The following is a 69,332-nucleotide window of genomic DNA, read 5'->3' on the forward strand; positions in this document are numbered from 1 at the left end:
CCCACGGCCAGCCCGAGAGGCCTCTGATCCCTCTCCCCCATCACGGCCCACGGCCAGCCCGAGAGGCCTCTGATCCCTCTCCCCCATCACGGCCCACGGCCAGCCCGAGAGGCCTCTGATCCCTCTCCCCCATCACGGCCCACGGCCAGCCCGAGAGGCCTCTGATCCCTCTCCCGCATCACGGCCCACGGCCAGCCCGAGAGGCCTCTGATCCCTCTCCCGCATCACGGCCCACGGCCAGCCCGAGAGGCCTCTGATCCCTCTCCCCCATCACGGCCCACGGCCAGCCCGAGAGGCCTCTGATCCCTCTCCCGCATCACGGCCCACGGCCAGCCCGAGAGGCCTCTGATCCCTCTCCCCCATCACGGCCCACGGCCAGCCCGAGAGGCCTCTGATCCCTCTCCCGCATCACGGCCCACGGCCAGCCCGAGAGGCCTCTGATCCCTCTCCCGCATCACGGCCCACGGCCAGCCCGAGAGGCCTCTGATCCCTCTCCCCCATCACGGCCCACGGCCAGCCCGAGAGGCCTCTGATCCCTCTCCCCCATCACGGCCCACGGCCAGCCCGAGAGGCCTCTGATCCCTCTCCCCCATCACGGCCCACGGCCAGCCCGAGAGGCCTCTGATCCCTCTCCCCCATCACGGCCCACGGCCAGCCCGAGAGGCCTCTGATCCCTCTCCCCCATCACGGCCCACGGCCAGCCCGAGAGGCCTCTGATCCCTCTCCCGCATCACGGCCCACGGCCAGCCCGAGAGGCCTCTGATCCCTCTCCCGCATCACGGCCCACGGCCAGCCCGAGAGGCCTCTGATCCCTCTCCCCCATCACGGCCCACGGCCAGCCCGAGAGGCCTCTGATCCCTCTCCCCCATCACGGCCCACGGCCAGCCCGAGAGGCCTCTGATCCCTCTCCCCCATCACGGCCCACGGCCAGCCCGAGAGGCCTCTGATCCCTCTCCCGCATCACGGCCCACGGCCAGCCCGAGAGGCCTCTGATCCCTCTCCCCCATCACGGCCCACGGCCAGCCCGAGAGGCCTCTGATCCCTCTCCCCCATCACGGCCCACGGCCAGCCCGAGAGGCCTCTGATCCCTCTCCCGCATCACGGCCCACGGCCAGCCCGAGAGGCCTCTGATCCCTCTCCCGCATCACGGCCCACGGCCAGCCCGAGAGGCCTCTGATCCCTCTCCCGCATCACGGCCCACGGCCAGCCCGAGAGGCCTCTGATCCCTCTCCCGCATCACGGCCCACGGCCAGCCCGAGAGGCCTCTGATCCCTCTCCCGCATCACGGCCCACGGCCAGCCCGAGAGGCCTCTGATCCCTCTCCCGCATCACGGCCCACGGCCAGCCCGAGAGGCCTCTGATCCCTCTCCCGCATCACGGCCCACGGCCAGCCCGAGAGGCCTCTGATCCCTCTCCCCCATCACGGCCCACGGCCAGCCCGAGAGGCCTCTGATCCCTCTCCCCCATCACGGCCCACGGCCAGCCCGAGAGGCCTCTGATCCCTCTCCCCCATCACGGCCCACGGCCAGCCCGAGAGGCGTCCTGACCCCAGCGGCTGCCACCTTGTGCCTGGCTCAGGCCTGCAACTCAGCTCTGTCACCCCGCCCTGCTCCCCTGCATGGAGGCCTGACCTGGGACAGGGGACAGGGGACCAGGGACCGGGGACCGGGGACAGGGGACCGGGGACCGGGGACAGGGGACTGGGGACAGGGGACCGGGGACAGGGGACTGGGGACAGGGGACTGGGGACAGGGGAGAGGGGACAGTGGAGAGGGGATAGGGGCTCGGCTGCCTTCCTACAGGGGGACTCTAGGACTTCATTAAGGGAGCCGCTCATACGCCCCCAGAGAATTCCTCTACCCCCCCCTCAGCACCGACCTCTCTGTTCTCAGCCCTCGATTCTCATTGCCCCCGAGCAATGCCCCCCCGGAGAGAGAGGACGGTCGCACCCCAGCCCTGCAGCTGCGTGGGCCCACCTCCCTCACTCCTGGCCACAGCTGTCCACCGCTCAGGGGAGACCCCGTGCGGGTTCCAGAATCCCCATCACGGCGTCTTTCTGCCCCGGGTGTGGTGCCTGGGTTGGGTGGCTGGGCGGACATTAGCCTATGGGCGTGAGAAGACCGGAGTGATTGGGGCAAGTGGGCGATGCTGGCGATGAGCCAGGGAACCCGCCTCGGAAGCAGAGCTGCAATTGCAGGGCTAACGTCCTCCCCCCCATTCAGAACCCTGCTGGGGGGGGGGTCCCAGCCCTCTCCAGGGGGCAGCTGAGGGGAATCTCCCCCGACCCTGCACCCAGGGCGGCTGTGAGGTCCCTGGAGGAGTTTCAGGGACTCCATGCCCGGGAAGCCTCCGCCCAGCACGGTCTTGGAGACAGAGGGGAGAACAGGGCCACACACGCCCCTGTAAAAACTCCAGTCTGACTGCTCACTGCTCCGTGGGCGGGGGGGGGGGCACACTCTCCATTAAACTTGGCTGGGCGGCTTCCTGCCCCTCCTGTCTCCCGCCCGAGTTCTCTGATCAGCATCATGCTGTCTCCTGAGACACTGAGTTTGCCACGGCCAAGTGAACAAACGCGGCACGGAGAGACGTCCGTGTGAGGCCTGGGGAGGAGCCGGCATCCTCTGTGCTGTGCTGTGTGTGCCATCCACCGAGGGCCCTGGGCACCCACCCCGGGCTGCTGCTGCTCCGCCCGGGAGGGGAGCCCCCTCCCCCCCGCCCCCCCCGCCCCCCCCCCCCGGCTGCTGCTCCGCCCGGGAGGGGAAGCCGCCCTCTCCCACCCGTGCCCAGCTCCCGAAGCCACAGCTCTTCCTGGTGGCCACACCCCATCCCACATGAGCTGTCCAGAGTGGGGCAAACTGCACCTGTAGCGAGGAAGCCTTGGGTCTGGCTGCCCCGGGTGACCCCTGTGCACTGACTTGTGGCCGCCAGAGATGCCTGCGGCCAACAGCAAGGGGTCACTCGTGCCTCATACGCCAGGCTGAGGTGATGGCGGGGCCCCAGGCCTGTCCTCTCTGGGCCTGTCGCTGTCCCTGTCCTGCTGGCTGGGGGAAGGGAGACAGGGGAGGCCGGCAGAGCCCTGCAGCTGGGGAATGGCTGCCCCAGGACCCCGGGGGACTGCTCTGGGGACCCACACACAGCTGCTGGGTTCTCTGACTCCGGCACGGACATGGTCATGGTCAGCCGCTGTGTGCTCGCTTCCTGTGCTCTACCACAGGGCTCTGCAGTCCCAGAGCCGGAGCCCGGGATGGGGACGGCCCCACCCCCCAGCCCAGGTGAGTGTCTCAGCAGCTGCCACCTGGTGGCCACTGTCCATCGGGGCTACTGTCTACCTCTGGTCACTCAGTGGCCGCTGTCCAACCCTGGTCACCTGGTGACCACTGTGCACCGGTCACTCAGCGGCCCAGATGCACACCCAGGGGAATGCCTCCCACCCCCGCCCCCTGCCATGTGTTGTTTCGGCAGCTGCTGGCAGTTTGCGGCTTCTGTCTTGAAAAGCTCCCAGTCGTGTCCCCGGGGACTCGTGCAGGGCCCCGAGGCCAGCCTCAGAGTCGGAAATCAGCCTCATCCCCGTGCCGGCCACCTCCTGTCCATGGGCTGGGGGAGGGGGCTCAGAGTCCGGCCCCTGTGCTCTGCTGTCCCTCCTGCCTGTTGGTCCTGCGTGTCCTGGGGCTCCTGTCCAGTGAGAATGCTCCCTCCCCGCCCTCGCTAGCTTGAGTCTCCCCCACCAGGGTTTATGTTGAGACTCGGGCCCCGAAGTGAAGAGGGGTGTGAGGCAGTCACGACCGCTCCGCCCTCGTGAGCTGGTCAGGGCCGTGCCCAGCAAGGGCGGGAGCAGGTGACGCCCCCGTGGCCCTTACAGCAGGACACAGTGCCCGCTCCGAGAGAGGCACCACCCCTCCCCTGGAGGCAGAGAGCAGCACCCCCCCCCAAGACAGGGAATCTGCTGTGCCTCTATCTTGGGCCCCAAGCATCCAACTGTGAGGAAAAAACGACCACCTGGTCTAAGGCATTCTGTTAGCGACTGCGATACCCACCCCCAATCTCGCAGCTCCACACACGGGCGTGGACTTGGAAACATCTGAGAGGTGATTAAAATATCTCAGAGCCCCTGCCCCAGCCTCCACCCCCACCTCCAGCAATGGCCGCCCTCTGCGCAGGGCAGGCACCGGGAGAGGGGGCGGGGCCACCCGCAGGCAGTATTGACATGAGGGCCAGGGTTAGGGTGAAGTCAACAGGCAGAATTGTGCAAGTGCAGGACCTTGTCTGTAGTTAAGTGGATATTTTGTTCATCATAGTTTTGTATTACTTCTGATTTTTAAACAGTGTGTTGGGAATATTCAACTTGATGATGGAGTTGTCCAATAACCACTGGGAGTCTGGGTGAAGCTGCTGCTGCACCCGGCATCCCTACAGGAGCGCTGCTTCAAGTCCCACTGCTTCCCTTCTGACCCAGCTCCCTGCTGCTCGCCTGGGAAAGCAGCAGGACCCCTTCCACACACGTAGGGGACTGGGATTGAGTTCCAGGATCCTGGCTATGGCCTGGCACAGTCCCGGCCGTTGTAGTCAACTGGGTGAACCAGTAGGTGGAAAATTCATGTTCTCTCTCTCTCTGTCACTCTGCCTTTCAAATAAATAATCTTTAAAGAGTTTGCATCCAAGGTGAATGCCTCACTGGCCTCCCCTAGCTGACACTTTGAGCTGGGGGTGTACAGTGCGTCCGGTGGTGTAGGCTGGCTGCACCTGCCCTGGCTGTGCCTACCCTGGCTGTACCTGGCTTTGACTTCACCTGCGTTCCGTCAAATGAGGTCACCAGCCCCCCCTCGGCCGAGGCAATGATGTCGCCGGAAGTCAGCGCCCTGAGGGGTGGCACCCACTCTCACGGACGCTGCTGGGTCAGGGGCAACACTTGGGGCCCCTTGCTTCAGCTGCCCGCAGCCTCACAGGTGCCTGTAATCGGATCTGCACCGGATGGGGAGGCGTGGAGCGAGTGCCGTGGAGGCCCCCTCCCCACCTGCTTCCCCTGTCTGTGTCCTCCCGCGGGTTTCCAGTGGTTTGAACCGTAGGCTGTAGGGACGTAGGTGTGAGGATGGAGAGATGGGAAGGGGTGAATTCTGGAATACTGTGACCTCGTGCCAGGCTCCGGTCTGGAGTGCGGGGCGGGGGCACTGCAGGTGAGGGCGGGGTGGATCTACTTTGAGAAGGGGTTGGTGAAAGCCCTCAGGATGTCCACGGGAATGACCCAGGGTTGCCTCATGGGGCTGGGGGTGGAGTGAGGCCATTAGCTTTTCTACTCTGCTTCACTAACTGGTAGAACATTTGAAGTTTTAAAATTATAAGAGAACTTTGGAAGAGGTGGAGGGATGGGGAAGATGGCAGATGGGGGGGGGCACAGGAGCAGAGACCTGGGCAGGAGCAGGTGTGGGGGTGCAGGGCACACAGAGACCTGGGCAGGGGTGAGGTGGGGGTGCAGGGCAGGAGCAGAGACCTGGGCAGGGGTGCAGGGCAGGAGCAGAGACCTGGGCAGGGGCAGGTGTGGGGTGCAGGGCACACAGAGACCTGGGCAGGGGTGGGGGCGGGGGTGCAGGGCAGGAGCAGAGACCTGGGTAGGGGTGGGGGCAGGGGTGCAGGGCAGCAGTGAGGACAGTCGGCTGCTGTCTTCAGCTGGTGACAGACAGGTAAAGGGGCGGGGCCATGTACCAGGGGCCAGGGCAGCCGCCTGCCCACCTGTCCTGTTCCCGCCTGCCCACCTGTCCTCTGCAAGGACAGCACCAGTCCTCCTGCCCTTGTCCCAGGAGATGCTCCCGGTATGAGCCCTGGGCCAGCCAGCAGAAGGACCCCTGAAGCCGACCCCGGACACACACAGCATCCCAGCCCTTAGCAAAGTGAGGACATGAGGTGGGCTGCGGCCCCGGCTCCCGGGCTGTGGTCCTGGGCCTTCAGCGGAGATGGCCGGGAGGCCCCCGAGCACCGTGTGCTCCTCGCCTGTGATTGGGCGCCACGGCTGCGGGGACCACGGCGGCGTTCGTCAGCCTCGTGTCCGTCAGCCTTGTGTTGCTACGAGTGCCGTAGCCAGGGCGGGCTGCTCTATAAGAAGACGGGTTTATTGTGGTTCCCAGTCCTGGCAGGCTCTGGCGAGGCCTGTGGCCTGAGACCCCCGTGGCAGGAGTGGGTGTGTCTGAGTGTCTGTGTCCCCCCCGTTTAGAAAGCAGCCAGGATTCTAGCCTGGGGCCCCGCTCCAATGTCCGAACCCCACGTAAGCATCTCCCTCGGCTCCACCTCTGACCACGGTCGGCTGATGAAGTTCGGGGGTTACCCCCAGCACGAGGCAGGGGGACAAGCACATTCAGACCACAGCAGCGGACAAGCGAGGAGCCACAGGGACGGCCCCCAACACCGTCCTCTCTCCCAACAGGTGCTCGGGGGACGCGGGGCCCTCGGGCCCCTCCAACGCCACCCTGGCCTTTCCTCCCACTCACCCCTGACGAGCGCATAGGAGCCAGAGGGCGCCAGGCTTGTCCTCCCTGCGTCTCAGAGCCGGGGTTGCTGAGAGCAAAAGGAGAGAGAAGTGGAAATCTGAAAATAACGATGCTTTATTTATTTCACATCCCCAGACAACGCAGCTGATTTCAGAAACAAAGTTCAAGTCTGCAAAAATCCAAGGAGCGAACTCTGCAGACGTCGATGCCGCGGCCCGGGCTCTGCAGGGCGGAGTTAGGAAGCTCGCACGGCGGGGTCTGTCCAGGCTCAGTCTCCAGGGGAGTGACGCAGCCGCAGGAGCGAGGCCCCGGGCGCTGATGGGATTTCTGCATATATGTCCACGTATGTTTATCTACAGCAGTGCAACTCTCTCCCAGTGCGCAAGCGACAGCGGCTCCCACAGAGACACGGCTGCCTCGGTGGAAGGTCACCCACACGGTATTATAAAAAACACGCTGTGTAATCACACAGTAGACACACAGATAGACGCAGTGTGCAGCTGATTAAAAAGTTACTTGCATTGACGTTTGCTTTGGAAGAATAACAAAGGGGACACCCTGGAGATTCCTCGCCAAATAAAAGGTAGCAACTGGAGACGGCCGAGTGTGGTCGGCCATGGCACCGCTGTCTGTCCACGGAGGGAAAACTCGAACGGGAAGAGCGATGGGTTGGGTGACGCCATTCTCTCTCGCGACACGCACAAGCCCCATGGAGAACTGGTTCCCGTTCAGCCCCTTCCAGGAGGAGCTCCAGACCATGGAAGCAGAAAGCCCGCTGTGTGCGTGGTGGGCTATTCTAACCGCAACCTTTCACTGGCCAGGACTTAACAATGGGGACACTCACGACAAATCCCAGAGAATGTTCCCAGCGTCGTGGACAAGGCAGCCAGGTGCAACAGGACCGAGCCTACAAATTGCAAAGGAATCAAAGCCAAACCGTGCTCCCCCGACAGCAGGGGCCACCCTGGGAACGCCAGGCACCCAGCACTGTGGGTGCTCCACCTTAAACCCACGTCCTGCGCGACTTCCCAGCCCTTCCCTGCAAGGCCTGAAACGCATCCAGCCCCAGCAGAGGGGGCACCCAGGGCGGCCCCGGGAGGGGAGGGTGTTCTGGAAACTTCCCCAGACGGGGAGGAGCCTTCTGTTCCCATGGCTGTAGCTCCCTCCAGCTGGACAGCTTGCCGTGCACACCCAGGCCCCGGCCAGGCAGAAGGGCTTTGGGTGCGCATTGCCCGGAGCAGGTAAAAGGCCAGGTGAGGACCCGCCCAGTGTGGGCAGTGAGGGCTTGGCAAGTTCCCCTGCAGGGGAGACTCCTGGGGCAGGGGACTGAGAACTGCCACCCCCGGGCCACCAGGGCTCCTGCCCTCACTGCCAGATGACAGGCAGGACAGCAGGTGCCTAGAGATGGGATCTGTCAACGCCAGCGAACCTGAGACAAACAGGACTTCTAACAGCACATAGCTGTGTTCAAATCCACGCACAAGCTCCGGCCTCGGCAGCTCTGTTTCACACTTGTTGGGTGCAGCCTCGCAGAATAGGGGGCGCTGGAGGGAGCCCAGGCCGCGGTGGGACATCACGTCTGCCCCACAGGGAGGCAGACCCACAGGGGCCCGTGGCCATGGCCTTGATGTGGACTGACAGGCAGTGGCTGTGGGGGCGGCTCCCTGGCAGAGGGGAGCTGATTGGACGAGCTCCCTGGCCGGCGGAGCCCAGCCCCTGCCGCAGTCCCGCCCGTGGCGTGGGCCAAACCGGAGCGCTCTGTGCCTTCCTCGTTTGTCTGCAGCCTCACAGTCGTCACTGTGGGATGCCCCAGATCAGGCCTGCTGCCGGTGGGCCCTCGGCCGGTGGCTCCGGGCTGGCCCATGCGCACGGGTGTTTTTCTCGTTCTGATGCCAGGCACAGGGAGTGCCTGAGGCCGGGGAGGCATCGGGTCCACAGGCCAGGCCCACGCTCACATGCGTCACACACGCAAATCTCATGCTGCTCACATCTGAGGCTCCACTCCACCCTGACCTGGGGACGGTGAGGCTGAGGACGGAGTGGTGCCCGCCTGCCACCGTCACCTGCCTGTCACAAACCGTGCGCCACTTCTGTGGCCCCCCCACAGCCCCTCCTTGCTTGAGCCCTGGAGGTGGCAGGGAGGCCCAGTCGGACAGCTGGACCCTGGGGAGTCGGCGAGCACACGTAGCATCCGATGCACAGCCCCACCCGCCCTGCCCGTGCCAGCTCTGGGCGACACGGACCTGGTGAGGGGCTGTGTCCCCCCGAGCAGCTGCCTGGCCCGAGCGGATTTCCAGCAAAACCAGAGCAACAGGCAAGGGATGTCCCCTGCTGGGGCTGCTGCCCGCGTGCCCGCGTCCATGGCTGGGATGGGGGCTGGGCTGGCCCTCGCTGCGGACTCCTGTGAGCCTCGTCTGGGTCCTTTGGGAGGTCATGGCCACGTGAACAAGGCTGGGAGAACGGAGGAAGAGAAAAAGCGTGGGTGTCCTCCAGAGAGAGAGCGGAGATGGCTTATAGCCAGGAGTTGACCCATGTGCCGGGCAGGCTGCCGGGACTGGCACCAGTGCGCAGATCCGCCCCTGCACCCCACTCTGCCTGGCTTAGCAAATTCACACGGGTTGCTCGAAGCATCTGACACCGGACGCAAGTGCGAGATTTTATATGAAATATTTATTAGCGGGCTTGATTTCGGAGGAGTGCCTGGCTCCAGATTCCCACACTCTGCCCTGGCTGCTGGCTGCTGGCTGTCCTGTGCAACTTTTGCTGGCGTTTGGCTAAAGCCTCGATGGGTTTTGACCATGTTTGTTTCCTCGGCACCATGGGCACAGAGGGAGCTTTTTTCTCCCTTCTTGTTGAGGAGGGTGATTGAGGTCTGCTACGGAGAGGGAGGAAATCCGGGCACAGGCACACGTGTGCATGTGTGTGTGTGTGTGTGTGTCTAAGACACAGCTGCGTGCGCCAGCCACCCTGCACCTGGGCTAGCTCAGACCACCCAGCGGCCCAGGGACAGCCTCGTCCCCTGAGACCACGGTGAGACCCAGGCCAGCCGCCCCCACCTGGCAGGACGCAGGCTCAACGCTCCATCTTAATAAACCCTAGTGTGTTTCCTAAAAACGATCTTGAAGTGCAAAAAGAATCTCTAAGCATTTGCAAACAAAATCCATGTAGAACGGGGACTTTTCCTTCTCCGAGAACAGGGAGAGACAGCCCCGGAGACAGCCGTGGGAGTGAGGAATCTTAGACGGCCGGCCTCGGCTCTGATCCGTGTGCGATGCCTGCCAGGCGAGAAAGCGCAGCCCCCAAACCGCAGTCTTTCATTGGGGACCCTCTGCTGGGCAGTGACACCGGGGAGGCAGAAGTTGCATTCTCCTTAACGGTGGGCTCCTTTGGCCGGAAGCACCACCCACCCTTGCCCGGAGCTGCCCCTGGGAGCCGGCAGGTTTGGAAGGCAGAGGTTGCTTAACGCTGCTCAGTCGCTCACTCCCAATGGCGCTGTCGGACCAAGCGGCAGCCCCGCCCCCGCCTGCCGCGGTCTACTCTGCTGCCTGCAGACAAAGCTCCCAGATGCCACGGATCCCCCGACATCTCGCGGGCGTCCCGCCCCCTCCTCGGCGGCTGCTCTGTAGACCCCACCCCCCAAGGCCACACCTGACGCTTCCGAACAGGCACTCGGCTTCCCAGGCTCAGCGGAGGTAGCTGATGTGATATGCGACAAAAGATTAAAAAAAAAAAAATCAACAGAGCTGACCTAGACACTTAGGCAGAACGGAGGTGGGCAGGAAGCCGGGGACACAGAGACGTTTTGTTTAAAACTAAAAGCAACAAGCCAGCAGAAGGACACGAGCTGGACGCGCCGGCCGATTCCGTCGTGCGACTCTGAGTCCCCTCTAGCCACAGCCCGCACGGGACTCTCCCAAGCTCGGCCTGGCAGTGAGGCCAGCTCAGTGGTCAGGCTGCCAACCGCCCAGGCTCTGGACAAAGTCGGTGCTGAGCCTGCTACCAACAGGTACTCAACAGTTACAAACAGATACAATGTATCAACTCTCGGCTTGGAAAAGTGACTTCTGGGGAGAGAGACAACCCTCACAAAGATGGAGCTAGGGAAAGTCATCAGAGGGGATCGCTCCACACCGGGGCCTTCTGCCCCAGACCCCTACCCACACAGTGGCCACTGAGAGATGGCACGGAACGCCCGGGCCAGGACAGGCGCCCCCGGTCCTGGGAAGAATCTCGAAGCCTCCTGTCTGTCACCAGCCAGGTTGCACGGCGGTCCCGGGTGTGGTGCGCCTAGAAAACCCTGCCTGCAGCTTCCTAGTTAAAGCTAGAGAGGGAACCGGAGAGGGTATCTGACCTCGCTGGGCACAGAAGCCGGGCGCCAGGGCCCCACAGACCGCACGCGGAGTCCAGGGTGGGTCGGGAGGGTCTCCGTGTCAGCGGGGGCGTGGCTGGCCGCCGCCGTTCCAGGAGCGCCCTTGGCCTAGCAGCAGCTACTCATCGCGTCTGCTGGCCCGCGGGCTTCTACCTCTCGGCCCGGATCTTGTACCTCAGGACGAGGTAGGCAATGAGGCGCAGGGAGACGAAGAAGACGCCCAGCACCAGGAAGTCCAGGTGCAGCTTGGCGTTCTCCACGTCCAGCTCCCGCAAGATGGCTTCCGACTTCTGGAAGTGGCACGTCTCGTCCGTGTCGCAGTGCAGGTCTTCCCGGTCCAGGCCGTAGATGGACAGGATGACCCCCTCGAACCCATACCTGGGGCGGAAGGCACAGGTGTCATGAGGAGGTCCCGCGGTGGCCGCTGCTCGGGTCCTGGCTCAAGGACGGGGTCGCCCACGGTGCCTGGCCTGGCTCCCTCCCTTCTCCCCAGCACGGGCGAACCTCGCACCCAGAGCTCGGCCGCACGGCTCGCCAGCCTTGCTTCCCCCAGGAGACCCCACAGTGGGGGAACTGGATCTGAATGCTATGGATCCTGCCCACGGGGCCACGCGCCTGTTGGTGGCCAGAGATAAGGGCGAGACTGACGGCTAGGGAGCATTAGGTGACACGTGTCCGGGGCCCTGGTCCTTCCAACCCGGGACAAAGCACGCTGGGGTCTTGAAGACCACACACGCTGCCTTCTGATTGTTCGGTGTGGGCGTGCACAGGTGTTGGGAACCCCAGGCAGGCACCTTGCTGGCTCCTAAACAATGTACCTGGGTCTGAACTATAGTGTAGACAGAGCTCCTGGCCCTGTGCACCTGGGTCTGATACAGTGTAGACCAGGGCTCCTGCCCCTGAGTACCTGGGTCTGATACAGTGTAGACCAGGGCTCCTGCCCCTGTGTACCTGGGTCTGATACAGTGTAGACCAGGGCTCCTGCCCCTGAGTACCTAGGTCTGATACAGTGTAGACCAGGGCTCTTGCCCCTGTGTGCCTGGGTCTGATGCAGTGTAGACAGAGCTCCTGCCCCTGTGTACCTGGGTCTGATACAGTGTAGACCAGGGCTCCTACTCCTGTGCACCTGAGTCTGATACAGTGTAGACCAGGGCTCCTGCCCCCTGTGTAACTGGGTCTGATACAGTGTAGACCAGGACTCCTGCCCCTATGTGCCTGGCTCTGATACAGTGTAGACCAGGGCTCCTACCCCTGTGTGCCTGGGTCTGATACAGTGTGGACCAGGGCTCCTGCTGCTGTGCACCTGGGTCTGATACAGTGTAGACAGAGCTCCTGCCCCTGTGTGCCTGGGTCTGATACAGTGTAGACAGAGCTCCTGCCCCTGTGCACTTGGGTCTGATACAGTGTAGACCAGGGCTCCTGCCCCTGTGTGCCTGGGTCTAACTGCAGTGTCAACAGAGCTCCTGGCCCTGTTACCTGGGTCTGATACAGTGTAGACCAGGGCTCCTACTCCTGTGTGCCTGGGTCTGATACAGTGTAGACAGAGCTCCTGGCCCTGTGCACCTGGCTCTGATACAGTGTAGACCAGGGCTCCTGCCCCTGAGTACCTGGGTCTGATACAGTGTAGACAGAGCTCCTGCCCCTGTGCACCTGGGTCTGATACAGTGTAGACCAGGGCTCCTGCCGCTGTGCACCTGGTCTGATACAGTGTAGACCAGGGCTCCTGGCCCTGTTACCTGGGTCTGAACTACAGTGTAGACAGAACTCCTGCCCTGTGTACCTGGGTCTGATACAGTGTAGACCAGGGCTCCTACTCCTGTTACCTGGGTCTGATACAGTGTAGACCAGGGCTCCTGGCCCTGTGCACTTGGGTCTGATACAGTGTAGACCCGGGCTCCTGCCCCTGTGTACCTGGGTCTGAACTACAGTGTAGACAGAGCTCCTACTCCTGTTACCTGGGTCTGATACAGTGTAGACAGAGCTCCTACTCCTGTTACCTGGGTCTGATACAGTGTAGACCAGGGCTCCTACTCCTGTTACCTGGGTCTGATACAGTGTAGACCAGGGCTCCTGCCCCTGTGCACCTGGGTCTGATACAGTGTAGACAGAGCTCCTGCCCCCTGTGCACCTGGGTCTGATACAGTGTAGACAGAGCTCCTGCCCCTGATTGGGTCTTTGAGGCACCTGGAGTGGTTGCTGCGTGGGTGGGGACTGTGAAGCTGGGCACCGCCCCAGGGACCAGCACACCCAGGCCAATGCATTGTCTGTGTCACTGGTGACATCGGCCCGTCGGAACCTGGGCTATTCCCAGGGGGCTCTGACCATGGCTTTATGGGCCCCACACACTTGCAAGAGAGCTGCAGCTCCTGAAAGGCGGGAACTCACAAGGCTCCCAAACCCGGCCACGGGGAGCCTCCTGGGCTCCTGGGCGCTCATCGCCCACAGCACTTTGTCATCGCTGTGTGTGCGCTGGCGAGGACGGGAGCACAGAGCTAGGGGACAACAAGGGCCATGCATGTCCCGGGGCCATGCCCGGTGCTCGGCCACAGGTGACGGTGGGCGTCTGGGTGCGCGTCTCTCCCACCCGCCGTGCTGGCTACCTGACGTAGGAGATGTAGGACATCCACTGCAGGTACGTGGGGATGGTGTCGAAGCTGACGAAGAACCCTGAGAACAGCAGGACCGGGATGGCCGTCACGGGGCCCACGAACGTCGCCACCTGAGACGGGACACAGTGCAGCTGACCGCAGGCCCCCACAGGCAGCCCGAGTCACCATCAGCAGGACAAGGCGAAGGCTGGGAGGTCGTCAGGGCACAGAGTGCAGAGTGCAGAGGTGGGAAGAGGGGCAGGGCTCCCTGGGCAAGGGCGGCAGGGGTCTCCAGGGGACAGGGGTGCAGCTGCCCCCAGGACTGCCCATGGTGGGGTGTTGCGACACCTGGGGGCTGTCTGGGGCAAAGGTGCAGCCGGCCCGGCCGTAACCCCAGCCCAGCAGTGATCCGGGCTGATGGGAGCCCTGTGGGGACCACCAGAGCCCAGCGTCCTGCAGGCCTAGGGGCTGAGGGCGGGGCCACCCTGGGCTGGGGATGGCCGCGCTCACTCCGCGCTCCCAAGGGAAGGGGCTGATGCAAGGCGGGGCTCCTGGCTCCCCCCGGGAGTGCGAGTGGGCCCAGGACACAGCAGGAACCAAACAACCACAACTCCTGACTTTACCTGAGCAGAAGCGCAGAGTGGGCGCTGTGGGGGGGAGGGGTGTACAAGTGTGGTGTGTGCAGTACATGTGTGTGGTGTGTGGGGTACCTACATGTGTGGCACATACGTGTGGGGTGTGGTGTATACATGTGTGGTATTGTAGGGTAAATATGTACTATGTGGTATGTTTGGGTGTAAGTGTATGTGTGCGGTTATGTGCACATACATGTGTGGTATGCATGGTGATGTGCCCGGGTGTGTGGTACGCGTGGTGTATGTGTGTGATGTGTAGCATGTGGGATGCATGCTGTATATGACATGTGGTGTGCACGGTGTGTATATGTGGTGTTTGTGTTGTGTGTGTGGTACGTGTGTGTGTAGTGGACATGTGTGTGTGGTGGTTACGGTGTGCATGTGTGGTGGATGTGGTGTGTGTGGTATGTGTGGCATGTGTGGTGCATGTGTGGTGTATGTGGTTACATGTGTGTTGTGTGTGTAGTGCACATGTGGTGTGACCTGTGCAGGGCTCTAAGCAGGCCTCCCACCTGTGCTCTGTCCGGGGAGCCCTTAGGAGGCTGAGGACATGGGGTGGAGGTCAGCCTGGGGAGGGCCTGAGGGGCTGTGGGCTGATCTTGGGGACAGGTGCACTGTGGGGGAGGGGAGCCCCGGTGAGCGACCCCGCCCGTGGGCTCGTTAGCATCGGGTGGCGCTGTGAGGCCGGTGTGGCCTAGGCACCGCCACAGGCTGATGGTCTGGACAGGGACACACGCTCAGCACAAGGCAGGCACGGCCGGGTGTGCGGGTTGGGGGCCCACGAGGAACCCCACTGGGGCAGGGCCCAGGGGGCCGAGCAGCAGGGCAGAGACACCTGAGGCTGGTTCCCTGGAGCCAGCACAGCTCAGCCCAGTGCCCATCTGCTCCGTCTCCAGCGTGAAGTCAGGCTGGGACACCCTGCTTTGCGGGAGGCCGCTGGGACCGAGGGTTCTGGGAAGGGCGGGGCGTGCAGGAGGGGGCGACAGGTGCGACTCCCGGGGCTCGCCCAGGGCTGCCATGGCCAGCTCCTCCTGTGGGTGTCACCCTTCCCCGGACACCCTGGCCACATCTCCCTGTGGGCAAGGAAACAGGCCCAGGAACAAAGCAAGGGGTGGCAGGTGGACCCTGGAGGTGGCACAGTGGAGTGCTGGGCCTGGGACCACAATGGCCCCGCAGGGTCTGCCCACGCCTCTGGCCTCAGTTTGTCCTCCAGGGCCGGGCTACAGTGGCCTGTGGGGCAGGGGCAGGTGCAGGCTCCTCAGAGGCCACGGGGCAGCTCAGGGCTGGGGAGTACAACCAGGGGATTCCCGAGAGGAAGCAATGAGACTTGGGTGCTGAGGGCCTTGGGGCCCCCCCGCAGGTCACGTGCCTGTTGGTCTTCCCACCTGCAGGACGGGGACAGCTTAGCACCGAACCTGTACGTGTGGCTGAGGCCGGGCGAGCTGAGGCCGGGGACACAGCACCCAGCACAGGAGCAGCTCTGCACTGCCTGTGGGCGCGACCTCTCGGGAATTCGGGGGGAGGGGGAGGAGCAGGAGCAGGTGCGCTGACAGGGCCACAGGCCACGGAAGTGGGGGCCACAGCGCGTCCTCGGGGCGGCTACCTGCAGGGAAGTGGAGGCTGCTCCGATCAGCAGCCCCAGGGACTGGGCCACGAGCGACGTCATGGTGCCCAGCGCAGCGAACAGGATGAACCGCACGGCGTCGGACGGCTGAGAGGTCATCCAGTACACGATGCTGCAGTAGGCCACCGGGAACAGGACCTGGCAAGGCAGAGCCGCCTTGGTTACCCTGGGGCCGGCGCACACGTGGCTCCACCTCCGCCCTCCGCAGACCCGGCCCCTCCCCCGCCGTGCGCCCGACCTACCTGGAAGGGGACGTCGGCCATGGTCTTGGCGAGGTAGTAGGCCTTCAGGCTGTACCAGTAGTTCAGGTGTTCCCGGAGGAAGACCCCCATCTCCAGTGGAACTGCAAGAGAGGCCGAAGCACGGGTCGGCGGGTGGGTGCACCCAGCCACGAGGTCGAGGGCTGGCGGCCTGACGCGGCTCCAGCCTGTGCCTGCACTCCCAGTGCTGAGAGCCTGCGCGGGCCCAGCTGCAGCTGTGAGCTGCACGGGCGGTGTGGGGAGCACCTGTTGAGCACCGAGCGTCACCTCCGTGACCACACGGGTGCTGCCTCCAGCCCTTCTTGGCCTGTCTGCCTCGGCTCCCCCTGTACTGCGAGCCCCACCCCTACCCCGCACTGGTCCTGGGAGTTAGAGGGCACAGAGAGGGTGGTGGTGGATCCTGGAGGGGGCCCTCCATGCTAGGCTCTGGCAGGGCCCTGGCTGCCTGCACTGCCAGCCCAGAGCGGCCGAGGCTGCCCCGTCGTGGGCAATCCCGGGCTGCACCAGATCTGTCTGCAAGAGCTTGTCCACTCCCCACGTCGGCCACAAGGGGGCCACCTTAGTATCTGAACCAGGACACGCTTGCCCAGGGAGACCTGGACCGGCTGGGGGCCAGCAGACTTTGGAGCGATGTCCCTCCCATGCTCCTGTCCTGGGCTGACTCCTGCACCAGGGATTCAGCCCTGTCAACAGTGTCTGCTGTCAGCCCGCAGCAGATGCAGCACCACCTCCGGCTGTCAGCGAGAGCAGTGGGGACGGCAGGTAAAGCCACGTCAGCGGTGCCGGCATCCCATACGGGCGCCGGTTCGAGTCCCGGCTGCTGCACTTCCAGTCCAGCTCTCTGCTGTGGGGCCTGGGAAGGCAGTGGAGGATGGCCCGAGTCCTTGGGCCCCTGCACCCACGTGGGAGACGGGGAGGAAGCTCCTGGCTCCCGGCTTCAGACCAGCCCAGCTCATCTGGGGGTGAACCAGCGGATGGAAGACCCCTCTCTCTCCCTCCCTCCCTCTCCCAGGTCCCGTTCCTGGGTGGGAATCCAGAGCAGGCAGGAGGCGGGCGGCCGGGCACTCACACGTCAGGACCGTGGGCATGAGCGCAGCGAACATGAGGAAGAGCATGGAGAAGAAGAGGAAGCCGGAGTTGCTCAACACCTTCTTGGCCTCGTTCCCGATCCCCAGGTAGAGCAGGCCGATGAGGAGGCCGATCCCGATGTGGGAGGTGACGCGCAGGTGCGTCAGGACCTGGGCGCAGGGGAGCCGGCGGTCAGGGCGGGAGGCCCGACCTCCGCATGGCCCCGCCCGCCTCCCCTCCCCTCCCCTCGGCCGGCTCAGACTCACAGCCCTGCCGTGTGCACACGTGACATGTGTGTGCACACATGCACACACACGCACCGTGCATGCAGACACGCACACGCCATGTGTGTGCACACACGCACACCATGTGCAGGCACGTGTGTGCGCACACACAGCAGGCTTTGACAACAGAAGTCATTGCTGCTCTTTGTTGAATCCTCTTTAACTATAACCAGAAGGGAAGTCCACCTTCAGAAGGGAGAGCAGCAAATGCAGTGGTGGGATAGTGAGGGAGGGGGGCCGGGGTGGGGGGCGCAGCCCTCAGGGCTCCCGCGTGGGGGTCACGGGCAGACCCCTCTGTCTGCCCAGCCCAGAGCCAGCAGCCGCACTGGGCACCTCCTCTCCCAGCAGGTGGCCGGTCACTGTGACTGGGCACCGCCTTAGCCATGGGATCCTTTCGGCCACCACCTGTGAGGACGAGGGCCTGGCTGCCTGCTGCCTCCAGAGGCAGGGAGGGCCACCGTGGGCGCTGCCCCTCGTCCCCTCCCTCCGCCCTGTGTGTGGCCTGCAGCTGCCTTCACACGGAGCCCCAGGACGGGAAGACAGAGGGGGCTGAGCCACGACCCGACCCACGGCTTCCGGCGAGGCACAGACACAGGCCGGGGCACACACACACACACGCGTGGCGGATGGTCTGTGCCCGCGGCTGGCGGTGCGGGCTGGGCGAGGCAGACAGCAGGGCGAGGAAGGAGCGAGTGGCGGGCCGAGCCGCCCCGCAGCCACGAGCGGGGGTCAGGGAGGCACTCACGGAGTCTCTCATGATGCTGAGGAGTGTCCTCCGGAACAAGATGCAGAACTGCGTGAGGCAGCTGGCCGAGAAGCTGTGGCAGCCCTCCGCGGAGGCCGAGTCCTGCGGGCACACGGCAGCCGGCGTGAGCCCACGGGGCGCCGCGCGGCAGGCGGCTCGGCCGGGCGCGCGGGTCCACGTTACCTGTCTGAACCCCTGCTTTACCTCTTCAGAGGGCCGGTGCCAGAGGAAGGTGTTCACCTCGGCTTCGCCCCCGAGGTCCCGCTTGTAGTCCGAGTCACACATGCCCTCCCGCACCGCGCGAACCAGGCGGCCGTTCTGATCGCCGTACTCGCCGGACGCGACCTCCATGACTGCCCGAGACAGGGGTGGGGGCTGCGTCAGCCCAGGGCTCCCGGTGTCACCCGGCAGCACGGTCATGGTTGGTGGGGACTTTGCAGCCCGTGACACAGGGGCTGCCTGGTGATGACAGCGGGGTGATGTCAATCATTTATCAACCAGCGTTTGGCCCCGCCCCCGGGCAAGGTCTCCTGTCCAGGCAGAAGCACACAATGCACCTGGACGTCAGCCTGGGAAGCCATCAGCTGCCCCAGCTCCCAGCCCCAGGGCTTACTGAGAGCTGAGGCTGGGGCGGGCAGCAGAAAGGGGCGGGGCCTCTCCACCAGGGCTCCGGGAAGGGCGTGCCCACTGCCACACGGGGGTCCTTGGCAGCTGGGGGACACCCAGGTCTCGGACCCTCGGCCTGCACCTGGCAAACCCCAGCGCATAAATGCTCGCCTGGCCTCCCCCCTCCCCGCCCATCCTGTACCCCGAGTCAGTTCCTTCCCACCTCCAGGTCTCCCCCGCCCCGCCCCCTCCTCTCCAGCACAGCCTGCTTCTTGTGAGAGAGAGATGTCTCCCAGGAGCAACGTCCCAAGGATCACAGTTTGGGGACCCGTGTCCCGGGAATCACCTGCCCAGGGACAAAGGAGAACGGCCTCCGGGGGGAGGGGTCACCACACCCGTGACCTATCTTGAGCTGAGTTCATCCTGGGTTAGAGCGGATCCTGAATCCAGTGACCCGTGTCCTTGTGGAGGGACAGGCCAGGCCCGCGGCGACACAGGCAGGTGTCTGGGGGAACAGGGACCTCTTCCTGTGTCCTTTGAAAGCTCCGCCACAGGGCGGCACCTGAGCCCCTCCTGGAATATTCTAGACCTTCCTGACCGGGTCAGATAAAAGTGGGAGCCACAGAGCGGACAGGGGTCTGTTTCTTCCCAGCTGGCCAAGGCTCTACTCACCGAAGTCGGCCGGGTTGTGGTAGGTGGGGCAGCTCAGCCCCAGGTCCCTTAAGTACGGCACGAGGTTGGAGACCTTGCCCCGGTACACACACTGGCCCTGGCTCAGCACGTAAAGCTGGAAAAAGGGAGGAGGGGGAGCATCAGCACCCGCCCCCAGGGGCCGTCAATCAACCAGCTGGCCCTGCCTTCCTCCTAGAACCCCACCCCCACCCCCCCACAGGACAGCTCAGGGTCCCCGCTGAGGTTCCAGGAGAAAGCCACGGCGTCGTGGGGAAGACGGACAGCAGGGGGCCAAGCATCATTTTACCATTTGACATCATTTGCTTTTTATTTCATGCTAACCCTTGCTGAACAAAGAGCCCGGGGCTGTGGGAAGACGCGTTTCCCGTGTGGGACCTGGCTGTGGTTAGCACCAGGATCTGCGGCATCGTGGGGTTGCTGGAGCCTGGCGCTAACTGTCCGCAGGCGGCCCCACTTCAAGGTGGTCAAGCACCAGCGAACTTAGTGATGGCCCCATCCCAGGCCCGGCCCGCAGGGGCCCAGCACTTCCTAGCCCCGCCCCCTGCGCTGCTGAGAGGGTGCAGTCGGCTGGGAACGCGGCGGGTGGGGTGGGGGTGGGGGCGGGTACCTGGTCGAAGAGCTCGAAGAGCTTGGCACTGGGCTGGTGGATGGTGCAGATGATGGACCGGCCGCCCTGAGCCAGGCCCTTCATGAGCGAGAGCACCTGGAAGCAGGAGGCGCTGTCCAGGCCGCTGCAAGCAAGGGGCACCGTGAGACGCTGCGGGCAGCGGGCAGCGGGCAGCGGGGATGCCCACGGCCCCAGAGGCAGGCTCTGCTCCAGCCAGCGGGGACTGTGGAGGTCAGGCTGGCTCGTGCTGGGTCCAGGGGCGCCCGGGGTGGAGAGGGCGGGGGTCCCGCCCATCTTGAGGGGGGGGCTTCAGAACCCTATGGCTGGGCAGTGGCACCTCCTCCCCAGGACATGTAAAGGGCCAGGGGCACAGCCTGGGGCTGGCGCCGGGGGTCGCCAGGGGCCGAGGCTGCACCCGTGGGGGTCTCACTTGACATGTGTGGGTGTCTTTCCCGCGGATGCAGGCTCCCGGGGTGACCACCCTTCCCCCCTCCCTCTCCAGCCACCCCTGGCCCTCAGGTCCACAGCCAAGGGCCAGGGTTTGGGCGTGTGAGGACAGATCCCGGGGCCACGCCCCCCAGAGTGCTTGCAAGGGCTTTGCTTTTGCTGAAACAGGCACAGAGAGGCTGCCTTGGGGGCTGCACCGGGTTGAAGCAAACCCAGCAGACACGCCCCTCCCTGGAGAAGGGCCCGGTCCAGCTGGGCTGTGGAGAAGTGAGCGGGCAGGGAAGACGGACAGTGGAGCGTTCGGGTCAGAGGTCACTACAGCACCCGACCTGCTCCCCTGGGCGAGGACAGCAGGAGGTGAGGGGTCAGGAGTTAAGTGAGCGGGGCTCAGCCGTGGGCACCAGGGCAGAGCTACGTGACTGCTGCCAGGGACCCTGGAGGCAGGCGGCGTCCCGGGAGAGGCTCAGGGCCCGGGCAGGGGTGGAGAGACAGGGAGCCCCCAAAGACAGTTCTGTCTGGGGACCCCTCCGAGCCTTAAACACGTGGTGTTTCCAGAGCTTGTGGGGCACCAGGCCCCCTTCCCAGGGCTCCCAGCGCTGGCTCCAGGGTGGCCGTGCCTTGGGGGCCTTGGTAGTACAAGCACTGGGAAGGGGCAGTTCCCCCAAACCCCACCCCCACGATGAGCGCACGCCGGACCCTGCCCCGTATCCCAGGAGAGAGGAACGGGAAGGAGGGGAGCAGAGCCCATGCCCCCCGAGGCCGTGCAGGGGGTCAGGGCTGGCCCACGAGCTCGGAGGACGCCCATGCCCCCCGAGGCTGTGCAGGGGGTCAGGGCCGGCCCATGAGCTTGGAGGACCATGCCTCCCGAGGCTGTGCAGGGGGTCAGGGCTGGCCCACGAGCTCGGAGGACGCTCATGCCCCTCGAGGCCGTGCAGGGGGTCAGGGCCAGCCCACGAGCTCCGAGGACGCTCATGCCCCTCGAGGCCGTGCAGGGGGTCAGGGCCGGCCCAAGAGCTTGGAGGACCATGCCCCTCGAGGCTGTGCAGGGGGTCAGGGCCGGCCCAAGAGCTCCGAGGACGCTCATGCCCCTCGAGGCCGTGCAGGGGGTCAGGGTCAGCCCACGAGCTCCAAGGACGCCCTCGCCCCAGCCCCCAGCCCAGACGCCCCGCGTACCTGGTGGGTTCGTCAAAGAACATGACGGGCGGGTTGTTGACCAGCTCCAACGCAATGGCCAGACGCTTCCGCTGCCCGCCCGACAGGCTCCCTGTGCGGGTGTGGGCACAGGTCAGCAAGCCCAGTGCCGTCAGGATCTCCTTGACCTGTGGGCGACAGAACCAGGGTCCCCATCAGGAACTGCGTGCCCACCAGGGCCACGTGGAGAGCTCTCCAGCCTCCCCATGTCTCCCAGGGGCCACCTGGTGCCAAGCAAGACAGGCACTGCTTCCAACAGCTGACCCGGGCCACGGAAGCTGCGCTGGAGTCAGACCTGAGGACTCTGGCTGGAGGTGTGGGCATGGCCCTCACTCCCAGAGACAGAGGAGCTGCCAATCACTAGCTGAGGAGTGGGCGGGCGATCAGTTTGTGACCAGCACCTGCAAGGTGCCTCCTCGGATGCCGGCCAACAGGAGGCCGAGGCTTGGTCGGCTGCAGCCTCTGGGCCAGGCTCACCCCCACGTGCCTTAGGCTGCCTCCAGAATCTATGCAACCCTAATCTCCTTGGGCTGGGCAGCCCCGGTGGCCAGAGCCAGCAGACCTCAGGGCATGGCCTGGCTGGGGAGTCAAGGTTCTGCAGGAGTGAGGGATTCACAGGGACGAATGTGTCCACTCTGGGCTTTTGAAACATTCATGCACTGTGCGTGCAAGGTGCAGCGGGGTGATAGGAACCGGCACACTGCTGCCGGCAAGCGGGGACAGGTGCAGCGAGCGGGAGACAGGCCTGGGGATGGAGCCTGCGCTGCCTCTCTCTGCTGATGCCCCACCCCACCCCGCTGCCCCTTCCGGAATATCTTGTCTCTGAGACAAGGAGGCAGCTGTAGGGAGACGGCCCGGATGTCCAGCGGGGTGGGTGCAGGTGGGCTGGGATCTCCGGGTGCTTTCTCTCCTATGTAGACCCAGGATGAGGTCCACGGGGTCCCCAAAGCCACTTGCTGACAGACTGGAAAACCAAGCAGCCATGGTGGATCCGGGCCCGCTCTGGGTGCCTACACAGACACGGCACACACCTGCTTCCCCGTGCACCTGCAGCAGGGGCCGCCGGCATCCTGAGCCCCTCCGGCTGCACCTGCCCCTCTGCAAGGCCGGCCCCGCCGCTCCAGCTCGGCCTCAGCGATGAGGCTGTGCGTGTTGGTTTGTTTTGCTCCTCCTCCTCCTAAGTCCTCCTGGGCCTGGTGGCTCTGGCCTCCCTCCTGAGGAAGGAACCACTGGGAACAGGGCCGGACTGGCGGGAATGGAGGCACGCGGGAGATCAGTGGCGGGGCTGGGTGCTCGGAGGGGGGGACGCGCACTGTGGCCGACCCAGTGCTGCAGGTGAGGCGGGAGCAGGATGCAGCCCACCTGCTGCAGGGCACGGCGAGGGGCCAGGCGTGGTCCAGAGGCCACTGTGGTCCTGCAGCCACACACAGGGAGATGGGGCTCAGGGCCCAGCAACCTCTGCCTGGGGCTGTGGCTTCCTCCTGTCGGGATGAGGGTGGGGTCGGGGGGGGCTGACCTTGGGCATGGGAGGGGGGAGGGAGCTGACAGTGGACTTGGGAGGGGGCGAGGGAGCTGAGGACATGGGAGGGGGGAGAGGGCTGACAGTGGACTTGGGAGGGAAGGGGAGGGAGCTGAGGACATGGGAGGGGGAGAGGGCTGACAGTGGACTTGGGAGGGGCGAGGGAGCTGACAGTGCACATGGGAGGGAAGGGGAGGGAGTTGAGGACATGGGAGGAGGGAGGGAGCTGACAGAGTACATGGGAGGGGGGAGGGAGCTGACAGTGCACATGGGAGGGAAGGGGAGGGAGCTGAGGACATGGGAGGGGGGAGGGAGCTGACAGTGGACTTGGGAGGGAAGGGGAGGGAGCTGAGGACATGGGAGGGGGAGGGGACTGACAGTGGACTTGGGAGGGGGGAGGGAGCTGACAGTGCACATGGGAGGGAAGGGGAGGGAGCTGAGGACATGGGAGGGGGAGGGGGCTGACAGTGGACTTGGGAGGGGGGAGGGAGCTGACAGTGCACATGGGAGGGAAGGGGAGGGAGCTGAGGACATGGGAGGGGGAGGGGGCTGACAGTGGACTTGGTGGGGGAGAAGGGAAGGGAGCTGACCTTGTACGTGGAGGGGAGAAAGGGGAGAAGGGAGCTGACCATGGATGTTTTGGGGTGGGGGAGGGAGTCGACCCTGGACATGGTGGCAGGGAGGAGGTGTGGCCTTAGATGTGAGAGGAGGTTCTGCTAGCCCAGGGGTGAGGTTGCCGGGCCACCAACCCTGCATCACCAGGCTGCTGACCTGGAGCTGCCTCTTTCAACCACCGCCTAGAACCGCTGTCCAGCTGGATCCCCACTCTGCGGATGTCAGCAGCTCTGGGGCAGGGCTGGGGAGCAGTGGTCTGCCCATCTCTGTTACAGGGTGCCGGCGCGGCCAGGGCTCCCTGCTCCCAACCCGCACCATCGGTCACAGCCAGGCCTGCGCCTCCAGGGGGCAGAACCACGAGCAGCCCCCACACTGTCCCATCTCAGAGTTCTGCAGGAAGTGTTTCCATAGCAGGAACCAGACTGGGGGGGGGGGGGCGCGTGCGGTGCAGAGGTTACGGTGGGTGCTACCTGAGACGCCTGCATCCCATATCTGAGTGCCTGGTTCAAGTCCCAGCTTCTCCACTTCTGATTCAGCTCCCTGCTAAAGCCCGCCCCGGGAGGCAGCAGATGATGGCCCAGCACTTGGGCCCTGCCACTCAGACCTGGAGTGAGCTCCTGGCTCCTGGCGTGGGCCTGGCCCAGCCCTGGCTACTGCAGGCATTTGAGGAGTGAGCCAGCAATGGGACATCTGTCTCCCCATCTTTAATTTTAAAAATAAGAAGGAATTTCCTTTCTCAAAAAGAACTGAAAGAAAGCAGGTTCTGTCTGCCTACACTTGCCACTGCCACCCAGAAACGGGCTGGATCCCAAGAGATTTCGAGGGTGCAGTGGCTGGGCGGGGGGAGCCCCAGGCTGCCGACCACCGTGTTCTGAAGACCAGCGCGGTATGAGCCAGCCTGCGTAACGAGGGACGTGAAGTGCGGTGACAGGAAGCGGCGGACGCCCCCATGGCCAGTTCAGCTGCACCCTGCTGCACACTCGTCCCTCACCTCTGTGGCAGGAGCCGAGGGCACTCGGGGCACGCACCCCACCCATCCCGCGCTCTCCACGGGGGCCAGAGGAGACAGACAGCACTGCAGGGCGGGCCTGCCCGAGCGCCAGTCCCCCGAGACCCCCAGCAGCGCCCGCCCAGAGCGATGAGGGGGCGAGCCCCTCCCCGTGCGGCCTTCTGGGGGGCTCCCTCTCCACCTGCACACCTCACTCTCCCTGGTGCCTTAGTTTCTGTATTTAAAGACCAGCTAATAACACCCCCAAGCCGATTGCTTCTTGCCAGTGTGTGTGTGGGTGGAGGGTGGCTATTTTTAAACGAATGACTAACCATCTTCATTGTCAGCATTTAAAGAAAAATAATTGAATATAAAGTGTATTAAACACTCTGAGGCACAGAGCGCCGGGCCCAGCCGGGAAGGCGGAGGCCTCTGGCCGCCCACGCGGGCCAGCCGTTGGCTCCTGGATCTGAGAGCAGAAGCCGTGACTCTGGCCCCAGCACAGCCTCTCCTGGAATCTGGCGGCACAGCCTAGGGCGTGCCCTCGCCAGCCCCTGCCTCCCGCAAGAAGGAGAGGCGGGAACAGCCAAGCCACACACAAGCCAGCACCGCAGAGCCCCGCACTCCGGGCCCGGCACGGGACCCCCAGGCACTCACCATCTCCCTCCTGCCTTCGTCTTTCTCCTGCAGCTTCAAGTGCGCAGACACCTGTGGGGACAAGGGGGACGGTGTGGAGCAGAGGCGTGGCTGCCGCAGGGCGGGCCCCCAGCCACCTGCCACAGAAAACCCCAGAAGGCCTCGGCCCCTGCCCTGGGGGTAACCCGGGCCGGGCTGTGGGCGAGTGCTGCGTGTCCCTGTGCCTCCACCTTCTACTGGACCCATGAGAGACATCAGCTATGGGCAGCGTGGAGAAAGTAGGCCCCCAGCATCAGGAGCCCAAGACCTGCCCAGCGGGGGGCCCTGCAGCCGCGGGCCTGGGAGGACGGAGTCAGGGACACAGGCTTCAGCCACGGGCACGCGCTGCACCCAGATGCTGCTCCTGGCTGTGCTGTGTTTCCCTGAGACCCCGTCCACAGCACAGCACTGGGCCCCTGACCCTGACCCCACGCCTCTACCAACGGCAGGGGTCCTGGGCAAACAGGGAGACCAGTTTCCTCCTCCCCAGCTTGGGGGTGAGGTCACAGCCTGCCCACCTCATGGTCTAGGGCGTGGCTGCAGGGGCAGAGGAGAGGGGAGAGTGGCAGTGAGGTCACAGACCCAGATGGCCAGGGCTAGGCCGCTGGTACTGGACGTCTCCACAGCGGAAGACACTGGGAGTGAGAAGAAGCAGTGATTGAGCACCTGCTGGATGCCCCTGCCTTCCGTGCAGCATCCCCTCAGGGGGAGGGGCCTGAGGCTGGGGGAGGTGACAGCTGCATGGCAGGGAGGTGGAGCCCAGCACTCAGAGGGGCCTCCAGGTCCCCGTGTGGCCACAGGCAGCCCTAGGACCCTGGCTCCCGGCTCAGCTCTCACAGGGCTGTGTGCGTACGGCCTGGGACCCGGCAGGTGCTGGCCAGTCACTGGCTGCAGCCCCGCCACCTGGCAGGCAGGTGAGCGGGAGGAGGAGGCCCTCTCGGCTCCAACACAGGCTCCAGATGAGCTGAGACCTGGGCTGGACTCACAGAGGGAGGGACGTCCCGGCCCGACCCAGGGAGCAGGACGCTGCCCACTGGCTGAGTCTGCCAGGAGCCTCGGGGGCGGGGCGGCTCACCATCATGGCCTCGTGCACCGTGAGGTGTGGCAGCAGCATGTCATCCTGCATGATGTAGCAGGACACCTTCCGGAAGCAGCGCAGGTCCCGGGGCGTGCCGTTGATGAGGACCGCCCCCTTCATGCCCGTCTCCCTGCACAGCCGAGCGGAGAGGGAGCGTCAGCCCCAGGCCCGCCCGTGTGCCACACAGACGGGGCCTCGGGCTGTGCCTTCCCCAACCCAGCAGCGACAGGGACGCTCCTGTGTGCAGTCCGCCTGGCTCTGCCAGCTTTGTCAGATCGGCTTCTGGAACGTTCTGTGTGCAGCTCAGACTGTGCCAACTGCCCCCCACCCCCAGGCCAGTGACAGCTCCTGGCAGGGGGAGGGGGCTACAGGCACTGAGTCTCCAGCCCTCCTAGGACCCGTCATGGCAGCCTCGCTCCCAGGGGCTCCCGGGGTCGTGTCTGGTTCCAGCTTCGTTCACCCATTGCTGCAGCTGTGGGCCTCATGGTGGACCGTTCTCCACCCCGAGCAACAGGCCGGGACCCACTGGCTCACCCCTGGACACCTGCAAGGGCAGCTCCAGGCTCCAGGCTCTGCAGGGATTAGTAGGGGCGGTGCCTGCCTGACTGCGTTGTGACCCGCTGACCGGCGGGGACCCCACAGGAGACCCCTGGTGCTGAGCACTGGGCTCTAACCTCGAGGCAAGAGTGGAACAGGCAAGGATTTGTCCTAAGTGAGATTTCCAAAAGTCTTAACTCCTTGGGGCTGGCGCCGTGGTGTAGCGTGTGGAGCCGCCACCTGTGACACCGGCATTGCGTGTGGGAGCCAGTTCCTGTCCCAGCTGCTCCTCCTGCAATCCGGATCTCTGCTAATGGCCTGGGAAAGCGGCAGAAGATGGAACTACCTGGGACCCTGCCACCCCGTGGGAGACCCGGATGAAGCTCCCGGCTTTGGTTTGGCCCAGCCCCTGCCGCTGTGGCCATTTGGGGAGTGAACCAGCAGATGAAAGCGCGCTCTCTCTCTCTCTCTCTCTAACTCTTTCAAATAAGTAAGTGAATCTTGTTTTAAGAAAAATCCTAACTCCTTACATTAAACACAATTCAGAAGCCTTAGTGGGGATGGTGGTCATTTTATCAGGAAATGGAGTGATTAGGACAGGGGTCCCCTGTTATCAGCAAGGACGCTCCCCAAGAGGGTGCTGAACTCTGTGGATACCAGGCTTGCTCCCTGGGGTACACATCCACGCCACCACGATCAGGTTCAGTTTCCACAGCAGCCGCAGTGCGTGGCACCAGGCTGTCAGCCGACCGCCAGCGTCACCGCTCCTGCGCTTCAGGGCCGTTACTAAGAGACGCAAGGGGAGCTTCCCATGAGAGTGAGCCTGTAACTGACAGGTGCCGCGTGAGCGATGGGTGGGAGGCCATTCCTGTCCCGGACGGGACACAGCAGGCGGGCAGGAGGCAGCACCGTGCCGCTCAGAAGTGCTCGGAGCCGCGTGCTGCTGTGACTGTTCAGAGACTGTTTGCAGAGCGTGGTTCACCACGGGTGGCTGAAGCCTTGCACAGCCGAGCCCAGAGGCAGAGGAGCCGCTGGGTTATTTCGTCTCTGTTTGCTCAGTGAACCAAGGAACCCATGAGAACAGAAAAGAACTGGCTTCCGGAGGGCATTTAATAAATACTTGTGAAGGTGCGGCTGTCTTGTTGTCCACAAGCAAACCACACAACCCGGCCGGCGCCGCGGCTCACTAGGCTAATCCTCCACCTAGCAGCGCCGACACACCGGGTTCTAGTCCCGGTCGGGGTGCCGGATTCTGTCCCGGTTGCCCCTCTTCCAGGCCAGCTCTCTGCTGTGGCCTGGGAGTGCAGTGGAGGATGGCCCAAGTGCTTGGGCCCTGCACCCCATGGGAGACCAGGAGAAGCACCTGGCTCCTGCCTTCGGATCAGCGCGGTGCACCGGCCACAGCGCACTGGGCATGGCGGCCATTGGAGGGTGAACCAACGGCAAAGGAAGACCTTTCTCTCTGTCTCTCTCTCACTGTCCACTCTGCCTGTCAAAAAACAAAACAAAACAAAACAAAACAAAAAACACACAACTGTCCCAAGCCCTCCACTGCCGCTGTCTTCCTGGGCCCCGCCCCCCTCGCGGGCTGCAAAGCCCCCTGCTGCTGAACCCCACGGGGGCCCGGGCGTGCTGAGCCTGGTGGAGCCGCGGGTGCCAGCACTGTCCCTGGCGACAGCACAGACGGAGGGGGCGCCACTGACAGCCGCGGCGGGTGTGCTCACCTGTATCCGGCCAGAATGTTCATGAGCGTGGATTTCCCGGCCCCGGAGGGGCCCATGATGGCCACCAGCTGTCCGCTGTTGAACTTCCCCGAAATCCCCTTCAGAAGGGTCTTGTACCCTGCAAAAGGCAGAGCGTGCTGGTTCCCCGCTGCCACAGGCTTCGCTCCGCCGTCCGCGGACAGACGCCCAAGGGACAGACGCCCAAGGGACAGACGCCCAAGGGACAGACACTCAAGGGACAGACGCCCACGGCGCATCCCACGCCCTGGCGCCCAGCGTCGCCTGCGATGCGACACCGGCATCCCATCTCGAGTGCTGGTTTGAGTCCCGACTACGCTGCTTCTGATCCAGCTCCGTGACGCCTTGAGTGCTTGGGGCTGTGTCACCCACATGGGAGACCTGCACAGCTCCAGATACTGTGGACATTTGGGCAGGGAGCCAGTGGATGGAAGATCCCCCCCTACGCCCCCTCCCTCTCTTCCTCCCTGCCTCCCTCCCTCTCTCTCTCAAGCAGATGAAGATAAGTAACAAGTGCTGTGTCCTAGGTGAGAAACGGCCCCGTGTCTTTTCGATGCCCCCTTTCATGTCCTCGCTTGCGTTTTGCGGGCTATAATTTTATCAGCAAATGCACCATGTTTCAGAGGCGACAAAGCACTTTCCCACGCTCCACCCAGGCCGTGAGGAGCCCCCTGCTCCCATTTCAGAAGGAGCAAGACCTGGCCCTGCAGCCACGCTGAGCAGACCCCGCTCGGAGCTTCGCCCTGCCTGGTTCCCCCCGCCGCCCACCATGGCCCACTCGTGCCCAGAACTGAATCATTCACTGTCCTTCATTAGTTATTCTTATCTGTTTATAGAAACATAAATTTGCATGCGATTTCTTTATAAATCATTACTCTGATGATGACTACATTATTTATTCCTTAGTTAATAATTGAGAGTTCGCCATCATGCGTGCACACCAGATCACTTTGGCGCCTCTGCCAAGTGCCAGCGGGGGAACCCGTCCACCCCCGGCAAAGCCCCTGACTTTCCAAGCCGACCTGTTATGGCCCCGTACACAACAGAGACCTGGACTCGCAGGAAGGACGCCCAATTCAGAAACGTTTCTCCGTGTCGATCAGACCAGGACGACCCTCCCTCCAGTGAACAAGAACCGCGTGTACACACGGTCTCAGCTCCGGCACGCATGATTACAGGGACCTCATGGCACGAGGGACACGAGGTCCTCTGGCTTAGGCTTTGTGCACCTGTCTGGGCCTGGGTCCCCGGGGAGTTTGCTCCACGCCACCCTCCCTCCTGTCTTTCACAGACGGGACGTCTGCAGACTCAGAGCTGTTGCCAGGAGCCACCTTGACCTGGACAGGAAGTCCCTGAGGCCTTGTCTAAGTGAGGCAGAGAAGCGGAAGCCACAGCCCGGAAGCTCGCAGCCCCGTGCGGCTGACTCCGTCCGGAGGCGCAGGCAGCTGTGGCCCTGGGTGGGGGGGTGGCTGAGAGTCATGCCGGGTTCCGGGACAACAGGGCAGGGCCTGGCGGGCAGCCGTAATCTGCACCGGAACCCAGCTCCCCCGGCCGGGGCGCCTGTGACAACAACAAACACAGCCCGGGCCCGAGCTGGGCGCAGCTGCCCCTCAGTGCACAGATGGGCTGAGACCATTCCTCCACAAGGCCAAGTTCTGCACGGCCGGCTTGTCACAACAGGGCCCTGTGGCTTGGGGCTCGGCACCTGGGGACTGTGCATCCCAAGGGATCCACATGACATCATGGAAAGAGCGCTAAATACCAGGCGCCTGCTCACGCGGCCTCTCACCTGTCCTGGCTGAATCGGGCCTGCTCCAGAGCAAACCCTAAGTCACAGCCTTGAGAAGTTCAGAGCTGCTCCCCACGGCCCGGGAACCGCCTGACGGTGCAGAGAGGCCACAGAAATGACCTTGGGCCTTTAGGAGCCGAAGCAATCCGTGCACACGCGTCCCCAAGGGCAGCCTTGCACCTCGGGCTCAGGCAGGGTCCTTCCCATGTCCAGGACAGAGCCCACTGCACCACTTGGCCAGAGTGTGAGGCCATCAACCCCAAATGCGGGGCCACGTCAAGGAAACACAGCCCCGGGCGGGATCTCACGCGGCCCAGCCGAGGAGAGGAGGACCCTGTGAGCTCCCTGGGGTGCTGTGGCCACCCCTCCCGGAGGGTGCTGCCAGCCTCGTGTTGTGGCAGCACCTTCTCGGTGGCCCCCATGGCGGCACCGGGGGCCAGACTGCAAAGTTGCATTTGGGTCCTGAAGAACAAGAAGACATCTGCAGCCTGTGAAATGGGCAGCCGCCCCCGGCCTCTGCCGGGGCCCAGGCGTGGGCAGTACGGCCTGTAGGAGGCCAGCGCTGGGTCCACAGTGGGCGCTGGAGGTCAGTGTGCCCCACGGGGGGATAGCCACAGCGAGCAAGGACTGTGCCTGTTCAGATGCAGGTCCCACTGTGCCGCGGGGGGGCACAGCCAGCCCTGCCCACCCATGCCACGGAGTCGCCGGCTTGTGCCCCTTGTAGAAACCCACATGGAGCTGAGGCTAGCTCAGGGCCGTCTTGGTCCCTTTCACAGTTAGTCCCCACGGCTGTGCACGTGGGAGAGACCAGCGTGTGTGGGTGCTGGTCCTGTCCAGAGCCGCTGGCTGTGGAAGCAGCAGGCACAGTTGTGACCCAGGACCCCTGGGGTCTCCCGCAGAAGCCCCCAGCCGCACCCAACGGCCCTCGGCTGACTCCATTCTGCAGTCTGCAGCCAATCCACGCAGTCGGTCCGCCTACGCAGACCCACCCTGTGCAGCGTGGGAAGACCCCAGACCCATCTGTCTCCTGCAGGCAGAAAGGGGCAACCGATGGTGTGGCATGAGCGGCTGCCCTGGCCGGGGCGGCGGCCACCACGTGTCAGACGCCACCAAGCACACAGGTGCAGCGGCCACCATGCGCACCCTCCCTGCCACCGCAGTCCAGCCGAGTGGCCCAGAGCCACACACCCAGCGGCTGTCGGGCGGACCCGGGTGGTTGGGTCCCGCGGCACAGCCACAGCAATGGCCTCCCTCGCGGAGTTCAGTCAGGGTCAGCCAGGGCCACGCTCACACTGAGGGCTCTGGGGAGGGCCCTCCCTGCCCCTCCTGGCTCCCCACGGCCCTGGGCATTCCCTGGCCTGTGGCTGCCGCACCCCAGCCTCTGCCTCGGCCCCCCTGCGGCTTCTACCCTGTGTCTGTGACGCCGTCCAATTTTCCCTCTTCTAACGAGGACCCCAGCGCCTGTGATCGGGCTGCCCCGCTCCAGGCCGGCAGCATCATAACCAGTTCCCTCTGCAGGGCTCCCACTTCAAGTACGCCCGCGTTCCCGGGTTCCCTCGGGGGACACACCTCCCCCCACAACGAGAGGCCCACCGCTGGGAGGGACGAGGCCGCCCCACCCGGCCGCACACACGGGCTCCTGCAAGCCCTGAGCGGGGCCGTCTGGAGTGGGGGCCGAGGGCCTGCAGGTACCCCGGCAGCACCAGCACCAGCCAGCCGGCTCTGGTCCCAGGAGCTCTGCCAGGAGCCCCCTTGGAAGTCCAACAGTGGGAGACTCCGGAAGGAGGGAGCTGCGAGGGGCACGCTCAGCCCGTCACTCACAGAGTCCATCTGAGCTTGCCTGGGGGAGACCGGAGGGACTGGAGAGAGCCACGAGGCCGGAGCAGCACGGCACAGACCCTGCTCAGCGCCTGCCTCTCTGGGGAGAGATCCCAGGGAGCTCCCACCCTGAGGCCGGAGAAGGAGCCTCTACCGTCCTGGACCACCTTTCCCGGGCTGGCGCAGGGGGGCGGCAGGCAGGACCCCAGGAGTGCTCCCGACCAGGGCCGCCTCTGCCACCCCTGCCCTGGGCCCGGGCCTCCCGCTCCCTGTCTCTCCCCTGCTCCCACCCCCACCCTCCTTCGACAACTCCAATCGAGGCTGCTGGGCCAGCACGGACGCCGGCCAGCTGGACGGACACAGAAAACCCACCCACGGAGGCACCGCAGGGTTGCCGCGGCTGCGCCGTCAGCGTGAGCTCCTGGCAGAAAGTGAGCCTGCCCAGGCCTCCGGGCTCTCCCAGGTCACGAGAAAGAAGGCGCCGACGTCAGAGCGAGGCCGCGGACCCGCAGCTGAGGCCTGGCCTGAGCCCCACACGCATCGGATTCTGCATCTCAGCTTCATGAGGACCCACAGGGCAGCTTCCACGTCCCGTGTCTGGCTCACGGGCTGAGGACAGTGTCCGCGGAGACACCAGCGCGAGGCGGGCTCTTGGCACAAGTGACCCCGTCGTCCTGGGTGTCACCGCGGGCCCTGGCACCCTGTCCAGGCCTTTCCTCCTCAGAGGACCGAGCTGTGACCCGCAGCTGCTGTGGGTCCAGCTGCCGGGCTGTCCCTCAGGTCTGTGTGGGCTCCACGGACTTCTACGTCGAGCCGCTGGTGCCCTGCCTCATGCTGGCTTCCCCAGGAGCCTTGGAAAACAGCGGTCAGAGCACGCGGACGGCACAGATGTCAGCCGTGGCCGCCTGCACCTGCTGCGCTCCTGGACGAGAGCTCCGCCCCCACGCCAGCGCCATGCCCTTCGGCTCCGCCCCCACGCTCCCACTGGGCCCGCAGGCTCCACCCCCACGCTAGCGCCATGCCCTAGGCTCCGCCCCCACGCTCCTATTGGGCCCGCAGGCTCCGCCCCCACGCTCCCGAGGGCCCGCAGGACCGCTTCTCTCCTGTAAATGTCCACACAGGGGAGGCCCCGGGCCTTGTGGCAGAGGCGGAGGGTCCCTGCGTGGCCGGCGCCGGCTTTGCTCCTGTCACTCACCGCAGAGCGCTGACAGCAAGAGCTCAGAGAGGGTAAGTGAGCTGCCCGTGGCCACACAGGTCAGTAAGGAGCCAGGACAGCAACACTGCCCGCGATGGAGGCAGCTCTTGAACCCAGGCCCAGAGCAGCTCCGCCAGTCCGGGCAGAGCTGTTCACGGAGCCAGGCAGCCCCCTCCCCCTGTGAGTGGGCTCCTTTCCACGAGTCCACACAGCCAGCTCACTCCAGAAACGCGCGTGCAGCCTGCTGCAGACAAGGGGACAGTTACACACTGTCCCCTGACAAAGGAGCGCTCCACTGGGTCCCCCGGCTGAGGACAGCCCCAGCAGTGACAGGGTCAGAGGGTCTGGAAGCCAGGACTGGAGGACCCCCCCCCCCAGCCTCCTCACGGCTGCCCTTGCATTTCCCCGTGATGCCACGGAGATCCTCCAACAAACACCACGCATCCTGCCCGGGTGTGGGGCGGCCGCTGGCCTCCAGCAGGGCCCAGCCGTGGCCACCCTCGGGACCCCTCACTGGCACATCTGCCAGGGGACTTACATCCCCGGCCCAACGGACGCTCACGGAGCTGCTGTGACCAAAGCCCCCATGGCCGCCTGCAGCCCCACGCCGCCCACGCAAGGCAGCTGGGCAGACGGGAAACCGGGGCCTGTGGCCGAGCCCTCGGGGGCCACTGGGCTCCACCCTGCTCACCTGCAGCAGTGGCCCGCTGGCAGCTCACCCACTCGGTTTAGCAAACAAGCGCTGCTCCCAGAGTCCCCAGGGTAGGCGAGCGTGGGGCTGGATTTCCCGGCTGCACCAACAAAGGCAAGCTGTCTGCGGCCCACCAGGCTGGGGCAGTGAGGTGGGCGCCCCAGAGAAGCGGGGCCTTGTGCTGTGCAGATGGCAAGCCCCACCCTGAAGACGCAGGGCCCTGGCCCCTCCCGAAGTTCAGCTCGCCGTCAAGCACCCGTGGGTAAGCGGCAGGGACAGAGTGGCCTCTGCTGCTAAAGCTCTGGAGCCTGCCCCCCCCCCCCCCCGTGCCCCACCTCAGCCTCCGTCCACTGCCCACAGGCTCCACCTACTCTGCACCTCATGGTGACCAGACAAGGTGTCTCGGCACCATGGGAGTCCCAGCTGAGCACAGGGAAGCCGAGAGGGCGTGAGACCCAGCTGCCCACAGCCCCGTCTGCACCTGCTGCCCCGTGCACCTGTGACTTCACACCCATTGCTCCTCACGGTGGGCGAGGTTCTCCCTCCCCCTCTGAGAGATGAGGAAGCGGCTGCCTGCCCCCCCCCCCCCAGCTCTGCTGCCATCACTCTGCCACGCAGGCGGCCAAGGGCAAAAGGTAAAGCAGTCCTTGGCCTCTGCTGAGAAGTGAGCCCACACTGTGCTGGGCTGGACCCAGCTACCGGGAGCCCTGGAAGCCCCTACGGCATTCTGGGAGTTGCTCGTCCAGTCCAGCGGGCACAGTGGCTGGCCACAGGCTGTCGCCAGCACAGACTTTTCATAACGAGACTAAATCACAGATCAGGCGGGGGTGGGGGGGTGTTGGGCAGCCGGCACTGTGGTGTAGCAGGCTAACCTCTGCCTGCGATGCTGGCTTCCCCTATGGACGCCAGTTGCAGTCCCAGCTGCTCCACTTCTGATGCAGCTCCCTGCCGATGCACCTGGGAAAGCAGCAGAAGATGGTCCGAGTACTCAGACCCCTGCACCCACGTGGGAGACCCAGAGGAAGCTCCTGTCATGGCTTTGGCCTGGCCCAGTCCCGGTCACTGGGGCCATTGGGGAAGTGAACCAGTGGACGGAAGATCACCAGTTCTCCTGGGGTTGGTGGGGAAGGATGTGCACGGTCCCACACCCTGCAAACTGCCTCCCTCTGGGTCCTGCTGGCTGCCGGTGCCTCTGCAGGGGCTGGCTGATCACTCCCTCCTCGGCCTGGCCCCCCGGTCTGCTCTGGGTCCTCGTTAGTGCTGCTGCCGGCCTGGCCTTCGTCACTCCCTCCCCTTGCCCATGTGCTGCTGCCGGCCTGGCCTTCGTCACTCCCTCCCCTTGCCCCGTGTGTGGGGCCAGCGTGTGCGCTCCCAGGGGAACAGAGCATCTTACATCAGCTGCCCCAAGGTCAAGCGCTGCCCACCGCATCCTGGAGTTCCGCCTGTGTGCATCCGTGTGGCGACGTGACGTCCTGGCATGCCCAGACTTGCAAGGCCAGGTGTCCCTCCCAGGCGCCCTGCCAGACATGTGGGCAGCAGCAGCTTCCCCAGGCAGGACCCATGCGCCCCCACACCACCTGGCTCAGGTTGGCGTGGGGAGGGTGGCTTCCCAGGCCCTGTCGCCATCGCCCAAGCAGGGCTGAGAGCCCAGTGGCAAAGCCTTGCAGAGGAGTGTTTTCAGGTGGGCAGGGGGCAAGGCCAGGCAGAGGCGGTGCCCCCACCTGCTGCCACCAGGCAGGGGTTCCTCACGCCTCCGTGCACATCCTCTGTGGATAAATCCTCGTCTGGGACACACTTCAAAGCTGGGCGATGCCACCTGGAAGCCACGGACCCTCAACACAAGTCACAGGGGCACTGGCACACCAGGTGAGCGTGCCACGCCCCTCGCAGACGGGCACACAGGGCACCTCCCCCACCGACACGGAGGAGCCTGAGCTGGGTTCATGACACAGCTCACGGCTCTCTGTGAATGCCCCCGACTGGAACGTGATGGAGAAGGACACAACTCGCTCTGTCCAGGGAACGGCGTGGCTCCAACACTGGCCGCTGTGCCTGGCCGTGATGGACAAGCACTCGGGGGCAGCTTCAGAGGTGGCTGGCAGAGGGCTGCTCCATGGCCACGCGTGGGGTTGCCACCAGCCAAAGGCCTCCTGGTTGTTCCAGATGAGACAGGTGGCCTCGGCGTTCATCTTACACACAGAGCTGAGCCTGGCCTCGGCCTGGGGCTCATCCAGGACCCGCAGGGATCTGAGCATCTCCCAGCTCAGAATCTCTGGGTGCCCCCACCTGGCCCCACTCTACAACACCTGGGATCTTCTGGACCCTCCTCCCAGCATCCCCTGCTCCAACCTCCCTTTGCAGGTGCAGCGCCGTCCACTCAGGAGGTCTTCCCGCCTCTTCCTGTCCTCCTCCCGCCAGTTCCTGGAGCTGGGTCCGTGGCCCCAGCAAGCAAACTCTCGGGACAGCACAGCTGCCACAGCTCCTCCCACAGGTGCTCACCAGCGGCCCAGCAACGGTAACGCACAAGGGAGGCTGACGCAGGCCACGAGGGCACGTGCCCCGCGGAACCCAGCTCCACAGGACGGTGAGCGGCCACAGGGAGGGCCTGCCGGCTGCTCCTGGGTGCTGAGGCTTGTCCCCCAGGAGGCCCAGCGCCCATCTGCCAGGGACAGCTGCAGGGAGCAAACTGAAGTGCAGGTGTCAGTGTTTGAACGCCATGTGTGCACTGTCCTGGGGGACGTCCCCAGGCACCTCAGTGAGCCGCTCAGGGGGTGACCTGCCTCTAGCCCTCTCTAATCCCTTCGTGATGTGGCCAGAGGTCCCCAACGCCCCAGGTCAGTGCCAGCCTAGGCCCCTGTGGCTACAACAGGCCGTGTGCACCGGCAGCCAGCTGGAGCCAGCACAGGCCTCTCTCCCTGTGTCCCCCCTTCTCAGTGGCTCCAAGCGCTCCAGGCCCGGCCCGACATGCTCACACGGACACCACATCACACACATGCACACACATGTGCCCCCTCCTCATCCCTTCCCGCTTCTGTGTCTCCTCCGTTCTCTGTGTTTACAACTCATGGTCCAGCCGCCTCTGCCGCCTCCCCGTGAACACCCACGTCCATCCCAGACCGACCCCAGGCTCCAGCCTCCACAATCTTGTCACTTATGGGGCTTTTTAGCCAAGGAGAGACATTTTTTCTTTTAGCAAAAGAAGAAGAGAGAAAGTTCCTGGTTAGAGCCACACCCCTCTGGGCATCTCTGTGTGGACACCGCCCGGAAGCCAGGACAGGTGCATCTCCACTCACACCAGACACTCACGCAGCCCCTGGGCAAGGGGCTCTCCCCCCAGAGTGCACAGAGGGGCCAGCGGTGCAGCATCCAGAGGACAGTGCGGGCCGGGTGGCCTTCCTGCAGGCTTGAACAGGTTTTACAAATTAGCAGACAGAAGCCCTGCGGTTTTATCCTGCCCAGGTGATGCCACAGCCAGCAGCTGTTACTACACGGCCGTGTGGATGCGATTAAACGCACATAAAATCTGCGCTCACTTAAGTGGCAACACAAGCCTCTGGATGCAGGCATTTCTGCCCAGGCTCCAGAACCTGCCGGTCCTGGGGACACCCTGGGGACGGTGAGCTCTCACACAGCTCCCTGTGCAGGGAGGGGACCTGCCGGATCCCCAGGCTCACAGCGGGGTCTCCCGGGACAGTGCCCCGCTTCCCACCAAGGCAGCTGCTGCATCTGTGCTGCCCCCTCCCGGTTCACAGGAAAGCTGGCTTTGAACTTGTGGGAGCTGCTGAGAGTGTTTAGGGGATGGCCCCAGTTCTTGCCGGGCCTCTCCTGCCTCCAGGAGGAGTGTGGGCAAAGCCAAGGACCCGGGCGACCCCAGGCGGCCGTCTGGAATTCAGTGGTTCTTGAACTGGGTCCCGGAGCCTATAGCAGCAGCAGCAGGTGACACTTGATGGACAGGACTCAGAACGCCGGGGCGGGCCCAGCTGCCTGCACTTCCGAAAGCCCAGCAGCGGCCACACCGGGCTCCCCAGGGTTGACCTCACAGCCTCATTTCACCCTCGTGTCTGGAGCCGCAAACAACAACACCACACCAGCCCCGCGGGTCACTCTGTCGGGGAGGGAGGAGAAAGGAACCAGAGTGGAGCAAGTGAGTGTGCCGGCCCGGTCCCTCCATCCCCATCCCCCGCACCCGTGCTCCTGGCTGGTACTGCGCCTGTGCGGTGGTTATGGAAAAGCCAGTATTCCCGCAGGAAAGCTGCTGAAGTCAAGTTAGGGCAGTCATAGGGCCTGCCCTGTGTGAGCACGTGTGGCCACGGCGGGCCAGGGACCCTCCGTGAAGATGGCGTGGAGTGCGTGCAACCTGGGCCAGGCCCTGAGACCCGCCGGGCAGCCTCCAGCACCGTACAAGCTCCCAGCTCACCGCCTTCTCCACAGTTCGCTGAAAGAGCCCACGCGTGGGGCAGTCAGTGTTTCAGGTCGCTGAAACTGGCGCTAGCCCTGGCTGTTCCACACGAACTTGAATTCAGAGCAAACAGGAGGAACGTGGGGGCCTGGGGCTGGTGCTGGGTGCACCTGTCGCTAGCAAGGATTCTGAACGTTGGCCTGCAATGGTGCCGGGGACACAGCGTGGCAGGCACCACCCACCCCCGGCCCCCCCACCTGACCCAGGCCTTGCAGCCTAGCATGAGCATATGCAGGGCTCCCAGCACCTGCAGGAGGCACGGTGAGCCCTCAGAGCCCTGGCACAGGGGTGAAGTGGGGTCCCCCGACCTGGGAAGCTGGAAGCCAGGCAATCGCCAGCCCCCTCCCCCCATGACCAAAGAGGAAGCTTCTGGAGCTCGGCCCCATGACCCCAGAGGTGCTGAGTGACAAAGGCCCATCCCTCACGTGGCACGATCATCTGCCCGCAGCCAGCTGCAGGGGGGCAGGGTGGCCGGCAGGTTAGCAGGGGGCAGGCGGAGGGGCTGCTCCAACACTGGAAGCCAACTCTCGGGAGCCCCAAACCCCAAAGACTGGCACAGCCTGGCTGGGGGTCGGGCGGGGCTCTGGCGGCAGGTGCCTGGGTCACCTCCCTGCCCGGGTTCCACCCTTGCAGCTCTGGGACTTGGGGCAAAGCCCACTCCCTCCCTCTGCCTGGCCGTCCCCTCCCCCCACCCCAGGAAATGCTTCCCAAGTCAACACCAACCATGAACTTTCCCTTTGATTTGGAAAGCCTAGGATTTTGTGGCAAACTTGCTTTTAGAATGATAACCAGAGGGCTCTGAGCCACCTGGCTGGACCTCAGCTGTTGTTATATGGTGTCAGGTAGCATGCGCGTAAGAATTGCGGCTACTGCTCCGTCCACAGGCCACCCGGGGTGCAGAGCCGGTGAGCGCCCAGCTGCTCAGCCCAGTCAGGTGGGATTATGGTCACCAATGCCGTCTTCTGTAGAGAGGGTAAGTTACCCAGGTGCTCAGCCTGGTGGGCAGAGCCAGGCCTGAGCCCAGACGCCCTGGCCCTGGAGCCCATGGTCCTGCCTGACCCAGCACCATTTCATTAAAACACGTAGAGAAAGACACTCTACATCCTGTGTAGACTTTCTTAACCTCCTCTTTGCTACATGTTATTGTAGACCTGCTACATGTTAATGTAGACCTGCAACATGTTAACTTAGACCTGCTACATGTTAATGTAGACCTGCGACATGTTAACTTAGACCTGCTACAAGCTAACTTAGACCTGCTACATGTTAACGTAGACCTGCGACATGTTAACTTAGACCTGCTACATGTTAACGTAGACCTGCTACAAGCTAACTTAGAGCTGCTACATGTTAACATAGAGCTGTTACATGTTAACTTAGAGCTGCTACATCAAAACGGGAGGTGTTCTCAAAACAACCGCAACCTTCCAGCTTCGCACCGAATGTCTGCACAGCCAACAAGCTCCCTCCTGCCCCATTCACGTTCACACAGTCCCCACCTATCTTCAGAGACCTGAGACCTGGGCTCACGGCCAACGCCTAGGCTGCCGCTGTGCCCACGGCAGGCTGCCCATCAGAGCAATGGGCATGGCACCCTTAACTTGTAATCATGAAAATCTAGCCACAGGCCTGATACAATCTCACACCCTCCTAAGACAACCTACATTCACTGACTCTGAAGTGTCATGTTGCTGGCTGAGCTGTGTCTCGGGGCGGAAATTTCCACGGGGTAGCTCTCCAAGGTGGGTGCTGCATGTAAGTAGTCTCAGGGACGCAAGGCCTCCCAGAAAGAGTGAGACCCGCACCTGCCTTGCAGCAGCTCGGAGACATCAGGGTCCATTCACTCCTCGCTGGAGCCAGGGCTCAGAGAGAGAATAAAATTCCCCGGAGAACAACTCCGGGGAGCAGTGCGCCCACTTTCTACGCTGGGAGAGCAGACAGCTCAGGGAACGGGGGTGAGGCACCCCGGGCGCGGTGTGGCGGCTTGTGCCGGCTGCGCAAGCTACTGCACTGCTCCCAGCCTCACGAGAGAACACGGTAAGAAAACCTGCCCCACGGTTCCCGTCCACGACACCGTGACGAATCATTACTCTTATCAGGAGCGGTACTGACATCGTTAATCAAGCTGAGAACACAAAACCCCACCCTCAGCAAAGCTGGAGCTACGACCCTGTGATGCGTGAGCACTACCAGGTGCTCAGCTCTCCCCTGCGTGACCCAGGCCTCGCACCCTGACCAGCCCATTCCACGCACACAGAAACTGAGGCCCAAGGCCACATGGCCAACAGCGGCTGGAGCAGGCTGTCTGATCCCAAACCCAGCTCTCGCCACCCATGAAGCTGTGAGTGTGGCCGCTGGTGGCACCCAGGAGCCACCTCCACCAGGGCCCGCCAGCGGGCTCGTGGGCCAGGTACAGCCTGCAGCGTGCAAAGCACGCCCTCCCCGGAGGCGCCAGCTTCTTCTCTCTGCTTCTCCAAACCTCTCTCACGGGTTCTCGCTCTTCCGTTCATTCATTCATTCGCACGCCCATCCCGAGCCAGGTGCCAGGCTGGGCATCTGGGATGCAGGGAGAATGGCACAGTCCATCTTTGGAAGCTCAGAGGATGACAGACCCAAGATCACACGCTGAACACCAGATTGTGGGGACACAAGGATGCCAAGGCACCCAGAAAGGACCCTCCTGGCCACGGAGGAATGGATGAGTGATGGCTGGCTCCCTGCAGCCTGGAGGATGTTGGGGGAGAGGGTGCAGCCCAGGCAAGAAAACACAAATGCTTCCAGGCAAAGACCCCTGCCCTGGGAGTGCGGCTCAGCGTGCCCACACAGAGGGGATGTGGGGAGGCAGGGGTGGGAGAGGAGCAGGGAGGGCTCCAGGAGAGAGGCCCCGTCCAGGCTCAGCACCCGGAGATTCCCAGCGCAGAGACGTCTCCTGTTCTGCCATCAAGGTACAGCTCTCAAGCAGGGACAGAGAGGGTGACCGTGCGGTAACAGGCGTCCTGGCCTGTCTCTGAGCCAGATGGAATCGGGACAGGGAAAGGCTGCCGCTGGCCCAGGACACACGGTGCCTTCACACCCACCTAAGGAGAGGACGAGGAGCCCGTGGCCAGATGGCTCCTGGCTCATGCTGTTTGGGACACGGCCCCTTCCTGGACAGACTCGTCTGTGGCTCTTTAGAAACGAGAAACCCACAGGCTTCCACTGCAGAGAACAGGGGCAAAATGGGACGTTAAACATTAGGGCTCCGGTCTCCCACCAGACCCCTGCAGAGAGCCTGAGCTCCCGTCAACAGCAAGGCGACATGCCACAGGCGACACGTGACATGTGACATGTGACACGTGACAGGGGACATGCGACATCTCCGTTATTATCACTGGCCCCTTCCTTCCTGCTGCCACGGGTTTCCGCCTGCCTCAGGGGCAGAACCTCAGGACGACCTCAGCAGCGCTCATGGCCCCTCTGGCTTCCTGCGCCGCAGCGAGAGCAGACTTGAGAGGCGGAATCTACAGAGGCTTAAAAAAAAAAAGGCCAACTTGAGCACCACAAAATCACAAATGCAAGCCAGCGACGGAAACACGGGTACAGAACCACCAAGCGCCTTGCTCGGCTTGCCTGTGAAGAACGGCGGTAAAGCCAGCCCCCCGGAGCCGGTGCAGCCGGGGTCTGGGCCAGTCCTGGTTCCTGAGGCCACCCAGGCCATCCCAGGCCTCCCAGATGTGCGGATGGAGCCCGGCAGCCACACCTGCGGGCTCCCAGCCAGCCAGTGAGCCGGGGCAGGGCGCACACCTCGCAGCTGGGCTGTCACTCATCTCTGCCGCCCCACGTGCCCGGGGTGGACGTGACTCAGGAGGGAAGTGCGACCTGTGGCCGAGTCCAGATTCCACCCGGCTTAGAAGAGGCAGCTTCAGATTCCTAAGGGGGAATTCCAATGTTCCCGAAACTCCCTGCTCCCCTCCCAGGGCAACCACAGGCAGGGCCCACCCCCACCCCCACCCCCGCCCCCGGGAGCCCTGCCTTTCCGCACTCTGCCCGCTGCAGAGACCACCAGGCTTCTCAGCGTCCCAGGTGCCCCAGGAGGGGCTGCGAGGAGCCCCGTCTGCCTGCCACTTCCTTTCTCAGGAAACCTCCCAATTGAGCTTAATCAGAAGGAGCGGGGCCAGTGGGGGGCTGCTAGCAAGCACCGCCCGTTCCACAGAGAGGATGTTCCTGGACAGGAGCCGGCACTGAGCCCTGGGGTTGCGAGGCTGCCGCCCCCACCCCCGGCTCCTCCACGCGCAGCAACAGCGCCCCGCGCAGCCAGCCAATCCTGCGGCTCCTCGCTGCCGCCGCCGGGGTTACCCTAGAGCATTGACCGATAGTAACCCCGGCGCGGGCTGCGGCGGGCAGGCACTGCGCACGCGCAGCAGCGCGCACCTGCCCAGCCCGCACCTGCGGGCGCCCTGATGCTGGGTGTGAGTGTTTCTCCCAGTCATTCAGAACTCAGAGTTCCCAAGGAACACGGAAATCCTGCACGCAGATCCACGTCCGAGCAGAAGGAAACAGGTGCCCGGGATGGGCCCCAGGCCTGTGGGGCCATTGTCTGCAGCAGGCACAGAGAGGAGGGGTTTTCCGCGGTGTTTAAAGGCTACCACCCTGCCAGGCAGAGCCTCGGGTTCCGGGGGAGTGCGAGTGACAAGGGACCGGAGTGAACTCGCCCCCAGCAGGGAGTCTGGGCCGAGCACAGGTGGCTCCTCCCCGGGGGCACAGCTCTCAGGGCGTAGGGGTCGTTCCTCTGCCGGATGGGGGCCGGCGCCCACCAGCAGCCCCTGAAGGAGTCCCTGGGGAGGAGCTGTGTTCTGTGGCGCCCCCACCTGTCACCAGGCCTGAGGTTGGCTTCGTGTCCTGGGCAGGAGCCGCTGAATGCAGTCTATGGCAGGTGGGCCTGGGAATTAGACCGGAGAGGGGTTCTCAGGGGCTTTCTGAGAGGCAGGCAGCCTGCCTGAGCCCTAGGCCTGCCCCTTCCAGAGAGGGGTCCTGGCACCTGCCTCTTCCTCCCTGCAGGCCTCCGGGATAAGCTGCTGTGTCTCGGATGGGGCTCCCCTAAGCTGAGGCAATGTGGTAGAGCCAACAGCATCGGCTCAGCACACACCACTTATTTTTAGTTTAAAAAAAAACACACACACACACTTCTCCCAAAAACAAGTGGGAGGGGAGAAAAGCAGCTGAGAAATCCCACAAAACCCATGCCAGAATGTTTACTCGCAAGACAGCAAGAGGGAAGTGGGAGCTGAGCCCCAGGGCGGGGCTTTCCTGGTCAAAGGGCACCCAGCTGCCTGCACAGCGGGACACAGCGAGAGGCCCAGGCCCTGCTCCTCCACCCGCCCCACCCTGACCAGAGACAGCCTGAGCAAGGGCTGCCCGGCCGGGGGTGCCACTGGATGCCCACCACCCGCAGCAGGACCCCGGCCTCCTGGGCTCCAACGGCCCCCCGCCTCTCATCAGCCCCTTTCTCGGCAGCCCTCGGCGTTATCGGTTTGCACTTTGTCCGGCTTTCCCCCCCGCAGTCTGAGCTCATCTCGAAACCGGGGCGCCTTACCCTGCAGAGTCCGGAAAGCAGAAGTTGGGTAAGGAATGCACGTTACTCAAGGTCAGACTTCAGGCCCCAGACAGAAGCATTTTCTAAGGATGGGAGTTGTGTAAGTACAGCCCTGCTCCCCGGGGGTGTCGAGGGCCGGCTGGGGCTGGAGGCCACACAGGGTGGGGGTAGGGCACAGCTCCGGACTCTACATCCAGGCCTCCATGGGACACAGTCACAGCCTCAAAGCCACGGAATGCCACTTACCCCACAGAGAACACAAAGCTGGCTAACCACACACAGCTGCCCAAGCCGGCAGTGGCGCTCTGGGCTGCCGGCCAGCCCGGGGCCCAGCAGGTGCACCAGCTGCCAACCTTGACTCTGAACACCCCAGCGCCTCCTCACAACATGAGCAAAACCACTCGCCGCTGCGCGCATTTTATTTGAGGGCAACGCTTTCCTCTGCGGGTTCTGGACCTGCGGGGAGAGAGGGGCACTCTACTACAAACTCCCGGGCTGCGCCGTCTCCCCAAATGCATTTAATCTGCCCCACGTGGTCAGCTTTGCTCCTTAGAGAAGCTAATCTGTTCATTCTCGCACCGACCTCCAAGGAGCGGCGTTGGGTTACCAAGCGCTTTTTTGGCTGCCAATTAATAAACAAAAGAAACCTTTCGTGTTCAGCCGCGGTTCTTGGACTTGGTGAATTGGGTTCGGGCTTAAGGGAAGGTGAACTCGACCCGTTCCCAGGCTGCTAGCAGCTGTTAGAGGCAGGCAGCGGGCACCCGCCGTGCCAGTGAGAAGGACGTCCTTGGGAAGTTCACCCGTGACATCGGTGCCCACTGAGCAGAGCGTGGTCCTGCAGTCTCACCGCAGTGCCGAGCTGGCTGAGGAATGGGACCACCTCCAGGAGGGGACGGCCAGTCGGGGGGCGCAGGGCGAGGGGGAGACGCCAGGGCCAAGGCTGGCAGGGCCCACAAAGCCGTGTCCATGGCTTCGCTGTCCATGCTTTGCAACCACGGACCTCCAACTCCAGGTCCCGGCTGATGAAGGATTGGCTCCCCACGCTACAGGGAGGAGGTGTGCGGGCTGCAGGGGGTGCGTGGCTGGCGGGAAGGAGCCGTGGGCTCCTTGAACATCCAGGTTCTCCCAGTGAACTGACAGGGCCCCCTGACTGGGGAAGTCACACACAGGCTATCTCACAGGAGGCAGCTGTGAGAGTCAGCCCTGTCCCAACGCCTCCGGGGAGCCCCCCAGGTGGAGGAGCCCCCCAGGTGGGGGAGCAGAACCGTTCCCCTGCCATGGCCCTGAGTGGCACCCTGGCCACCCAGTACTGAGAACCTAAGAAGTGGACGCCGTGAGTTTGCCGAGGTGACGCAGGGCCACTGTTTGCGAACGCCGCGCCTGCACCAAGGAATCCCTGGGGACAGCCCCCCCCCCCCCCCCCCCCGCACCGAGAGATGCAGCCAGTGAAGCTCCAGCCCCGAGGGGAAGCGCTGGAAGCTGTTTCCTGCCACACCTGGTGAGGGCCGACGTGGCACCGCCCTTCGCTCCGTCCTGCTGGGGGAGGCAGCCCCCTGCACGCTCCCGGCTGCCTTGTGAGACACCTCTGCAGCCTCACCTAGCAGGCCCCCTTCCTGCTCCTGCGCCGGGGGGTCGCATGGAGCCACCCCGCGCTCTCCTGGAACCCAGTCCCCTTCCCGGAATCCCTAAAGGGATCTATCATGACGCGTCCGGCTCCTCTTGGCCGCCCAGGCCCTGTGGAAGCGCCGCAGAACTGAAGAGAGGGCGGACTGAACTTGGGAAGGTGTTTACAGGCATGTTTACGGCCGAGAAGCAAACCCACACACATCACGTGAGGTGCGGCCGCCTGGGGTGCTCACCCCTCCCTGGCTCGGCGAGGGTGAGGCTGGAGGGCTGGCCCCATGCCATGGCCAAGACCACGTCCAGACAGGTGAAGCCACATTCCACGGTCCTCAACATGTCCTGGCAGGTGAAGCCCCATTCCATGGCCAAGACCACGTCCAGACAGTGGGCAGGATGAAGACTGGCAGGGAAATCTCTCTGAAGGGCCAGCTGCGGTTACTTTGGAGGCACAGTGGGCACACCAGCCTTGCACACTGGGGAGGAGACTGGACTGTGCTAGGCTCTCCAAAGGGACAGCCGGGCAGAAGGAAACCAAGGCTGAGGCCCAGTCGCGGCCACGCCCCTCATTCCAGCCATGTGGTGGGTGGGGGTCGGTGTGCTGCCCGCCACAGGCCTAGGCAGTTCCTGGGGGGTAACTGACCCTGGCCTGCCATCCACGGGCCTGGTCTCGCGTCTCGTCGTCCCTGGGCCCTTGGGTGACCTTGGGTCATCTCTGAGCCTCGTGGTCCCCCAGGAGTGAGTGGGTGCACGGAGGAACTGGGACGGTGTGCGGCCAGCAGGGGTCCATCTTGATGGACACGGGGGCCATTCCGAGTGTCTTAACTGATCACCAGACCACCATTCCGGGGTTCTGGGAAGATTCCTACAGGCCTGACACAGCCCTGTGGTTTAACTTGGCAGGGCCTCTCCCGGCAGTGAGAAAGGACAGATATTCCCGTGAATCCAGTTCACATCTCAGTCGGCACCCGTCTCAGACGCGAACCTCAAAACCCGCAGACAGACCCCGAGCCCCAGAAAGGGTCTTGACAGTGTGGCTTTCGGCATCTTTAACAGAAATGAGGAGTTAAAGGCCCAAAAAGGAAAAAGAAAAAACCAGCAAACGCTGGTCTCCTTGGTCCACCAGGTGCTTGGAAAAGCAAATCTCAACGCCAAGAAAAACGAGCCACAAACCAAACCCCAACACCCCGGCGGCTGCTCTCCTGGCAACCCAAGGCACTGCAAAGGCCTGGCCCAACCCCGGCCTCCCACAAAGAAACCAAACCTAATCGAACGAGGAGGCCAGGGTCCCACAGTCCATCAGTGAGCCCATGGCCCCAAGGCTTGGAAATCAGTCCAGTGTGGCATGCGTGGAGAGATGCCTGGGAGCTGATAGCGCAGAGACAGAGACGTAAGCCCCAAGAGAGATAAAGTCAGAATTTCACCTCTCATCCCTACATCCCTGGAGAAGGGAGATAAAATCAGAATTTCACCTCTCATCCCTACACCCTTGGAGAAGGGAGATAGAATCAGAATTTCACCTCTCAACACTGCATCCCCTGCAGCCAGTTCAGCCTCACACCCCGTGTTGTTCTCCACCCCACCCTCTGCATTCTCATCCAGGGGGCCAAACAGGAAGAACCTGTATGAAGGAATGCACCTCCGCCTACTGCCCGTCCCCTCCGGACCCCCAGGCCCGCCTAAGAGATGCAGCGGCCGGCCCCTGCTCTGTGCCTCCCGGACTTCATTTTCGTTGGATAGATCCGGTCTGGCTGTGGGTCAGTAAGCCTTTTCCCGACAGAAGCCGCTGGGATCTCCTGGGCGCAGGCCCTGGGCAGAGAGCCCCACGCGCTCCATTGTCCAATGTGGCCACTCCCACCCTAATAAAAAGGAGCCCCATAGACTCTCCTCATCACCCTGTTCCCTTCACCTGGAAGAATCCCATCTCCCGGGCTCTCTTCTTCTTCTTCTTTGAAAAAAGATTTATGTATTTATTTGAAAGTCAGAGAGAAGCAGAGAGAGAGAGGTCTTCCATCCGCTGGTTCACTCCCCAGATGGTTGCATTGACCAAAGCTGAGCCAATCAGAAGCCAGGAGCCAGGAGCTTCTTCCGGGTCTCCCATGCAGGTGCAGGGGCCCAAGGACTTGAGCCATCTTCTACTGCTTTCTCAGGCCACAGCAGAGAGCTGGATCGGAAGTGGAGCAGCCGGGTCTCAAACCAGCGCCCATATGGGATGCCAGGACCACAGGCAGTGGCTTTGCCCCCTACGCCACAGGGCCGGCCCCGCGGGCTCTCTTCTTAACAAGCATCCACCTGACAGAAGGCAAAGTCCACTTTCAAGAGCGTTGCACTCGGGGGAGCAGGACCAGAGCTGAGCCACTTCATCAGGCTACGGCCGTCCCCTGACACGCCGGTGTGTGACGGCACCGGAGCCAGCAGGGTTCCAACCCCTGGGTCCCATCAGCTGGGGCCACGCCAGGCGCCCCCTGGGGGAGAGTCATTACCGCACGAGAAGCTGGTGGCACATCCTCGGGACGCACTGTTTTCCCCTGAGAACGGCTCCTGTCACAATTACGCTCTACCAGGAATCTATTATGCGGCCTCTCTTCCTTCCAAAGGTGTCATTAGTCACCGGGAGAATCGCATCCTGGACAGAAAGTGCGAGGCGTCCGTCAGGTGCCGGCCTGGCGCTCGGCGAGGCAGAGAGGCTAAGATCGGTGCCTGGCGACTCCCCTTGAGGATTCCGCCGTGGATTCACGCGGCGCTGTCTGAGCCGGGTACACGGCCCTCTTCTCCGTCTTCCCCCATTAAAATAACGACGTGAGAGTTCACGACACACTGTGGCACGACGCCCGGCGTGGCGGCCACTCCCGTGTGGGGCTTGCGTCCTAGCCCGTGTCTGGGAGGTGCCGCGGGAAGAGAAGGCTTGCCTGGAACCCACCGGCGGGGCCACGGCCTCCCTAACTCAAGGAAACTCGTCCTGGGAGCGGGAGCCCCGGGTCCCGGCGTCAGCTCTGACCTTCAGCAAATCACTTCCCCTGCCAGGCTCCTCGGGTGACACGGCGGGGGGTGGGGGGGGGCGCTGTCCAACGTCTTCTCTCCCCCTCACAGAGGCCCAGCCCGAGCCCTGCCACGATGCCTGACCCCAGAGCTGGCTTTTTAAAAGTTGACTACATGATACTGACAGCGAAACTAGTTCAAGTGAGAGTAAGACCAATGGCTCCCGCCCCCAAGGTCACCCTGGGAGCCACACAGAGAGGGTGGCAGAGGCCACCAAGAGATGAGAGACAGCAGCTGGGATCCGACTTCCCGCTCACCCAAGTCATTGCCGGGAATGGTCACCAGGTCACCAGCCATCGGAGGGGCGGCAGTGGTGTCGGGAAGAATCCCCGTGGCGGGCCAGAGGCGGGCACGGAGGACCAGTGCAGCAGGGCAGACAGACAGCAGCGGGCAGCCCTGACCCTGGGCCCAGACTTGGCACGCACTTCTCTGTTCTGTCCCGGTGCAGCTCTAATTGGGGAAATACGGCGCCCAAGCTCAGCGTCCCTAGCCCCAGGATGCAGCACTGCAGGGCACCTGGTGGGGAGAGCACCTGCCCGGCGCCCTGCACTGGGGAAGGCTCTCCGTTCCCCGCTGGGCCTCCAGCCCACAGGGTCCCCGGGCCCCCGAGCCCCAGCAGGAGCTCTGCTTGCCCGCTGCGGTGTGCACCCTGCGCTGGGCTAGGCGTGGCCCCCATGCTGGACTGCACGCCGCGGGCTCGCGGCCCCGGCCCCGGGCCTGCCCTCTCGCCATCTCAGGCCTCGCCTGGCCTCGGGTTCCTGCCGGCTGCAGTGATGAGCCTTCTAGATTCTGATCTGCAGGCCTTGGAACAAAGGAAGGGCAGGGGAGAGAAGAGGGCTCCAGGGGCTGCCTGGGACAGGGGTGGGGCCGGGGAGGAAACCGGCAGCCGAACCACGCTTGGCTGTGATGTTGAGAAACTGCCGACGGCCGACCTACGAAGCCTGCCGTGCCCTCTGCTCCACCGACTGACTCATGGGCAGGTCCCACGAGGCCGCTTCCTACTCCTCCCCGCCCGAGCCCACAGAGGTTACTGTAGGGCAAGTGCCAGGCCAGGGCCGGCTGGGGCCTCCCCCTCACCTGCTGGCTGACCTTGACAGGGAGAATTCAGGCCTGGGAAGCCACCCACCCACCGAGGCCGTGACACGCTTCACGGACAACCCCCGTGCCCTTACACGGTGGCTTCAGCCCCAATGCCCACGCTTCTGCACAGCCACACACCTGCGTTTCGCGGCACGCCCATCCCGGCACTGCCATGGCCGCGTTCCCCTCACGCGTCTGCCACACCTTGTCTCGGTCGCCGACCAGCACAAAACATCAAGACTCTGCCGCGTCCCCGGCAGTGAAGCCTTCCCTGTCGCTGAGGTGAAAGGTGTCGCCCCAGGATGAACTGCCGACAAGCACCAAAGAACAGGCGCCAACCTGAGGCTGGCACAGCCCTTCTTCCTAACAAAGCAGGCTGGCAGGCTCCGAGCGTGGCTCAGGTGGCCCTGCTACCTGCATGGCCTTGAGAGGGTGTGGCCTCTGCTCCCTGGTGCAAACAGACATGAAATCTACAACAGCCGGGCTGCCTGGCTCCCAGCTCCCAGGTTCAGCCCCTCAATGTCCTAAAGCTGTGAATTTACAACCGCAGGTGCTGCCTGTGCCACCTGTCTCAGAGCCTTAGCTCCGAGAGTGGCAAAACCAAGCAAAGAGGCAGTGGAAGACACACGACTTCAAAGGACAAGGCAGTAGTCCCGGCTGCTCTTCTTCCCAGAGGCGGAACCTGCGGGGAGCCAGTGGAGCGTCCCAAGAAATCATCCCATTCCCCGTGACACCTGGCCCGCCTGTGTCGTTCCAGGCTCCTCCCAGGTTGTCACCGATTCTGCAGGCGCCAGTGCCCACCGTGCCTTGGAGATGTCTGCCCAGGTCCCTCTCCCCAGGAGCTCCCCCACCCCGAAGGACCCGGCCAAAGTCGGTGCCGGGCGTGTGAAGAGAGGGAGGTGAAGAGTTTCCATGAGATGAAAGCCATCGGCTGTGACTCCCCGGTGTGCGGTGACTCCACGCTCAAAACCGGAGCTGGGAAAACGCCAGGTGCCCAGGCGCGGGCGCCCCCCCACCCCCCGGTCCCCGCCCCCCACAGCTCTCCAGGGGCCTCTGGGTCCCGCCCTCTTTGTGTTGATGGGGCTCCTGTTACAACAGTGAATTTTTCTTTGCAGACAAAGAGTTCTTCCAAGATCCTTGAGCAAACACCGGTTCTCAGAGCCCCACTCTGGGCCCCTGGCTGCGTTTTCACGCCTGCGCGGGGAGGCAGTGAGCCCCTGGCTGCGTTTTCACGCCTGCGCAGGGAAGCAGTGCCCGTCTCCCTCCCAGCTCTGCACAGGCAGAAATACTCTGGTTCCATCTCGAAAGACCACCACCACCTGCAGCCACCACTGCACACCTCGACACCCGCCAGCCCTCCAGGAATTCCTCCCAGGGCTCCAGCATCTCTCACCCAAAACTCCCCAGTCCCAACCGCTCCAGCGCGGGAAACTGAGTGAGGTTGGAGCCAGAATGCAGCTGCACTGAAAACACTGCACGAGGGCCGACACAGTGGCGTAGTGGGCTGAGTCTCTGCCTGCAGTGCCGGCATCCCACGTGGGCGCCAGTTCGAGTCCCGGCTGCTCCACTTCCAATCCAGCTCTCTGCTGTGGCCTGGGAAAGCAGTGGAGGATGGCCCAAGTCCTTGGCCCCTGCACCCATGTGGGAGACCTGGAAGAAGCTCTTGGCTCCTGGTTTCCAATCTGCCTGGCTCCAGCCGTTGTGGCCATCTGGGGAGTGAACCAGCAGATAGAAGACCTCTCTCTCTCTATCTCTGTAACTCTGCCTCTCCAATAAATAAATTTAAAAAAAAACTTTAAAAAAATACACTGCATAAGATCACCCAGCCTCTGCACCCCCGCGTCCATGACACATAAACGGATTCAGCATCTGGATTTTTGGGCCCCATCCCGGGCCCTCTCGTGGCGTATACACCAGTATTCCCAAACTCGACAAGACACAGATCCACAGCACCGCTGGCCTCGAGCATTTGGGATGAGGGAGAACCAACCTGCGCCGGCACCTCTGGCTGTCAGAGCCAGGGCGAGCCCCGAGGCCGCCTAACGCACCCGGCCACTTCACGGTGGGAAGAGCCGCACGTCTGCAGGTACAGGCAGTGGCCGTGCTGAGCGGAGACCTCAGCTTCCCAGCTTACAGCCCAGATTCTTCCCGAACCACCCGCGCTTCCCGCGCCGCCCCTCCCAGCCGCCCCCGCCCCCGCCCCTACCTTTCTTCCTCCACCAGGGTCCCTCCGGAACCGAGTAGGAAAGGTCCTTGAATTCGATGTTCACGGCCGCCCTCCGCGGCAGGGAGGAGAAGCGCTGAGCCTCCGTGAGGCTGTTGTCCACCTTCGTCAAGTGCCCGTTCATCAGCTCCGTCTCCGCGGAGTCCATGTTGCCCGAGAACCCGTCGTCCACCGAGACGCACACGGACGTGGGCTCGGTCATCGCCGCAGAGTAGCCGCTGGCGTTCTGGAGAAACAGAGAGGACGACGGGACCCGTGAGGAGCTGCCCCGAGCACCTGAGAGAGCAGCGGGCGAGCCGGCGCTGGGCTGGGGTGCAGACCGCACCCCGGAAGACAGGGGCTCCCTGGTGGGGGCCTGGAGCCAGGTGCCAGGCACGGCGTCATTCGCTGGCCACTCAATCCCAGCCTGCCGCAGGGGTGCCTCAGTGCTGCGGTGCCGCCTGCGGGTGCGCCCCAGTGATCCTGTGGGCCTGACCGGGTCTCCAGCCCCCACCAGGGGCCTGACCGGGTCCCCAGCCCCGACCACAGGCCTGACCAGGTCCCCAGCCCTGACCACAGGCCTGAAATGGTTCCCAGTCCCCACCACAGGCCTGATGCGTTCCCCAGCCCCGACCACAGGCCTGACCGTGTCCCCAGTCCCCACCACAGGCCTGACGTGGTCCCCAGCCCCAACCACAGGCCTGACCGTGTCCCTACTCCCCACCATAGGCCTGACTCGGTCCTCAGCCCTGACCACGGGCCTGACACAGTCCCCAGTCCTGACTACAGGCCTGACACGGTCCCCAGCCCTGACCACAGGCCTGATGCGGTCCCCAGCCCTGACCACGGGCCTGACCATGTCCCCACTCCCCACTATAGGCCTGACGCGGTCCCCAGCCCCGACCACAGGCCTGATCGGGTCCCCAGCCCCGACCACAGGCCTGAAATGGTCCCCAGTCCCCACCACAGGCCTGATGCGGTCCCCAGCCCTGACCATGGGCCTGACATTGTCCCAGCCCCGACCACGGGCCTGACCATGTCCCCAGTCCCCACCATAGGCCTGATGCGGTCCCTAGCCCCCATCACAGGCCTGACGCGGTCCCCAGCCCCGACCACAGGCCTGACGCGGTCCCCAGTCCACACTACAGGCCTGATGCAGTCCCCAGCCCTGACCACGGGCCTGACGCGGTCCCCAGTCCCCACCACGGGCCTGACGCGGTCCCCAGCCCCGACCACAGGCCTGATGCGGTCCCTAGCCCCGACCACAGGCCTGACCGTGTCCCCAGCCCTGGCCTCCAGGGCGTCATTGTCTCTGGCAACCCTTTTTCTTCCTTCCATTAAAGACGCACCAGATACAATGTTACACCTGGATGGGGGAGGAGGTTTACTTTGGATTCACAGCCCCCAGGCGCTACATCACTGTCAGGGAAGCACCCAGTGATCTGTTCACGGTGCCCGCCCCAAAACGTGAAACTGAAAACGTCCAATCCAAAGCCAACCACTCTGGCACCTTCCCGCAGAATCTCGCGGAAGCTCACGGAGAACCACGGCTGCCGCCGCCTGAGCCGCCGGGCTGTGCGGCTGCTCTGGGATTTCACTTGAAAAGTTTCCACCTTGCTGAGGACGGCATTGGCTCTCGTGACTGCAGACCCAGAAGGAGCTCCTGGCTCCTGGCTCCTGGCTCCAGCCGGGCCGTTGCAGCCCTCTGGGGAGTGAACCAGCACATGGGAGACTCTCTCTCTCTACCTCTGTAACTCTGTCTTTCAAATAAGTAAAATAAATCTTTAAAAAAAAAATGAAAGAAATATGATGTTTTCCCCCTATACACAGACAAGGAAACGGACGCAACGCACAGGGGCAGGGGCAGGGGCAGGGGCAGGAGGGACCCCCAACCGTGAGAAACCGAGAAGCCGCTGGTGCCGGTCTCCCTGCGCCCCGAGACGACCTGGCGTCCTGCAGCTGGCCTTGTTCTGGAAGCTCCCATCAGAAGGTGAGTGAGCCACGTGCACACGCCAGGCCCCAAACACACCTGTGCAGAGAAAGGCCCTGGGCTTCCCGTGGCTTAGAAACCCCGCCCTCGCCGAGGAGGCGCAGGGACGGCCGAGGCACGGGAGAGCCCTCGGAAGCGAGTGCTGTGCTGCACCCGGGCCGGCTTCTCCTGAAGCCAGGAGGACGCCCATGTAGCCAGAGGCACGGCCCCACTGTGCCCCGCTCACGGCCGACAGGGTCAGGGCCACCCCCTCTGCCCCAGGAAGGGGGACCCGGCCACTGGTCCCAAGGAGGAAATGTGTCAGCCTGTGTGCACCCTGGGTCTGTTAGCCGCGTCCCCAGAGCTACTGGCCCCGCACCCTCGTTCATTACCAAAACCAAAGCACTCCTCCCGAGTCCCTGCGAGCCCGGCAGCTCAGGCCGGCACAGCACCCCACTGGGGCCTGGCCAGGGAGCTGGGGCCGCCCCACCCACGGCCGAGAGCCCACAAGTCTCTCCCCAACTCCCTCACCCCTCCTTAAAACTCAGGTGGGGGTGGGGGTGGGGGTGGGGGCACAGGACTCTGTCTCTGGAGTGAAAAGGCTGCTTTGCCATAGAAGAAAAAGATGCACAAACACACAGCACACACATCACAAACACAACATCATATATACCACTGCTACATACACACAACACACATCTACAGACCACACACACAACATAAACCACACACAGCATTCACAACACACATCACACAAACGTAACACCATACACACCACATGCCACACACACACAACATAAACCACACACAGTACACACACGCATGACAACACACATCACCTGCCACGCTACAGATGCACACATGCACTGCACCAAACACACACACACCACATCCCACGCAACTCGTCCCTCTGAAGTCTCAACCAAATCAACCCATAGCTCACTTGGGGGGTGGCTTTAGAGCCCTGAGTTGCAATTTGGGGCACCCACGTCCTAAGTCCAGCATCCTACCAACGCACACCCTGGGCGGCAGAAGGCGGTGGCTTCTGCTACCCACGCCGGAGACCCAGATGGAGATCCTGGCTCCTGCTGTAGGTCATCCACTCCTGTCCCCAGTGGTCACACAGTGAGGGGACACTGCTCCTCTTGTTGGGGACAGGGACAGCCTTCGTTCCAGCCGCCCACATACTGGCTTTCCCTGGGACTCTCTGCTGTAGCCACTGTACCCACTCATCTGACAAACGGAGCAGCAGGCAGACAGATGGACAGGAGCCACAGGCAGATGGACACACAGGGCCTCTGGTCTCAGCAAACTCAAGAAAACAAGCAGTGATGACAGCGAGGCGAGAACCGGCAGGGACTGAAAGGCCGTGGAACGCCACGCAGACGTGGGCGGGGCAATCAGCCCCAAATAAAATCTCAGCTGAGACTGGCGAGGGGGGACGGTGGCGCCGGTTCACGGCACTCCCTGCAAGGGAACAGCGTGTGCAGGGCCACAGCAGCAGCGACACAGGGGCGCTCAGACCTGTGGAGAGGCACGGGCTGGAGCGCCAGTGGGGCGGTGGGCAGGGCAGGGGGCAGGGGGCAGGGGCCTGACAGAGGATGAGACACACGGGGTCCAGCTGGTGCGGGGAGCCAGGGACCAGGGTTGCAGGATCCCAGCACAAGCACCTGCTGGGCTGGGACAGGCTGGGGGAGTGCAGGTGAGACGAGTGGACGGGCCAGCAGGACACAGCGGGGTGACTCAGTTGATTTGCGAGCCAGAGAGACTTACACTATAAAGTGTTGAGACCGCTGCCTCCTGCACGTAGGTGACTGTAACAATAGTGGCCATTGATGTTCAATGACAGCAGCGCCTGTTCAGCTCCAGCCCGGACAGACTGCACGGCTTAGCAACAGCTCCACCGGTGGGGCAGGCGGGGGGAACAAAACACAGCATGCCTGCCTCGCCCAACTCCCCCCCCCCCGGGGACGGGGACCCAGCAGCCCCAGGCCTGAGCCCGAGGTGTCCCACCCAGCGGCCAAAACAGCCCTCGGCCGGCCGAAGCTTAGCATCCTGCAGCCAGCTGCGGGTGTCTCTGGGCCATCAGGTGTAGGACACCCGGCAACAAATGAGGAGATCGCACAATGCAGCCCCAGCGCCACACAGGCCAGGGGCCCCCCTTCCTCCACAGGTGCGCCACGGCCTCGTCCGACGAGCAGAATCCCGGAGGCCACGTGGCCCACGGCAGCACCCTGGAAACATCCTCGGTGAGCAGGGCCAGCCCTGAGGTTGCCGCCAGCTTCTCCCAGCCTCTCACCCTTTAAGAACTGAACAAACGCCTCTCCCCTCCCCACTTGCCCCTTCCGTTGTTCTGGTCTCTGATCGCCCCCTACACACGGGCACACATGCACACGTTCACACACGCACACAGACACACACACACATGCACACACACACAGTTTGTGCTGTAAGAAACCACAAATCACAGCACGCTCACTCCTGGGTTGTCCCGACGGTCGCTGTGTTTTCCTGAGCAGAGTGGCAGAGTGCAGGGGTCTCTTAACGGCAGCCACCCCCCGGCTTGGGACAGGACACAGAGTCAGAGCGAGGACACTGTGGCCAGGCTGTGTCCACCCAGAGGGGGGCCTCCCTGGTGTCCTGTGGACCGATGATCCTCACGGCGACTGCCCACAGGAAAATTATCAAAATGTCACACCGTTGGGGCAGGTGGCAGCATCCCTTGGACACCTGCCCCCGGCGCTCTCTCCTCTGGCAAGCCAGCTTCTCCGGACTCACAGCTCACACGGCCAGCCCCTGCCAGACCCCAGGGCAGGGAGGGGACCGCAAAGCAAAGCTCAGCTCCCGGGAATCTCTTAGGGCTGAGTCAGTTTTTGTAAGGTTTAACACTTGTTTTCCTTCTGAGCTTTCAGCATGTGGCATTCCCGTATTCCCAAAGTCTCCCATCCAAGCAGGGACCAGGTCCAGCCCTGCTCACCCGGCATCAGATAAGAGCCAGGCCCCACCTGACCCTGCTCACCCACCGTCAGATAAGACCCCAGTCCTCAGGGTGATAAAAGGTTTCTGTTTTTTAAAACCTTCAGGATTTTTCAGGGAGAAAAATTCTTTTCTAACAAAACAATCTCCACTGGAAAACAACAACAACAACAACAACAACAGCCCAGCCATTAGCGCCGGCAAGTGAGAAGAGAACAGGTGGGCTACATCAAGCCACAGCGCGGATACAAAGCCGTCCCTGGAGACGCTGGTCCCACCCGCACTTGCCACCTTTGCCGCTCTAGAACTGGGCGACCCAGGAGCACCCAAGAGGCCCGAAGCTCTCTCTGCTGGCAGCTGACATCAATCTGATTCCTCCACTGTCAGCGTCCCCTTGGACGGACCCCAAGCAGAGGGATCTCCCCAAGTGGCCGCAAACCATCAGCCAGACAGGCGGGGGTCGGTGGTCCCCTTTCCGAGTCGGGGTTTCGCCGCTCTCCATCGCTGCGGGTCCCCCCGCCCCCGCCCTGCTCCTAACACGCGGGCGGCCCCATTCTATCGGTTTACACAAAACCATTATATAATGAGCTGGCGAGGCCCGGGTATGTTCTACAGTAACCTGTTTGGAATCAGAGGATGCAGCTGTCAGAACCGAGCATGCGCAGAAACACGGCCACTTTTTTTTTCCTCTTGAGCTCAAGGCAAGAGGTAACTGTCGGTCAAACCCTGCAGCGCCCTGCTGACTTCAAACACAGGATGCTAAAAATGAAATCGGGTGGGGGTGGGGGTGGGGGAGCCGGTGCGCGCCCCGCAAGCGCCCGGAGGCCGGGCATAGAGGCAGAAGAGGGGGTACTGCCTACCGGTCCTGCCGGCGCCCCGAAATCCAGCCCTGAGCGCCAAGCTGCGAGGTCGGCGCGCCAGGCGGAGGCGGAAGGCCCCGCGCGCCGTGCTGGAGTCGCTGAGCAAGGGAACAGGGCTGTAGCGGTAGCGGGGTCCAGCTCCGAGCCCGCCGGCCCCCCTACCCGCTCCGCAGCCCCAGCCCCCCCCCCAGAAGCGGGATGCGCGCCTCTCCCCAGCCGCCGCCCGGGTCGCTCCGGCGCGCGCACCGCGGCGGCCGGCAGGTGTCCGCTGGCCGTCGGCCCAGCAGGTCCGGAGCTGCTGTCCCCAGAGCCGCTCCTTACCCCCGAGCCCGGCTCTCCCAAGGGTGGCGCCAGAAGTCCCCGCTCAGAGGGACGCGACCCCCTGGGGCCCGTGCGCCCGCCCCTCCCCAGCGCGCCGCGGGCCCCCAAGGCCTCGCGTCCCCCACCGCAGGCGGACGGGGTCACGGCCATCTGTCCCCTGCTGGGACTGCCTCCCCGCCCGCTCCCGCTCCCCCACCTCGCGGCGCCCTCGCCCGCGCACGGCGCATCCCGGGGCGCCAGGTGGCCAGGGCGGGTCGGCCGGTGCCCGGCTCCGCTCCGAGGGCGCCCCTGGGTCAGCGCGCAGAGGACGCGCTCCGGACAGCAGGCGTCCGCGCGAGCATGCGGGGCTGCGCGAGCTTCCCGCTCTCCGGGCAACGCTCCCCGCGCCACCGCAGGGAAGGACGCGCGCACTCACCATGGCGGTGCCGACCGAGAAAGCGGCCATCAGACAGGCCATGCCCCGGGGGCGGCGGCGGCGGCTGGGACGCGGATGCGCTCGCTCGGGGCTGCGCGGCGGCGCCCGCCCGGCTCCCGCTCGGCCCCGCCCCGCCCAGCCCCGCGATTGGCCCACGCCGGGGGCCGGGCCGAGGCAGGTGCGCGTGCTCCTGTTGTGCCGCGGGGGGCGGTCCCCGAGCGGCTCCCTGCGTGAGACCACCGCTCCCTGCCGGTCTGTGCGGATGGGGCCGGCGGAGGGGGCGGGGGGGGGAGGCGTTGGGGAGGGAGGGGGACGCCTGGCGGCTGCTGTCTCCTTTTCGGCGTCCTCGTTGGGCCCCTCCCCGCCGGATGGATGCTGAGATCCGAAGAGGGACTCCCCCTGCCCCATCCGGGACCCCCGCGGAGGCTGTGGCGCGCGCGCTCACGCGTGGGACAATCCGCACGGGGCCCCGCAAGCGCGCGGTGGCGATGTCTGGGCCCGGTCCTCCGGGAGCCCCACAGATAGAGGCGGTGCGGGGGCGGATGGCGGTGGTTCCAGGGCGGACGCAGGGCTGTGTCCTGGCACCCCCTCTGCGGCCCCGGACTACACGGTCCGGTGGCCAGGTGGCCGCTGCAACCCCCACTAAAATAAACGTAAGTGCAGCCACTTCCGGGGACCATGGCGCCAGGCGCGCTTTAGCCCAGCCTCAGAGGCCAACCCTTTTGCTCTGCGTGGGGGGACCAAAGCCAGGAACGTGTTTCTTCTCACCTCGGCACACCTGGGTCACCGCCCCACCGCCTCTGTCCGTCTCCTAGCTAGCAAGAAAGTAGGCAGGTGGATGGCTGGGGCCAGATTCTCCCATCCAATCGGAGGAGGCGACGGAGGCAGGGCTAAAAATCTAAGGTGGGGGTGTCAGGTGTCTGACCCAGGAGGCCTTGGGGTGCCTCAAATGTAGGAAACAAGGAGGCCAACACGGGGTGTTCTGGAATGAGGATTCAAATCCACAAACCACCCAGGGAGAGTTTAGACCAAAACACACACACACACACACACACACACACACACACAGAGGGACTGGACACCTGTGATGTGCACGGCTGGGGCCCACCTGCTGCAGGGGCAGATGGGACACACACCACCGGGGAGACACGGGGACACGGGGGGAGGGGCAGACAGGAGCCTTCTCCCTGAGACCGGGGTGGTGACATGACGTCATCACTGGGCATCCAGCTCTGTCCAGTACCCATGCTCCTCACTGCCCAAGGATGTGTCCTGAACTCTCTCCTGGAAAGTCCTTCTTCTCCGCCGTGGGGTTCCGGCACAGGCCAGCTGGGGCACAGGGCTGGGCCCACGGCAGGCGCCAACCCTCGTTCTTGCACTGTCAGCTCTCGTGCCCACTCGGGGAGCGGGTGAGTGGCGCGGTAGGACAGAGCTGGGCGTCAGGACGCGTGGCTGTGGTGATAGAAGTCAGCTCCCAAGCAGGAAGGTTCGGAGGGCCCAAGGACCCAGGCTGAGCGCTCCGCCCCGGGCGGCTTGCTCCCTCCACAGCTCTGCCCCCGCCTGCTGCACGGCCCTCCCGCCAGCCCCCAGCTTGCTCCCGTCAACCACAGACAACCGGGGGGTGCCTACCCCAGGGGAGCCCAGCAGGGGTCATGCGGGGGGAGAGGGAAGGGTTAACCCCACTGGAAACACAGAGAGCAAAGGTGCTTTCCTAAGGCCACGTGGAAGCGCTTGGCACAGGTCGGGGGGTGCCAGGCAGACAAGCACAGGAGATGCCCACCACGGCGAGCTGGTGCACACCACCCCCGACAGCAGTCTCAGCCGACATGTGACGGACGTGCAGCTGGGCTTGGAGTGTCCACGGAGGGGCCATGGCCGGCGTCCACAGACAACCGCCCATCAGCGCTCAGGGCCCCAAACCCCGGCCCCCACGGAGGCTCCGTCCCTCCGGGGCGTGGTCTTTGTGCACACTTCCCTTGGTGTCTACACCACGTAGAAAGCCCAACACAATCAACTGTGCGTGAACGGCCGCCCCCCGTCTTGTTTGGCCGGGACAGATGCTGTCCAGGCTCAGTGTAGACGTCACTTTTGCACACATCTTCCTTGCCAGATGTGCTGAACCCACAGGTTCACCTGAGGACGCGGGGGCCTATGTGGTTGTCACTGTTAGAAGCTGCCCCTGCCTGCTTGGAGCCCCAAAGCAGGTCCGTTAGCTCCTCGCCAGACCACGATGGCTGCGCTGGTCATCTAGCCTTTGCGTCTCCGGCCCCAGGCCTCCAACAAGGCTTCAGAGAGGCTGCCTTTTCATCTTCGTCCCCTTGGCTGGTTCATGCCCAGTTCCCCGTGTCCACCGTGCAGCATCCTGATCAGGACAGAGAGGCCGGGAGGGCCAGCCCCTGGCCCTGCACACTCCGTTCTCTCAGCTCAGCCCAAGTCCCTATGACCGGGAGGCGGCAGCCTGGCCCAGCACCAGGAGGGAGTCTCCGACTCTCTTGTCTGGGTGGTTACCAGCATATGTGCAGCCTGCCTGTGTAGACACACACTGCCTGTGTAGACACACACCTGCCTGTGTAGACATACACATACCCGTGCAGACACACATCTGCCCGTGTAGACACACACTTCTCTGTGTGGATACACACCTGCCCGTGTAGACACACACTGCCTGTGTAGACACACATCTGCCTGTGTAGACATACACCTATCTGTGTAGACACACACTGCCCGTGTAGACACACACCTGCCCGTGTGGACACACACCTGCATCTGTGGACACACACTTGCCTGTGTAGACACACACCTGGCTGTGTAGACACACACTGCCCATGTAGACACATGCCTCTCTGTGTAGACACACACCTGCCCGTGTAGACACACACCTGCCCGTGTAGACACACAACTGCCCGTGTAGACACGCACCTGCCCATGTGGACACACACCTGCCTGTGTAGACACACACCTGGCTGTGTAGACACATGCCTCTCTGTGTAGACACACACCTGCATGTCTAGACACGCACCTGCCCATGTAGACACACACCTGCCCGTGTGGACACACACCTTCCTGTGTGGACACACACTTGCCTTTGTAGACACACACCTGCCCGTGTAGACACACAACTGCCCGTCTGGACACATGCCCACCCGTGTAGACACACACCTGCGCGTGTGGACACAAGCTGCCCGTGTGGACACACACCTGTCTGTGTAGACACGTACCTGCAGACACAGAGGCCAGGCTGTGCGGCAGGTGGGGGCGGGGCCAGCACAGCAGGCAGAGGCCTGCGTCAGGTTCAACACCACGGTGCCTCCTGCTTCCCAGTGCTGGAGGCCTCGGTGGCATCCCCGTCTCCAGGGTCCGGCGCCCTCACAGCTCCTGGCCCCGATGTGGGGCACGGGGGGTGGGGGTGCAGGGCAGAGGGCAGCAGATACACCGCGCCCAGAGGCTGAGACGGGGTGATGGGGGGCCTTTTTCTGGGAGAAAAAAGAGCGACCAAGCGGTTCCTGAACGGAGTCAGCAAGAGGCAGGCTCCGTGCTGCAACCTGAGCCGGTTCTGCCCCAGCCTGAATCCTAGGACGCCGGCCACAGGGCCCAGGCAGGGACCCGGCTGGTGGGCTGGTGCCTTTCCCACCCTCACAGCTGCCAGACACCTGCTGAGCGCGCAGGGCAAGCCTGCTCCAGACGAAGGATCTGCCCCACACCAGCCCGGTCTGGTCAGAGCCACAGGTGGGGCTCGTGGCAGGGCACAGGGACCAGCTCCCCCTCATTTCCCTCTCCGAGCACGGCGGGGAGCTTGGGCCCCCACGAAGCCAGTGTAAGGAGACTGAGGGCCGCGGAGAGGCAGGCAAGGCAGCGGGATCTTTGCGATCCAAGGAGCCACACTGGGGGTCTCTACGCCTCGCCCACATCTGTGCCACTTAGCTGAGAACCCGGAGTTGCCCAAGAGCCCAGGCTAAGAGGGAATCCCAGCGAAGCCTGCTTCCCACCCAGAGAGCGGGGCGAAGCCCCCGAGGGGAGGGGAAGCTTCGGCCAGCGTCTGCTCAGCTCCAGACGCCCAGACCGAATCACGTCCCAGCTCCCACCCCGGCAGTGAGAATCAGGGGGGAGCCTGGATTCCACCCTCCTCGGGCTGCCCCGTCCACCCCAGCCATGCCAGTGTAGACACGGCCAAAGTCTGGCTCCCCTACCGCCCCGGCTGGTGCTGGCGTGGAGACGGTAGAGCCCGTGGCACCACCACCTTTCCCAGTGCCCAGCGGTGGCTGGGACAGCAGAGACCACGTGAGGGGTGGCAACGAGGTCTCCAGCCTCCCACAGATAGGGAGGTGTCAGTGGACCCCCGCCCGGCTGTATCGAGGAGGCTCTCCCCTGGGGGAAGAGGCAGCACCCCTCCCCTCCCCCACCAGGGTGAGTCAGAGACGGAGGAACAAGGTTTAAATGAGACCTACAGTGACATGCTACGCAGAGGTGTAGGTCTCGGCTGGAAATCACTGGCCGGCTCGGTAGAGAGTGTCCACAAGAAATCCACACTAAGATCCGCCGGGCAGACGTGAGTGGTCCCCAGATGGATGCACAGGTTCAACACGGCTCCTGTTAAACTCCAGAAAGGGGCCGGCGCTGTGGCACGGCTGGCAAAGCCGCCACCTGCTGGTTGAGTCCCAGCTGCTCCACTTCCCATGCAGCTCTCTGCTGTGGCCTGGGAAAGCAGCAGAAGATGGCCCAAGTCCTTGGGTCCCTGCACCTGCAGGCGAGACCCGGAAGAAGCTCCTGGCTCCTGGCTTTGGATCGGCCCAGCTCAAGCCATCGCAGCCATACAGGGAGTGAACCAGCAGATGGAAGACCTCTCTCTCTCCTCTCTCTCTCTCTCTCTCTCTCTAACTCTGACTTTCAAATAAATATAAATCTTAAAAAATAAAAAAGAAAAGAAAGCTTTGGGCCTGGTTTTCCTGTAGATAAACACAGGACTGGTCTCAATGTAGGGAACAGCAGAGGAATTTGGAGCAGTTAAAGCAATTCCGAAACAGAGGAGTAACGGGTACACTAGTCCCCCTGATTTCGAGACTGTATGGTCCCGTGACCAAGACGGCCTCGTGTTTGCGAGAGGCGAGACAGAGAGCTATGGCGCGCAGTGGAAAGGCCAGACCCCTGCCCGCACAAGTATGCCCGCTGCCTTTTGACAGACGTACAGAGACACGTCCCTGGGAGGGACAGCCTTCCCAACAAACGGTGCTGAAGGAAGTGGACATCATAGCAGAGAAAAACAAAGAGAATCTGAACTCAGGCCTCGGGCCTCAGATAAAAATTACCTCAGAAGGGATCACAGGCTGGAAAGCAAAACAGTGAGGCTGTCAGGATAAACACACTAGGAGAAAACCTTTAGGATGTGTGGCCGGAGAGTTCTTAACCTGACACCAAAAACATAGGCCCTAAAAGCAGAAGTTGGTAAACTGGACCCCTTCAAAGGACAAAGCTGAATCTGAGAGAGGCCTGGTTAAGAACACAAATTGTAGACCGCGTGACAATGTTTTCAAAACCTCGCCTCCAGCCGAGGGTTAGGATCTGCACACAGGAAGAGCCCTCAAGGTTCAACAGCTCCAACAGTCCAGCTGTTGGCAAAAGGCAAACGGACCCTCCCCTGAGAAGCTGCATGGACGGCACACGCACCCGCAGGCCGCTGCAGGACAGCTGGGAGGCCGGGGAGCCAGTGGAGTTGCAGGCAAAGTCAGGGCCAGCCTGGGAGGCAGCTGCACCCAGTGTGAGAGTCAGGAGGGGCTGCCTCGCACACTGCCGTGCAAAGGGGAGCGGCGCAGACACCCTGGAAACGGCTCTGCTGAGAACACCACTACCTCCCAGCCCACAGCTGGACATTCCACCCGGGAGAAGGAGGTGTGCATCCACGGGGCCTGCGCTGTGCCGTAGCAAGTTAGGTCTCCACCAGCAGCACCAGCACCCACTATGGGCACCGGTTCGAGTCCCAGCTGCTCCACCTCTGATCCAGCTCTCTGCTGTGGCCTGGGAAAGCAGTGGAAGGTGACCCAAGTGCTTGGGCCCCTGCACCCACGTGGGAGACCCAGAAGAAGCTCCTGGCTGTGGGTGATCCTGTGCCTGGCTGGGAGACTGCCTGCCTAGCCCACGCAGGAGGTTAAGAAGGTATGGCACACCATGCCTCCTGGGAAAGACCCTGGTAGAGGGCTCAGCACACTGAGACCCGTGTATGACCAGGCTGCTGGCAGGCAGCAGGCACCCCAGGCACATTTCCCCCACCCCCACTTCCTGTTGATGGCCCTTGTAATTGTCAACTAGGTGAACAGCTCCCAGGTGTGGCCCAGACTCATAAGAACACCTGGAAGGCTACATGGGCTACGTGAACTTCAAGCTGATTGGAGAAGTGTAGAGGTGCCAGTATCAGTTTTATCCTATAGAATGTGTTGTCTTTAGCTACTCTCCTTTGCCCGCCCTCCTGTTAATAAACAGACATGCTCACCAAAACTGTCTCTGGTGCTTCTTGCTGAAGAATGCCATTGCCACACCATCCCAACAGTGTGGGCCTCACAGGATGAGCCCACACCTAGCTCCTGGATCCTGGCTGTGGATCAGCTCAGCTCCAGCTGTTGCAGCCACTTGGGGAGCGAACCAGCAGATGGAAGACCTCTCCCTCTCTCTGTCTGTAACTCTGCCTCTCAAATAAACAAATAAGTCTTTAAAAAGAAAAGAAAATGTGTATCCACACAAAAGCCTGAACACAAATGTGCGAGCCAGGAACTGGTCAGACCCAGATGTCCTTTGGGGTGGACGGTGCCCCTGCAGCCCACGCCGTCCATGCAACACTGCTCGGGGATAAAAAGTAGGGAGCCACTGACACGCATCACGGCCTTGGGGGCTCCATCGAATTCTCCCAGAAAAAACCAATCCAGCGACGACACATGCTCATCCCTCGGTACTTTTGGGGTTCTGATTCCAGGACCCCCTGGTGCCCACAGCTGTGGAGGCCCGAGTTCCTGCTACAGATTGGTGCGTCTATGCACAGGGCCCACGCACACCTGGAGTGCTCGCGAGCCCTGCTGCAAGACCCATGCTCTGTGAATATTGAGTCCCCCGTGTTGTCCAGGGCACGCATCCCTCAACCCCAGCTACACACAATGATTCAGGTCCTGTTTTACAATTGACGTGATGCAATCGCGTGTGTAATTCTGTTAGCTAACAGTCGTCACGGCAGCCAGCAGGAACCCACACAGGTTACTAAAGGGCACGGCCGCGTTCCTGGCTGTGAAGGGGCACCTGCCACCTGCTGTGCACGGAGACCCCCGGCCAGAGTCTGCCTGTGCCCACTCGGGTTGGACCCGGGTTATGAGTGCGAATATGGGGGACACTGGAGACAGTCACGGCGAAACAGGAGCTGTAGGGCAGTCAACAGGGGCAGGTGGCGTTTTGCCCTGCGGCAGGCGAGAGCCACTTACAGCCTCGTGTGGAGCTGGCTCTGGCAAGGAAGGTTCCGGCTGCAGGGTGGGGACAGCCGGCTGCCGGAGCCCTGGAGAGAGCGCGTGGACACTGGTGATGGGGGGCACCACCGCGGAGGCCAGAGGGGGCCTGGGTCTGCGCTGACAGCTGCGCGTCCGAATGCATCCTCACCAGTGCCACGAGGCAGACGCCGCTGCTGTGCACGGAGCTGTGAGGCCCACAGGGGCCACCTCACTTCCCCGGGGCGACAAGCAGGCAAGTGACCATCTCAGGTCCGGAACAGGCCGCTCGGCTCCTGGAGCCACGGGGTTTTCTTCCTGTAGAAGGCTTTGTTTTCATGTAACACATACAGACCTGAACATTAGGCTTCCCTTTCTACACACCTGTACAGAGCTACCTGGCTACACACCTGCACAGACCCCACCTAGCTACACCTGCATAGACCCCACCTAGCTACACCTGCATAGACCTCACCTGGCTACACCTGCATAGACCCCACCTGGCTACACCTGCATAGACCCCACCTAGCTACACCTGCATAGACCCCACCTAGCTACACCTGCACAGACCCCACCTAGCCACACCTGTACACACCCCACCTAGCTACACCTGCATAGACCTCACCTGGCTACACCTGCATAGACCTTACCTAGCTACACCTACACAGACCTCACCTAGCTACACCTGTACAGACCCCACCTAGCTACACCTGCACAGACCCCACCTAGCTACACCTGCACAGACCCCACCTAGCCACACCTGCATAGACCCCACCTAGCTACACCTGCATAGACCTCACCTGGCTACACACCTGCATAGACCTCACCTAGCTACACCTGCATAGACCTCACCTAGATACACCTGCACAGACCCCACCTAGCCACACCTGCATAGACCTCACCTGGCTACACCTGCATAGACCTCACCTAGCTACACCTGCATAGACCTCACCTAGCTACACCTGCATAGACCTCACCTGGCTACACCTGCATAGACCCCACCTAGCTACACCTGCATAGACCCCACCTAGCTACACCTGCATAGACCCCACCTAGCTACACCTGCATAGACCTCACCTAGCCACACCTGCATAGACCCCACCTAGCTACACCTGCATAGACCTCACCTAGCTACACCTGCACAGACCCCACCTAGCCACACCTGCATAGACCTCACCTGGCTGCACCTGCATAGACCTCACCTAGCTACACCTGCACAGACCCCACCTAGCCACACCTGCATAGACCCCACCTAGCCACACCTGCATAGACCTCACCTAACTACACCTGCATAGACCTCACCTAGCTGTACACCTGTACAGACCTCACCTGGCTGCACCTGCATAGACCTCACCTGGCTGCACCTGCATAGACCTCACCTGGCTACACCTGCATAGACCCCACCTGGCTACACCTGCATAGACCTCACCTGGCTACACCTGCATAGACCCCACCTAGCTACACCTGCACAGACCCCACCTAGCTACACCTGCATAGACCCCACCTAGCTACACCTGCACAGACCCCACCTAGCTACACCTGCATAGACCCCACCTAGCTACACCTGCATAGACCCCACCTAGCTACACCTGCATAGACCTCACCTAGCCACACCTGCATAGACCCCACCTAGCTACACCTGCATAGACCTCACCTAGCTACACCTGCACAGACCCCACCTAGCCACACCTGCATAGACCTCACCTGGCTGCACCTGCATAGACCTCACCTGGCTACACCTGCATAGACCTCACCTAGCTACACCTGCATAGACCTCACCTGGCTACACCTGCATAGACCTCACCTGGCTACACACCTGTACAGACCTCACCTGGCTGCACCTGCACAGACCTTCCATGCCCACCCTGCCCACACACCTGAGAGCTCACCGCCCCCCCCCCCCCCGAGCATGGGCCCCGTGTGCCGGAGCTCCTCACTGCTCTAAGGCAGAGGCCGTTCTGGCCCCGGCTCCGTGTGCGAGCTTCCCGATCCACCGATCCTCAGCACACAGCAGCGCCCCGGCCGCACCTCCCGCGCACACTCACCGGTGTCGGTGTCGACGCGGCGTCGCCGGCTCACTCTCTTGTGCCCTCGTCTACTCCGCCCTCCTGCTGATGGGCGTGCGCTCGGTTGTGTCGGGCCCAGCGCTGCTGTGACCGGCGCTGCTCTCAGCGTCCCTGTGTGTGGGGACGGCACGGGCACTCCTGCTTCTTGTGTACCTGACAGGAAGTCGCAGGTTGTGGCAGAGGGACATGCGGACCTGAGTGACAGCACCCAGGAGCTCTGCAAGCCTGCACCAGTTTCACTGGCACCAGGGTGGGGGTTCCAGCCGCTCCCTTTCCTCGCTGTGGGTGCACCTGTCGGCTTCCCTGGGCCGCAGCCACGCGGGCAGGTGCGCGGTGCTTCTGTCACCGAGCTGTTACCCTGCTTTCTGTGTGGTGATGGGCCCGCCCGCTTCCCCTCGTTTTGAAGCCGCATTGTTGTGTTTTTTAGCACGGATTTGTACAATTGCTTGATGGATTCTGTCAGACACAAGGGTACTTCAAAAAGTTCACCAAAAAATGGAATCTAAAAATATGTCAGTGCTGACACTGTGACGCAATGGGTTAATCCTCCGCCTGCGGCGCTGGCATCCCATATGGGTGCCAGTTCGAGTCCTGGCTGCTCCTCTTCTGATCCAGCTCCCTGCCATGGCCTGGGAAAGCAGTGGAAGAGGCCCAAGTGCTTGGAACCCTGCACCCGCGTCGGGGACCTGGAAGAAGCTCCTGGCTCCTGGCTTCAGATCCACGCAGCTCCGGCCATTGCAGCCACCTGGGGAGTGAACCAGCGGATGGAAGACCTCTCTCTCTCTCTCCCTCTCTCTCTCTCTCTTTCTCTCTGCCTCTCGCTGTCTGTAACTCTACCTCTCAAATAAATAAATAAAATCTTTTAAAAAAAGGAAAATGTGTTGATTTGGTTGAGAACCCGTTGAAAGCCGTGCCTAGCTTTTTCCCAGCACACACTGCCTATGAAGACCGTCGTGTGCATGGATTGCAACGTTTTCGCCGAAGGAAGCACCCTCTCGGCCCCTTTTCCGTGAGCTTTGGGAAGCCCCCGTCTCCCTCAGGCGGAAGCACCACGCGGT

At 63.3% G+C, this 69,332-nt stretch overlaps 1 protein-coding gene across 3 annotated transcripts; it reads right to left on the reverse strand.

Annotated features, from left to right (window-relative positions):
- Nucleotides 1-9,127: 9,127 nt before the first annotated feature.
- On the reverse strand, nt 9,128-58,913 carry ABCG1 (ATP binding cassette subfamily G member 1). 3 transcript variants are annotated; one of them, XM_070073122.2, is made up of 15 exons: nt 58,755-58,913; nt 52,217-52,460; nt 28,730-28,847; nt 26,466-26,598; nt 25,373-25,423; nt 21,576-21,721; nt 19,956-20,079; nt 19,328-19,442; nt 18,254-18,402; nt 18,050-18,151; nt 17,022-17,190; nt 15,935-16,035; nt 15,672-15,830; nt 13,446-13,564; nt 9,128-11,223 (listed from the first exon to the last, which is right to left on the reverse strand). In XM_070073122.2, exons 1-15 carry the CDS (start codon nt 58,794-58,796, stop codon nt 10,995-10,997), a joined length of 2,001 nt encoding a protein of 666 aa, XP_069929223.1. In that variant the 5' UTR covers nt 58,797-58,913; the 3' UTR covers nt 9,128-10,994. The 3 variants fall into 3 exon arrangements, with proteins under 3 accessions (XP_069929223.1, XP_089186633.1, XP_069929224.1); XM_089330507.1 differs by lacking the exon at nt 58,755-58,913 and adding an exon at nt 58,536-58,557; XM_070073123.2 differs by lacking the exons at nt 52,217-52,460; nt 58,755-58,913 and adding an exon at nt 50,149-50,191.
- Between the last annotated feature and the right edge of the window lie 10,419 nt (nt 58,914-69,332).

The sequence above is a fragment of the Oryctolagus cuniculus genome, chromosome 4 (assembly GCF_051225735.1).
Source record: "Oryctolagus cuniculus isolate XC-2025 breed Fujian yellow rabbit chromosome 4, ASM5122573v1, whole genome shotgun sequence".
In the NCBI taxonomy this organism is placed as follows: Eukaryota; Metazoa; Chordata; class Mammalia; order Lagomorpha; family Leporidae; genus Oryctolagus; species Oryctolagus cuniculus.

Coding starts and splice junctions, on each gene's coding strand:
- ABCG1 (XM_070073122.2), bottom strand. CDS start 58,796: ATGGCCTGTCTGATGGCCGCTTTCTCGGTCGGCACCGCCATG. Junction 21,722..25,372: donor ACGAAGGCAGGAGGGAGATG/GTGAGTGCCTGG, acceptor TGTCGCCCACAG/GTCAAGGAGATCCTGACGGC. Junction 15,831..15,934: donor TGGCCGACGTCCCCTTCCAG/GTAGGTCGGGCG, acceptor CTGCCTTGCCAG/GTCCTGTTCCCGGTGGCCTA.